This window comes from Equus quagga, chromosome 11 (assembly GCF_021613505.1).
Source record: "Equus quagga isolate Etosha38 chromosome 11, UCLA_HA_Equagga_1.0, whole genome shotgun sequence".
Lineage (NCBI taxonomy): Eukaryota > Metazoa > Chordata > Mammalia > Perissodactyla > Equidae > Equus > Equus quagga.
In genome coordinates this window covers 68,794,493-68,865,643 of record NC_060277.1, presented here as the reverse complement: position 1 = coordinate 68,865,643, position 71,151 = coordinate 68,794,493, and the positions used below count along the sequence as shown (strand labels likewise).

Genomic DNA, 71,151 nt, shown 5'->3' with positions numbered 1-71,151 from the left:
TGGGTTGTGCACTGTGGCCCCTGCAGGTTTCAATGCTCTTTCAGGCCCAGAGACAGGAGGGAGGAGCCCCAGAGTGGAAAGGGGACTGCGTTGGGCTATTTTCTAAAATTGCCTTTGCCATGTGGATTGGCTATTTTTTTTCCTACAGAGTTTTAAAAATCAATTTACTGAAACAAAATTTACATACTTTTAAAAACTTTTATCAAAGTAATACATGTTCAACAATTAAGAAGTCAAATGGTACTAAAAGACATTTAAAAACCCTGGCTCCCCTCCCCCTCCCACTCGCTCACGCCGTGTCGCTCTCTAGAAGGCACCATCTTGCCTCTTCCAGGCATTTCCCTTTGTATTTATGCCTGTATTCCTAATTGACATTGTCTTACTCTTCTCTCTGGGTTTTCCTTTTGTGTATGTCCACTGATTGCCCACCGTGGGGGATAAGAACTTGGCACTCCCACACTGTGACCCCACCGCTTCCTTCCCCCCTGTCCCCCCAGTGTGGTCATATTGCAATTTTTGTTTCCGGCAATGGTCAGTGTTTATTATGACTATGTAAGTAGCGTTCCACTCAAAGAGTTCCCCAATTGAATTATCTTCTTCCCAAAACCTGCTCATAAATTTAACATGTTTAACATGTTTAAAACATGTTCACAAATTCTTTGACTCTCCTTCCATCAGGAGGGGGAATCTGATCCCCTCCCCACTTGAATATGGTGACTCGATTCTAAGGAGTGGAACGCAGCTGAGGTGACGCTGTGTGGCCTCTGATGCTGGGTCACAAAAGGCCATACAGCTTCCCTCTCTGTCCTGGAACACACTCCTGTGGAGCCTTGGGCCACCCTGTAAGAAGTCTGGATATTTTGAAGCCACCACCCTGGAGAGATCATGTAGAGAGACCACAGAGAGGGAGAGAGGAGCCCCAGCTATCTCGTCCCTTAGCTATTTGAATCTTCTAGTAAAGGCACCAGACACGTGACGGGGGAAGCCTTCAAGATGACACCAGCCTCAACCACCAAGGGAAACCTGCCTAAATGAGCCCAGGCAACTCCAGAACCACGAGAGCCAACAAGAATCAATGACTGTTGTTGGTGCACACCGCTAAGTTTGGGTTGGATCATGGGGACGTTGCCCTAACTGTGGTCCCCCATTGACTGCAACTTCACCCTTCCAGTTGTTAAGACACGAAACTTTGGAGCCATTTTGACTCCTCTCTTTCTTTCATACCTCACATCCAGTACATCAAGAAATGCTTTGGCTCTGCCTTCAAAGTCTCCCCAGAACCCGGCCACATCTCACCACCTCTGAAGGGAGCACCCTGGTTCAAACCACCATCATCCTCTTGGGCCATCGTCATTGTCTTTCACCTGCATCAGTGCAAAGCCTTCCAGATGCAATAGCATCTTGCTCCTGCCTTCCCCTCCTACAATTTTATTCTCAACACATCAGGCAGAATTATCCTGTTAACATGTAAGTCAGATCACATCGCTTGTCAGCACAAAACCCTGCAGCAGCTCCCGTCTCGCTTGGAGTGAAAGCCAGAGTCCTCACAATGGTCTGCAAGGCCCTTCATGGCCTGTCCCTTCTTCCTTCTGACATCATCCCCTAGTCTTCTCTGCTCCTCAGTTCTGCTTGAGTCCCTCTCTTCTTACGAGTCCTTAGATGCTTTAGGTTCATTTCTACCTTATGCCCCTTGCATGAGTCATTCACTTCCTGGAATTGATAATTACTTTTTGGTTTTTATTTGCTTAGCTTTCTATATACCAATTCCTCATTTTTTCCCCAAATGCTTCAACATTTCTGGATACTATTTTCTATATCCTCGAACATGTCATTTTCTTTTATTCTTTGGGTGCCTCCCTCCTGGAGCCTGCCATCCTCCTGCTCCCCTCTGGACAAGCTGCTCTCTATCAGCTGTCATCCCAGCATTTCCCTTCACTGCCCTCCTGTACTGAACCCCATGACTCCTAGTTCCACGTCTTCTTTTTTAGTTTACTTTCTCATTTGGTTGGTGCACATCCTGCAGTAGCTATTTAGGAGAAGATACACATTTGAGGTAAAAATTTGAGTCTTTGCATGTCTGAAATGCTTTTATTCCATTTTCATACTTCATTGCTCATCTGGTTCCAAGTATTCTAGGCTGAAAATCATCTTTACCCAGAAGTTTGAAGACATTGCTCCATTATTTTCTAACATTTGTGTGGCTATTTAGAAGTCCAGTGCCATTGTGATCACATTTTTCTCTCTGGAAGCTTTGAAAATCTTTTCTTTATTCAGGGTATTCTGAAATTTGTGATGATGAATCTCGGTGTGAGTCCTTATTCATTGTGTCAGGCACTTAGTGGGGCCTTTCTATCCAGAGACTCATGTCCTTCAGTTCTGGGAAACAGTATTGTTTTTGCTAGAATTTCCTTCCTTCCATTTCTCTTTTTCCCTGTTCTCTCTCTTTGTAGAATTGCTATTAGTTGGAAATTGGACTTCCTGGACTGGAAGATAATGGGGATTCTTCTCTTTCCTCAATTATTATTATTTTTTAAATCTCCTTTTGTTCTATTTTATCTTCTAAACTTTCTTTTAAGGGGTTTATTCTTACACTCCTTTTAAAATATTTCCATGTATCATTCTTGTTTTCTCATTAATCCCTTTAAAAATAACACTCAGCTCTTGCTTAATGGGTAAAACATCTTATTTTACTTCTCTGAAAGAATTATTTACAGGATTCTAAATTTCACATTTTTTCCTGCTACCTGCATCATCTCTAGATTCCTGTAGATTCTTTTTTCCTGTTTGTTTGGGTCTCTTTCTTTCATTCATTTTTTTTTTTAAAGATTTTATTTTTTCCTTTTTCTCCCCAAAGCCCCCCAGTACATAGTTGTATATTCTTCGTTGTGGGTCCTTCTAGTTGTGGCATGTGGGATGCCGCCGCCTCAGCGTGGTTTGATGAGCAGTGTCATGTCCGCGCCCAGGATTCGAACCAACGAAACACTGGGCCGCCTGCAGCGGAGCGCGCGAACTTAACCACTCGGCCATGGGGCCAGCCCCCCTCATTCTTTTTTTTTTAAGATTGGCACCTGTGCTAACATCTGTTGCCAAGCTTCTTCTTTTTCTTCTTCTTCTTCTTCCTCTTCCTCTTCCCCTCCCCCTCCTCCCCCTCCTCCTCCTCCTCCCCAAAGCCCCCTGGTACATAGTTGTGTATTTTTAGTTGTGGGTCCTTCTAGTTGTGGCACGTGGGACGCCGCCTCAGCACGGCCTGATGGACAGTGCCATGTCCGCACCCAGGATCGCAACCCAAGAAACCCTGGGCTGCCAAAGCAGAGCGTGCGAACTTAACCACCTAGCCATGGGTCAGCCCCTGGGTTTCTACGTTTCAAGTTGGAGGCTTTCCTTAAACATTAGGTGATCCTCGGCTGCCCATTCTGGTCTCAGCCTGACTCCCGAAAAACATGACAGGAAGGGACTCGCATCACTTGTCACTGGGAAGGATGCACTACAAGGTGATTGGGCAGCAAACTGTCTTTTTCATTGGGGCGGGACTCCAAAATGTCAGACTTTGGAGTTCTTTTCTCTGGAGCCGTTCAGTTATCCAGAGAGAGCCTCTCAAATCTGCTGGCAGTGGAGTCAAGTGGGGGGCCGATGGGTGTGTGGAGAGGGCTGGGATCGGCCTGCCTGCGACGCCGGCTCACTTTCAAAAGCAGGAGGAGGAAGGGAGTCCAACCACGCCCTGTGCAGGCCATTCAGCCCCTGATTTTAGTCCCACGCCTCATTCCCACCTTCTACAGACCTCGTACCTCCGAGTCCTCAGGACTTAGAGTTCTGCAAGGCCGCTGCCCCCTGCTTGTTGGTCTACTTGTCTGCAGGGACCCAGGAAGTGATTCCCAGCTCTGCCGAATTAGTTGTCATCCTCTCCGTCTTCCGAATGGTTGTGGAATTCTCTTATCCATGTCGTCTTGTCTCCCATTTTCTCCCTTATAGGCTTATACATATGTATTTTCTATTCCTTTACTGCCATTGGAGTAGGGTTGGGAGGGGGGAGTAGCAATCTGCCACGCTCCCTCCGAAGCGGGCTGCATGTTACTAACACAATCGACTGTGTTGCTCAGAGATAAGGGAGGGCGGTGAGGATAACCAGTTTCAGTGCAGGACGTGCATTCTTGCTCATAATCCGCACATGCCTTACATCAGATTCCCAGATGGTGGACAGATGCTCACCTCACAGCGTTGTTACGAGGATTCAGTGAGCTAAGGCAAGTACAAGCTGGAGTGCCGTGCTTGACGTCTGAGTACTCAAGTGGTGGCAATTATAATGATTCTTACAATTTTGGGATGTACTTGAATAAGGGCTGTGGGGATTTCGATGGACTTCTCTCTATCCTATTCTGTGCCTGAAGCAAGAAGCAGTCTTCTGTGAGCTTCTCCTGGGAAGCCCGCCAGTCCAGGGGCTCAAGGCTCTGTGGACTTTGGGGGGGCAGTGGGAAAATCCCTCTGCCTTGGACACTCCAGCACTGTGCATACAGCATATATGGGGACCCCGGCTCAGCCCAGAATGTTCTTCTTTCTTGGCATGAACCCGCCTCTTTGCAAACACAGTCATTTTGTGTCTTTCCCCTCAGCCCTCTTCTGAGGTTTTCTTCTACTCCTTCCTGCCCACACACATCTTTTTCAACATCAAAGTCACTTTTTAATTTGTAACAAGCGGACCCGGGTTCTGGTTCTGTCTTTGGCACTAATTGCCTCGAAATTGCTCAGACTTGGGATCTAGATTCCGTCTGCCCAGGTTTGAATCCCACCGCTGCCACTGATTAGCTGTGTCCCACGGGCAAGCCCTCAGTCCTCCGTGGGCCTCAGTTTCCTCATCTGTCCAATGGAGAGGATAATAATAGTATGTAGCTCAGAGAACTGCCCTGGGGATTAAAGAGAGAATCCACGCGAAGCGCCCAGCCTGGCACTCCGAGTTCAAAAAAAGCTCTAACCCTCATTATCTTTCCCGATTTAAACCTTCGCACAAACTTTGTTACTCTGGGCACAACTGGAACGAGGACTCTGAGGGGTAAGAAGCTTTTCAAAAGGCTGAGGCAGAGGAAATGCGATCTCCTTGATTTGGTCTGTAGCCTGGACCAGACCACATAGCAACAGAACAACATAGCAACTGATTGAAAGCAACTCGGTTCTGTTCAAGTCAGTCAACTTGCTTTTTTTTTTTTTTTAAAAAAAATGTCGTTCTGACTTTTTAAAAAAAAAAACAACCGCCTGAGTAGTTTTCATGTCATATAGACAAACCCCCTACGGTAAAAGGGGTATTTGATTCTTGTGTCTGCTCAAAGCGGTTCTCATCACAGATTGATAAACAAATCACCACCTCCCTTCGTCGGTTCTTGCTCGCCTGTTTTATGAACGTTACGAGATTTCTACCACAGCGCCCTCTAGTGGGACATAATGGTTTCCTTGCATTTAGGTCCTTGCTTAAATTTTAAATAGGACCCTATTTATTATTTTTCATAGTATTAGGGTCGTTTCAAGATATGGCTCATCCATGTATTTCACAAAACTCTTTCAAAAATTTCTTACTATTTCATTGTCAATCCTTTGAACTAAGATTCTACCTTCCTGCGGGACTCTTCTAGCTGATGGACGCATCAATTCCGCTCCTATGGTTCCTCGGGGTTCAGAGTGCCGCTTGCAAGTTAGTCTGCGGCAATTCTGGGGCAGTGGAGAGCAGGCGTCACCAGGGCGCGGGGCAATGGGTCTGCACACGGGTTGCACTTAGGACTCAAAGGAACTGCCTGCAATCCTCCTTTTGTGCTGGCCCCTCTCCAGATTCTCCCCAGCTGAATGAGCTGATGATACTGAAGGGGATCAGAAGATGCCACCCAAAATACGCTACTTTGGTGTAAGGATTATCTTGAGCTGAATGTAACTGCGAAGCAACAGATGCAGGAAAAGTTCTCTGCCCTGCCCTTGTCTACCTAAAAGCCAGGCATGAATTTTCCTTTGAGGAAGGTGTGCCTCTGATCCAGGAAGAGGAGGATGGCTCTCATCACCAGAGACTGGGCTCACAGTGAGATGAGTCTGCATAAATAGACCTTACTAAAATAACTCTTATCTTCTATTAGTTTCTCCATATATTTCCTAGTCACTTTCCCACAATTTATGGCCCTTAAAAGCCCAAGTCTCCTTTCCCTTGTCTAGTCAATTCTTCACAATTTATTGCCCTTTGTTCAAATGGTGTATAAGCCCCCAAGTCTAGCTGCTGCTTGGAGTTTTCATTTCTTTTCTGTGAAGCTCCTATGCACATAAAAACATTAACATCAATAAAAATTGTATGCCTTTTTTCCTCCTAATCTTTGTCAGTTTAATTTGCAGGTCCCCAGGGACTAAACGTAAGAGGATAGAGGATAAATTTTCCTCTCCTCCAATCCCATGTGTGGAGTGAGTTGTGAAAAGGGCAGGAAGTGGGTTAGCGGCTTTTGCTCCACCCTCCAGGGGAGCATCTTGCAGCTGGTTCGACTCTTGAATGTTCCTACCTCATTTAGTTCAGCAGCTTCAGCTGCTGTGCCTGACAAATGGCCAAAGACAAGAAAACCACCACACAAAAAGTGCAGTGCACACTTTGCGCTGCCTCATCTTCACTCTCAAGTGGCTTTATGTGCTCTGCGAAATGTTAATCCTCCAGGGTGAAATCCAAGCTGGTTTGTCCTCAGAGCCACCAGGGCCGGTAGTGATGGGGAGCAATGAGGCACTAAATTTCTTCTCCTCAAATACAAGGCATCCATTCAGCAAAGCCACCGTCGCAGCACAAAAAGCTATTCTTGTATCAGATCAACAAAGGGAACTTGTCCGAGCGCAAAGACAATCTGAGATTTATGTTGTTTCCTGTGGAAAAGTGAAACCCAAGGGAAGACCAGTAGCAGGACAGAGCAGTCACCCCTGAGGGAGCAGCGTTTCTTAAACTTGAGTTCCGACTCAGTGGGTGTGTGGCGGGGCTTGGGAATCCACACTCTAACAAGGGCCCCTTGGGGGTTCTGACGCAGATCACTGCAGGGTCACCCACTTTCTGAGAAGCACCCATGGTTTCTGCCAAGATTCAGCAGCAGAAACCATTGAAGCCATCAGGAGCACCAGGCCATGACAATGTGGCAAAAGGAGAATAAATATACTTACATTTTCCTGGGTCTGGCCCAATCAGACTTTGCCTGGCCCACAAAAATGCCAGCAGATAGGTGTTTATAAACAATAAACATATGCTTAGCATTCTGAACTGTACTTTTACGTAGAATATTAAGAAATGTCATATTTTTATGCAATTAACAAGTCTGCAATTAACATTTAACACAATGAACAATAATTAACACATAATTTTTAATATGCAATACTAATTTTTTTTACTTTTTATTGAGATTATGAAAGTTTACAACCTTGTGAAATTCCAGTTGTACATTATTCTTTGTCAGTCATGTTGTAGGTGCACCCCTTCACCCTTTGTGCCCACCCCCACGCCCCCTTTCCCCTCGTAACCACTAACCTGTTCTCTTTGTCTACATGTTTAACTTCCACATAGGAGTGGAGTCATACAGATTGTCTTTCTCTATCTGGCTTATTTCACTTAACATAATGCCCTCAAGGTCCATCCATGTTGTTGTGAATGGGACGATTTTGTCCTTTTTTATGGCTGAGTAGTGTTCCATTGTATATATATCCCACATCTTTTTTATCCAATCATCAGTTGGTGGGCACTTAGGTTGCTTCCATGTCTTGGCTATTGTAAATAATGCTGCAATGAACATAGGGGTGCATGGGACTTTTGGGATTGCTGACTTCAAGCTCTTTGGATAAATACCCAGTAGTGGGATGGCTGGGTCATATGGTAGTTCTATTTTTAATTTTTTGAGAAATCTCCATACTGTCTTCCATAGTGGCTGCACCAGTTTGCATTCCCACCAGCAGTGGATGAGGATTCCTTTTTCTCCACAACCTCCCCAGCATTTGTTACTTTTTGTTTTGGTTATTTTTGCCATTCTAATGGGTGTAAGGTGATATCTTAGAGTAGTTTTCATTTATGCAATACTAATTTTAAAATATCTTTTACAACTCACAGGATCAGGCCGTTGTTCAAACTTCTGCAGAAGGCCTGACTTCCACCTGTGTCCATTACCACCTTCCTCTCTTAGAAATTGGATCCTCAGATCTTGTTGATGTGTTTGATAATTTCATCATAGAGAACATTGACAACTCCTGTGTCCAGACATACTCCGCCATAGTATGGAATTGTTCTTTAAAAAATCTGTTAAATACAAAATTTATATTTAAAAAATGCCTTTCAAGGGAAAAAAAAAAGCCCTCAAACTTTACTTTTCTTGGAAGATTCTGGTATTTTTATTAGGAAATACAATCCAGTTTAATCATATATTTTGAATTTTTTGGCATTCATTCATTTAAAAAAAAAGATTACTAAGTGGTTATTTTGTTCCAAGTGCCCTTCTCAGTATTGGCCCAATTTCATCTTTAAAGCAATTTTCACTGACTATAATATATACTAGCTATATGTTAATTATAGGACTATGACTAATATAAGATGGGATAGTTAATTTCAAAATAAATTATTTTCCTGGGCATCATTTTAGCAGAAGTTCTGCTTCCTTTTGTTTCATGCAGAGGAAATGTGTTTTCTCCTAGTGCAGCGAGTGGCTGGGAGAGAATTGCTTTCTCTTAGCTAATGGACTCAAGGGCTGACATTATTCTAGTGACTGTGGGGCAGGTGGCAAAAGTGTTCTTGTTCTAATTGTTGCCACTGAGAGCTCAGGAGCTCCCTTAGGATCGTGTGCTGCAAGTTCTCCATCTTACGTGACGAGGCACTGGGGAGAGAGGAAACATCTCCAATTAAAAAATGTGCAAAATCAGTGCGTTTTGATGTATTCTCACTCAAATCACTTAGCAGCGTATATGCTGCTTTCATTTACTTTAGATGCATGATGGAGTTTTCAAAGGCAGCATTTATTTTTCAGTAAAGACTAAAATTCAAAATTGCTTGCCAGGTGAATACAGGATTTTAAGAGATGGTAATAATTTTTTTTTCTGTAAAGGTCACTTGGTCTAATTCTTCATTCTCTAGATGGGGAATTCATCTGAGAATGACACAGAAGTGGAAAAAATTTTTTTTTTTGTGGTTAAGGGGAAATATACCATGGAGAAGTACTGGATATAAAGAAAAATTGTTCATAGTGAATGAACAGATAGGAAATTTCATCGGAGAAATAGGAACTATTTTAAAAAAATAACCAATGATTGAATTCTAGAACTAAAAAGATATAATATTTGAAATATAACATTCACTGGATGGCTTCACAGCAGAATGGAATGACCAATAAATAAATTAATAAACAGCCAATGAACTTGAAGACAGAACAATATAAATTATCTGATCTGAAGAACACAGAGAAAAAAGATTAGGAAAAAACGACACATATCTTTGGGAAAAATGAATGCCCGTTGGGAGGGGAATAGGAACCAGAGGAAAGGAATGTGAGGGAGATTTATTTTCCATTGCATGCCCCTTTATGTTATTTAAGTTTTTAAGCATCAGCATGTATTACCTACTTACATAGGAAATAAGTACATGCTATATTCATATGCCCCAGCCCCACCCTGGTGATTCTGACTGGGCAGGTCTAAGGAAAAATTTTTTTTTTTAAGATTTTATTTTTCCTTTTTCTCCCAAAGCCCCCCAGTACATAGTTGTGTATTTTTAGTTGTGGGTCCTTCTAGTTGTGGCATGTGGGGCGCCGCCTCAGCATGGCCTGAGGAGCGGTGCCATGTCCACGCCCAGGATCCGAACCGGCGGAACCCTGGGCCCCCGAAGCAGAGCGCGTGAACTTGACCACTCGGCCACGGGGCCGGCCCCTTGTTGTGGCCGTTTTTTACAGATGAGGAAATTGAGAGGCAGAGACAAGATCACACAGCTGCTATGAGCCTGAACTGGATTTGAACTCAGGTCTGATTCCGGAGGCTGACCCCACACTGCCCAACCTAAAACATCGGGAACAGCGTTACGCAGCAAGTGGAACACAAAAAGGGATTTGTCAACTGAATGCGTAAATAGTGTAAAAATCCTTCTGAAACGCAGGCACACAACTAATTAGATATTCAGGAAAACCACAAGATATCTATTCATCATTACACCTGGACCACTTCTGGGCTGTGCCTAACTACAATAAGAAATGATTATCAGCAACTGAAATTTGAAGAGAACCACACAAACGTAGTTTATGTGACGGCTTCACCAAAGCAGAAAACTGATTTTAGCTTTCTTTACAGTAAATCACTGTTGATGCAAATAATCCGTAATCAATCTATAAATCAAAATTGAGGTGAGTTTATTATGAGCCAGATCTGAGGACTAGCCTCGGGCCTTCCTTTCCCAAGGAAGGAAGTGTACCAAAGAAGTAGGGTGTACAGGGTGGTTGTGTACTGTCTTGGAACAAACAGCATACATCACGCATGATAGGAATCTCCCTTTTACAATAGTTGCGAGACACTTAGCCGGCACAGCAGATCTGTGGTCAGCAGGTTGGTGGTCCCAAGGTGAGTGCTTGCAAGGTGGTCACAGCAGGTCAGTAATTAATCCTTAGTTTAGGGAGAGATGCTTATCCTAAAGGAAATGCTAATATGGGGGAAGTTACATCCCTGTCTTTTGGGGCATCATTCTTGTCTTTGGGACATAGTAAATATTTAAAGCAGATGTACAGAGCATGCTCAACAGGCCATATCAGCCCCTTTTGGAAAAACAAGGTCAGGCCGAATTAGTTTTAAACCAAATGCCTTCCTCGTATACTCCAATATATCTTTCTACTTTTCATTTATTTATCATCACCAAATGTAGTGACTCTTTTCTTTTTTTTCTCGTTTTGAGGAAGATTAGCCCTGAGCTAACCACTGCCAATCCTCCTCTTTTTGCTGAGGAAGCCTAGCCCTGAGCTAACATCTGTGCCCATCTTCCTCTACTTTATACGTGGGACGCCTACCACAGCATGGCTTGCTGAGTGGTGCCATGTCCACACCTGGGATCCGAACCGGCGAACCCCAGGCCACTGAGAAGCAGAACGTGTGAACTTAACCACTGCGCCACCAGGCTGGCCCTGTGGTGACTCTTTTTTTGTTAAGTGATTGGTCCTAAGTGACCGATAGCTGATCATTAGAAGTGAAATCTTCCAGCCCCTTGTCCTATTTGTTACAGGATTAGCCTCTTGTTCCTACTTACTGATGTCGATCTAGAGAGTCAATTTATTTAAAATTTTAATTATTTATTTTTGCAGGTAATACATGTATATGGTTCAAAATGTAAAAGATATAAAAGGGTATTCAGCAAAAAGGCCCTTTTCTGCTGGTCCAGCCACCTAGCTCCCTCCAGAGTCAACCAGTGTCCCCGGTTGCCTGTGCATACCCTCCAAAGGTATTCACGCATTTACAAGCAAATATGAATATATTTTCTTTTCCCCTCTTTTTTACACAAATGATAGCATACAATACCAACCTTTCTGCACCTTGGTTTTTATTGTTTTTCATTTAACGTTATCCCTTGGCAATCATTTCATTTGCCTACAAAAGGACCTTCCTCTTTCTTTTATGGAGTCATAGTTTACAACTGTAAGAGGTATCACAGTTTATTTAACAAGCGCCCTATTGATGGGCGTTGTGAGTTGTTTCTAGTCTTTTACTGTTATCAACAAGGCCGCAATGAATAACACTACGCACATCGGCATCATTGTAAAGCGATAGCTTCCTTCTTGCTTCCTTTTGATTACATTTGGCCTTATTTCTGGCGTACCTGCGGAGCCTGGAATATTTTAGCATGTTCAGCATTTGGTTTGGTTGCCTAGAAAAGCAGCCAGGAACAAGCCTTCTAAGTCTGGTCAAATACGTATGTATTATTCTGAGTGTCTCTAAAGCAAAAACCGTAAAGACTTGAGACAAAAGACGTTTCATAAAAGTTACCCCGGCAGTCTCAGAGATGAGGGGCCGCTTGTTATCCTCCAAGTCAAATTGCCAAAGCACTGCCCAGATTCGGTGGCGGTGCGGGAGCCCATGCTTCCAGGGGTAGGACAGCCTGGAAGCAGGGCTCCTGCCCAGGCTGTTGGCGGTCGTGTGAAGCTGCTTACAGGAGGGAGATGGGGAGTGTTCACAGGACGGCTCACGCACCCGCTTTTCCTTAAGGAGAATCGTAGAGCACAGGATGAAGGACATAATGTGGCCACTTAGCTCAGGCTCCAGAAGGCAAATATGGGCTGGATGTCTTGCTGGATTCAGAAGAGGTCTCAGTCAAGCCTCTGGCATCACACTTTGAAAAGGTCACTTTGGACCACTTTGAAAATGACCAGCCTGTCTCTTGTGAGCACGCAAGTGAGTGTGGTGCTCAGATAATGGGCACCGTGGCTAGATTACAGGCTCTACAGTCAGGCCCTTAAAATCCCATTTTTTTGCCCAAGACAACTCAACTAATAAGAGGTGGGGCTGGGATTCCAGTTCCAGCACTGTGCCAGCTTCAGTAGCTGTTACTTTTCTTTATCTAAAAATTTAGCTGCAAATAAGGAGAAAATCCTGCAGATAGGTACTAGCAAGTGAGATTAATTTATTTTCCAGACTTGCAAACTCAGTGTATTCTTCAGCCAAAGACTGATTCTAAAGCTTGTATGAGGAAATGGAGGAAAATTCTGGCTTCAAAGTAGACATACTCACCATCTCTCTCATTCCTTGTCACAAGTATAAATGCCAGACAAATAACATCCTAGACGTCATAGGGACTAAGGCTAGTACGGGCCCTCCCGTGATCGTACAGCTCACTGTTGCCTTATGACAAGAGAACACATCCCTGCAGGTGGCTGGAGGCTTGCCTGGCATTGGTTGAAGGCGGCATCTATGTCCTCACTAAACAGTTTCATAGGAATAGACACACCCAGGCTTGGATTTTTAAAAAGCTCTGCCGAATAAACCCTTCCTAATGAAAGACACTTTTAGATGCAGTTCAAAAATATAAAACCTGACAAGGCTGTTTTTGGTATGAGGTCTGCAGCAGAATGTTGGTTTGCGCCAATGAGCTAAATGGGCATGTAACATTTTAATATATGATAGATTGGATTGCTCACATTTTTACTACAGTTTTAAAAATAAAGAGTTTAAAATAAAAATCAAACCTTTGTAAACCACTGAAACGTTTACGCAGAACCTTGGAATTCTAGGGTTCCGTGGTGCCCTCCTTGTCATTTTACAGATAAGCAAAGTGCGGTCCAGGGAGGGGAAGTGACTTGCTCAAGGGGTCAAGGGGTCATTGGTGGAATCAGCACTAGAAGCCCCTCCTTACACCGCTGACCCAGGGCTCCCGCCCCTCAGCCTCTCCTAGGCAGTTCCTTTCAGGATCTGCAAAGGGCTCGGGTTAATCAGTGGCATAATGATCAAAAACTCTTGTTCGGGGTGTTTTGATGCTAAAAGGTCATCCTAGGAAACCTATTCCATTATAATAATCGCTCCCTTCTGGTATGGAAGGATGACATACAATTTTGGACTATAGGTAAACTGAAACGAGTCGAGAGGAAAGAGGGGATGATGGAAGGTTAGAAACACTGTCACTTGAAGAAGGGCTCACGGAACCTGAATATTTAGCCTGGAGAAGAGACTTCTTAGAGGAGAAAGGGCAGATGTCTTAATACCTACAGGTAGCTCACGTAGAGGGAAAGCAGATCCACTCTGTACGGCCCAATATGTAAAATGGCACCCATGGATGGCAACCACAGGAAGGCCTGCCCAGCACAGGAGCCCAAAGGACTGCCACGGAGGAGATGAGTTCCCTATCACTGGCCATGTGCAAGCACTGGACCAACACTTGGCAGGAATGCAATAGAGAATATTTCAACATCAGATTGGACCAGATAACCTTTCAAGTTCCTTGTAATTCCAAGAATCAGATTCTCTTAAAAGGTATCTCAAAAACTCAGAAGTAAACCTGTAGGGCCAGCCTGGTGGCATAGTGGTTAAGTTTGTGTGCTCCGCTTCAGTGACCCGGGGTTTGCAGTTCAGATCCCGGGTGTGGACCTACGCACCGTCATCAGGCCATGCTGTGGCAGCGTCTCACAAAAAAGTAGAGGAAGATTGGCACCAATGTTAGCTCAGGGACAATCTTCCTCAAAAAAAAAAAAAAAAAAGCAAACCTATAGGTTTAAAAACTACCAAAATTGCTTCCCAAAGTCCTTTCATGCAAAATAAAGATGAGTAGAAACTCGAGTACCGTATACACTCAATGCTTAAAAAGTTTGAAGGAATAGAAGTACAAGGTGTCCTTAAGCTATCAGAAATGTATGTCAAAATAAAAGGAGTATTGAGATGAAAGAACAACGTGATAGCATCCTTTCCTAATTTTCACAAGCTGAAAATAGGTAGTCAAGAGGAACAATAAAAAAAATCACTCAAATTGTGTGTTTTCTAAGGTCCTGAAATATTTTAGTTTTTTTGATAACTGGAATTCATAAATGTATAATAACCTTTAAAAAAATCTTCATAATTAAATCGACTTGATGGGAAAGCAAAAGCAAGCTTAAAAAGAGAATCTGAGTCTCATAGGCTTTTCTATCTGGAATAAAATGGTATTTAACAAAAAGTAAGTAAACAGTGATTGGGTAATAAAAATCAGAAAGAGTTGGCACACTGATTTTTACTCAGTATTTTGTTTCCTGATATTGACACTAATTCAGGCTATAGGACTTGCTCAGACGTCTCCCCGCCACTTAGGGGAAGTGGATTCTTATGTCACTGCTGCTCACTTTCATTATGGCCAGAGAGCTCCACTGATTAGAGACATTCATTCAACATACACTTCCTGGGCACACACTGGACGCGCAGGGATGCTAGGCACTGTGGGCGTAATGACTCACTCCTAGCCCAAAAGGAACTCACACTGCAGTGAAAGGAGCATGCTAGGTCCTGGGTTCAACTGCTGTGAAGCCCAGTAGCTTCCCGGCCAGCCATCCTCCAGATGTGCGCTCTGAATAACCAGAACTGGGGGAGTTCACCATGCATGGCAGACATTGGGAAAATACTACAGGGCTTGTGGCTTTGCTGTGACCACATGAAAGAAAGATGGCTGAGAGCATCTCTTAGTCCTTCCTGGCAGTGGAAACGGGCTATCTCAACACAGAAGCATATGCTGCGCATCCTCTTTGTCTTCTAAGGACCTCAAAAGCACACAACAGTTATTTGGTAGGCTGGTGGAAGTTTAAAATCCCAAGGAAAAGCTCTTACGTTATCGTGTTTCTTAACTGCTGATTTTTGAATAGAGCCATACAACAGAGGAGTAAGCCCCTGATACAGACCCAGGACACTTCATACAATGGCCTAGGATGTTGAGACTCAACATAAAGAGTCTGTACTCAGCAATAAACGTTGATGGTTTCTTATCAATGAACTCGCTGTTCCACAGTGAAACCTAAGATAGAAAACAATTCACATCTTACCACTACCCTCATATGGAGGAAGATACTTTTTTCCTCATCCATTTCTTCCATTTCATATAGGACTCTGAAAAATCACATCAAATTTTAAGTTTATTCATAGTTCTAACTTTCTTGTACAACTTTAAATTTTCTCAGAATTTCTATTTGTCTTTTTATTGGTCAGAGAGATATATAATTTCAACGCACCAGGATATAATTCTGGGTTACGAATCATACAGTTTGTATACAGGTGCAGTGGGTAGAGAAACTGCTACAGATCCCAAGAACATTGGCAATGCCACCGAATCAGAGTTCAAGGGTCATGGTGGCACTGTATGAAAGTAAAACAAGAAATTAATAATAACTGATGTTTTGCTGGCATTTTTGCTTCCATAGAATACTCTCCTATGACTGTCGTCAGCCAAGCAGGACAGGTATTGACGTGGACAAGAACACTGAGGCTAGTAGGTGGTTGGATCCAGGGAGGAGCCCAGGCATCAGGCCTCCAGCTGGTGTATTTTCCACCACCCCATGCACCTCCATCAGCTCCCTTCAGGATTCTTTTGGGTTCAAAACAATAATTTAGCTCTGCCCCAACTCTTTCCACATCTGCTCTTCTCTTGGCGCCCCTGTTTGTGTCATCCATTTACTTAAACAATTTATTATTATACAGAGCTTTTATGTTTGTTAAAAGATAGCATATTGTACACATCTCAAGTGATAGAAAAGTATTCAGTGAAATCTCCCTTCCCCTGCAGACCCCAGCCCTGGAGATGCCTTCCCAGAGGCAACCAGCAAGTGGCCAGTTTCCTATGTATCTTTCTAGGGAAATTCTATGTGCACACAAACAATTACATTTTACCTTTTCTATCATGACAATGGTAGAATACTATGTATCCTCGTCTGAACCTTATTTATTTTTTTCATTGAAGAGATCTTGGCAGAGACGGCTGCTCTAACTCTGCGCATCACATTCAAATCAGGGAAGAAGGGAGAAGGCGGTGGTGCTAAATATACCTGCTCTTTTTAAAATTTTTCAATCAAAAAACCAAATGATTTTCCAGAAGTCCCCCAGTAGACTTCCATTTATGTTGCATTGGCCAGAACCACGTCATGTGGCTAGCCTAGATGCCAGCAAGCGGAGGAAGCAAGCACCCAGCTCTTCCAGTCTCTACTGTGGTGGAAGGCAGGGGAGAAAGCTGGGAATGGGTGTTTACTTAGCCAACCGAGGGTTAATACATACCACGAATCTAATCAGAATCTCGTTATTTTCATTCAAACTGTTCTGTCTCCTCAAGTAGAATGTAAATTCCACAAAAGGAGTCTTTACCTTGCCCACCACCGTATTCCTGTTACACGTCTGGTACCTGGTACCTGACATGTAGTTATCCATTGGATGAATAAATAGCTTTAATGCCTTGGTGGTTATTTCATATCAAAGATATATAAAAATATTCCTAATTATATATTTTACAGCTGAAAAGTATCCCACTCAATGTCTGTTTTATAATTTACTTAATCAGTTTCTTCTTGGTGGACATTAGGTTATTTAAAATTTTTTTTCTATTAAAAACAACGCTGCAACGAATAACTTTTGTATAAATCATTTTGCACACGTGCAGATGTATCTGTAGGATAAATCTCTAGATGTGGAAATGAATTGCCATGTCAAATAGCATGTGTATTTGTAACTTTGATAGATATAACAGCTATTAATAATAATAATAAACAACTATTTATGGAGCTCCCCTGTGGAAAAATTTTGTGCAGGTTACTTTTGGGTAAATGCAAATATAAATAAGATTTCAACTCTTCGATCCAGGAAAAGATAAGATGTAAAAATAACAAATTTACAAGGTCTATGGTGCCATCTGAATCAGAGTAAAAAAAGAGCTAGATAGTAAACTCCATAAAAAGATAAGGATGATGTCTTCTTGTCATCTTCCATCCTCAGTGCCAGGCACAAGTCCCAGTGCTTAGTAGATGTTCAGTAAATATTTGGAGAAATTAATGAATGAGTTGGTGAATGCAGAGAATGAGTTCAGAGAACAGTCAGTAAATCGCTGTTGAATGAATCAATGAATGAAAGCAGAGCGAATGCGTTCAGCCGGGGTGATCAGTAACACCTTCCTGAAGGGGCTGCTGAAACTTGGTACCATTTCTTCCATTTCATATAGGACTCTGAAAAATCACATCAAATTTTAAGTTTATTCATAGTTCTAACTTTCTTGTACAACTTTAAATTTTCTCAGAATTTCTATTTGTCTTTTTATTGGTCAGAAGAGATATATAATTTCAACTCACCAGTATATAATTCTGGGTTATGAATCATACAGTTTGTATAATTCTTCTTAAAGATATTCTTCAAGAACTCTTCTAACTTTGTTATAATTTGAGCTGATTGCTGACACTGAGGTTTCTCTTCATCACAGTTCCACTGTTTCTTATAGTCAATGTCTTCTTCTTTCTGGATTTTTCACTTTTGCTCTACTAATTTCTTTTTTTCCCAAAAGAATGGACACTCAACTTTTTGAGTGTTAGCATGTCCAAAAAAATCATTTTGCTCTCATACATGAGGTGTTTCGACTGGTTATCAAATTTCAGATTTGAAGTCATTCTCTCTTGAATTTTGAAGATATTATTCTAGCATCATTTCTAGCAACCTGTGTCATAGATGAAAAGCTCGATACCTGTTCATTCCTTCCCTCCTTATTCTTTGAATCAAGAACTTTCACCAGAATAGGTAGAGGTGTGTGTGTGTGTGTGTGTGTGTGTGAAAATTGTTTCAGGTGGATCTTTCAACCTAAAGACTTGAGTCTTCAGCTCAAGGACATTCTCTCCATTTTTTGTTTGACATTCTCTATTTTTCCCCCTTCTGGAAGTTCTACTTGACAAATATTACATCTCTGGATCCATCCTCTCTGACTTAATTTTTCTCTGTATCGTCCATCTCCCAGTGGACACAGAGGGACTTGGGGCTGTTTGCCTGGGCCCCCTGCCCACGCCTGCACTCAGCTGCCCATTCAGGCCTTCCTTCCAACAGGAAGAGGCCAGTTGTGGAAACACTTATACCAACTCTGGAGGAAACTCATTGTAGCTATTTAAAATCAGCTGGGTTTCCCGAATGAAACCCTTCAATTCCGCATGGAAGGTGTCAAGAGGTGAGGCCAGATAATGACCGGACTTTGTGCTGGAGACTTCTGGGGTTCACTATATCTTGTTCTCCTCTCCCTCCTGGGCCCACAGGAGTGTTACACTTCTTAGCTCCCTGCTGGGCAGAAGTCACCAATTTTGAGGAGTAACTATATCTTTTAACTTTTCTAAATATGTTTACTAGTAAGTTGAGATCCCTAGTTCTGATAAACACCAAAAGTAAAAAACAATTGGTCTTAAACTAACATCAAGCCAAATATTTATTCATAGAAATAGGTCCATTCTTTTTACTGAAGAACTTGCTTTCAAATTGTGCAAATAGGTAGGTGTTTTAAATAATAGGTTAGATTTATCACTACTTTTATCTCATTGTTTTTAATCAATGCTAAATTTTATGATATTGTTTTGTTTCATTTTACTTATTTTTATGGTTACTCTCCATCATGCAGTTGATACTAGTTTTCCATTTATGGTAGCTTTGTAAAGTCTCCCTTTAAAATAATTATGCTTACATGTAAAAATGAGTGTATTTGAGGAAAAACATCAAAATGATTTTACAGGTAGTGCATAGATGTTAAAAATTAAGAAATTGGTACTAGAATGACTGACGTTTGGGAAACAGCTGTATTCCAAACAACAGAAATCTCAAAATCATTTAAAACTTCAGTGCACCTTGCTTGAGTATCTCTACTTTGCATATAAGCTTTGGTTGTATGCTTATTAATTTGCAAACTTTAAGCCTTGTGTTGGATATCTGCTTTACATACCATTATTCCCACCTCACATACTAGTGCCAGATATACACTGAGTAATTGTTGATAATAAGTTGTTCTATACTTCCTCTGTTGGACTCATTCCTTTGCTGGCCTGTGTGTGTGTGCAAAATTAGGCTTTTCCTTTGAAAATATTTTCAAATACTTGCAATTACACTTAAACTCCAGAATAAATATCTGAAGGAGAGTTTTCTTTTTAAAGCATTCATGAGATGCAACACCATCCAAGTTTAGGCCTTTCAGAGGGCAGAACACCAGCAGAGGAGCGGTGACTCAGCTATCAGCCTTAGTTCTTCGGAAAGGGTCTCAAGGCTTTTCTATCCCCCTCCACCGTGGGGGAGTGGGAGGATTAAATTTGTATACTGATGTAAAATACAATGGTGACCACGATCATAATTCAAATAGCTAATTTCATGTACTTTTGCCAATTCTATCATGTTTCCAACAGTTCCAAGAGATTTCCCAATCTGTAACCTGGGGGGCGACTCCAGGGTCGGGGCCTCCGAAGCAGGGCCGGCTCAGGAACCCGCAGAGGCAGTTGAGGGGCGGCTAGCTCCATCAGGACGCCGCCCTCCTCACTTAAGTAGTAGAGGACGCCCCCGCCCCGCCCCGCAGCGGGCACCTGCCGCGAGCCCCGCCCGTCCTCCCGCCCCGCACGCGGGATCCAGAGCCACCCTCTTCAGGTGTCCGTCTGAACGCAGAGCTGGGGCTGGGACATGGGCGGCTCCCGCCGGCTCGCATCCCCGGGGTGGAAAACCCGGGTTCCATGTCCAGGTTACCCACCAGCACCAGGACGGGAGACTCTCCCACCGGGCGGAGATGGAGGTGCCTCAAATCTCGCCGCTTAAATAGCGCCCCGCTGAGGGGGCGGGGATATGAATATGCAACACGAGCTCCTCCGCATGCTATTGGACAGGTGGCATGTTTAATATTCATGACGCTGCACGATTTCTGCAGGGAGCTCCCTCTGCCTGGCGAGCCGTAGGGGGCGGGCTTCACGAGGCAAGACTTCCTCTGATTGGTTGCTCTCAGAGAGCGCTTGCCTTCGATTGGCTGGTGTAAAGCGCGGCGGTGCGGTTTACCATACGGGCGGGAGATTTGAATACTCATTTTCTGTGTTTCTGGCTGCGTGGGCAGGACTCAGGTCAGCGTTTCCAATCCGCATATCTTCCCCACTGTGTAATTCCTTTATTTTCTATATAATAGTGCTTTACCGGTACTACCACCATAAAGAATATATTCCAAGCACTGTACTCTTAGTTTGGGAGCTCCAATACCCTCATTTTGTAGTTGGAGAAACCTTGCTGACTCCTAGCTCTGGGTCCAGCCACCGCTCCGGGCTAGAGACGGCGTCCGCCGAGGGGCGGGCCCGGGGCTCGGGGCCCGGCGCCTGCTCCACCTCCTCCTCAGCTGTCCGGGCTGCGACAACCCAGGAATCTCTCGTGCCTCTTCCCTGCAGCGCCGGGTCTGCGGCTTAGCAGTCCCGAGCCGGCCTGTGGCTGCGAGGACCTAGAGGCATCGTTCAGCCCGGCCCCACTGTAAACCTGGTGGCTCCGACCCAACAGTAGCTGTGTGGCCCGCGGTGACCCTGCCTGCTGCACGGCCAGGGCTTGATGCCGTTGTCCTGACTCCCAGCTTGGGGTTTTGGTCGCCGTCTCCTGCTTGGTGTCCGGCGTCTTCATGATAGATTGAGATGTCCGAGCATCTGGCCCTACGGTTCCCAGGCCCTATCCGTGTGTCTCCAGCGCTGGGAGGTGGGGGAAACGGAGGAACTTGCGCCTGCGCAGAGCCTTAGGGCGCTGCTGCTTCACTGCGGAACCCGCCCCCTTTGCTCTAGGGACGCGTCACCGGTTACCATGGAGACCGCGCTGTTTACCTCCCAGTTCTGCAAGAGCTCCGGACTCCCGTGGGAAGGAGGCTCCCCTCCTGAGCTTGTGTAGTAGTTCTTTGTGGCGCAGAGGTAAGTAAACCCCGGCCCCACGCCACCAACTCTTAACTGCCCTACCCAAAGCCTTGTGCCCGTTGGGATCAGCCCTAATTTAGGTCTAATTTCGACCTAATTTAGCCCTGACTTCGATTTCTCTGGAGGCTACTCAGACTTATCCAGGATTCTTGGGTTAAATTTTGAGCTCTACACTCAGACAAATTTGAAAGAGGCCATAGGAGGGATTGAAGTAGGAGACGCCATGTTGTCTAAGGGGGCTGGGCGCCCTGGGGTGCTCAGCCTGGTTGGGATCGGACGGCAGTTCCATCCTTGGATGTTTGAAGGACTTCAGAGATCCAGAGGCTCTTTTGGGCAGGAGCTCAGACTTTTGGGAGGGATGTGGGTGGGGGCTGATTTCAGCCCTCTCTGAGAAAGGCAGTTCTCACTGTCTGACAGAGCTGTCTGCCCAGGAGGTAGGGAAATTTTAGTCTTTCTGTTCTGCTGGCCTCTGCCTGCTGCCTTCTTATGTGTTCTCCTTCCTGTTCTCTCCTTTTCCTTGTCCTAGGAAGGTGTTTCTTTCATCTGCTGAATAGGCTCAATACCCAAGTGTTAGTTTATAGATGTCACATTTGTTTGGTTTTTAAGAAAACGTGTCTAGGTTCATCTGTTTGGCAGTATCAACTAAAACCGAACACTGTTGTATGACCCAGCAATTCTGATGAGGCATAAATATGCATGCATGTGTTCACCAAATGACGCATATGAGAATATTCATAGCATTCTCGTGATAGCCCCAAGAGGAAAGAACCCAAATATCCATAAACCGTAGAAAGACAGATAAACTTCGGTATATTCATACAAGAGTAGGCCACACAGCAATGGGAATGAACAAACTAGAATTATATGAACAATACAGATGAATCTTACAAATGTTGAGCGAAAGAAGTCAGATACGAAGGAGTACGTACTGTATGATCTCCTTTATATGAAGCTGAAAAACAGTAAAACTAATTTATAGCATTAAAAGTCAGCATAGCGGTTACGCTGTGGGGGTGGGGGTGGAGAATAGTGACTGGGGAGAAGCACGAGGTGCTGGTGGTGCTTATTTCTTGATCTGGGTGCTGGCTACACAGATGTGTTCATTTTGTGTCCAAATGATGATTTATGCACTTTTCGGTGTGTATGTCACACTTTAATAAAAATCAACATTTAAAAAAGGACAAAATGGCTTTCAGTGAATCTAAAAAAAGTCTGCCTTTAATCAGGGCTTTGGAAACCTCAAATGGCGAAATTGCTACAGCATCCACCCAAGTTCCTGCCCTCAGAGTGGCACATTGCCAACAAGAACCAGTGCCATAAAGCAGAGGCCCAAAGGTCCCGGTCTGAGCGCCTGGTGGCTGAAAGCCAGAGGCTTGTGGATGAAATTGAAAAGACCACAAGAAAATCTCAAAGTGATGTGAACAAGAAACTAGGTAAGATGACACACTTTGTGTATGTGTGGCGTATTTGGATGAGACTGTTGGGATTTAGTTATACTGTCATCTGCATTTCATGTTTGGGAGTGGCAATGTATTTTTCTTGCACTATTAGGGGCATGCATGCTCTCCAGGTTCTATGTTTAAGCTCACTGCCCTAAGATAGAGACATGGAAACCGGCCTGATTTTCAGCCACCCATCATTCGTTATTTTACTGATTTGATACACATTTATTGAGCATCTAAGAGCATCCATGGACTAAGCGCTGAGAATATCACAGCGAAGGATCAGAGTCTCTGCTTTTTAGGGGCTTCTGGCTTGAGGAGGAGAAGCACAAAAATTGATAATCGGAGTATGACCAGTTAGGTGCTGGGGTAAGGGGGACAAAAGTGGAAGAGAGGTAGGCACTGGACATGGAAAAATTTCCTAGAGAGGAACATTTGAGCTGAGTTTTAAAAGAAGAGTAAATTTCTCTTGACAATTCCATTCTTAAAAATACAATTTCAAGGGAGTGGTGGGGACCGTGGGACCCCGAGATCATGTGCTCCATCGAAGGAGGCAGCTGATATTCAACTTCGACCTGTTTTCTCTAAGAAGGAATACGGGTCCAGCATTACCTGATTGTCTAATTTTTTTAAAGGAAATCTGAAAAGCTGGAATTTTACCCACTTTTTAAATGTTTGTAACTGATTTAATGTATTTATAACACTGGGCAGGGTGAACAAACACGTCTGTGGATAAAACCTGGTCTAAGGGCTGCTACTTTTTCAATCTCCAATAAATCAAAGCTTCGTTCAGGCCTGCAAGGTCAGATGTTAGGTTTCTCCTGATGGGTTGATCCTGGCCCCTGATACCAGCCTACAGTCAGCCTTGTTCTAAATAATTGTGCAAATCGGTAGGTGTTAGAAATGAGGATGCACCGTTCATTTTTCAAAATAATTGTGTTTCAATAGGCGTGAAAACAGTTTTCAAGGTCTTAACCTTACTTACCCTCTTTGATTCGTTGATTCATTTAAAAAGTTAGCCATGTATAATGGCATTAAAAAACATCAAATTCCTAGGAATAAATGTAGCAAAAGATATGCAAAAGTTCCACACTGAAAACTATAAACTGTTATTGAAGGAAGTTAAAGAAATTCTAAATCAATGCAGGGTTATATCAGTTAATGGATTGGAAGACTCCGTATTTTAAAGATGTCAATTCTCCTCAAATTTATCTGTAGATTCAATGCAATGCCAATGAAAATCTCAGCAAAGTTTTTGGTGAAATTGGAAAACTGCTAAAATTCATATGGAAACGCAGAGAGTCAAGAATGGGCATAGCTGTGTTGAAGAACAAAGCTGGGAGACCTTCACTGTAGACTCTAAGACCTAGTATAAAGCGACAGTAATTAAGACAGTGAGGTGGGGCAAGGATAGACAGTCACTGACCAATGGAACATAACAGGGTCCACCAGCAAGCCCACATGTACACGTTCATCTGATTTATGACAAAAGCAATCCTGCGCTGTAGTGGGCAAAGGATGGCTTCTCCGATAAATTGGTCAATTGCATATTCATATGGAAAAAATTATATCCTGACGCCTATCTCATATATATATAAAAATCAAATCTAGGTGGAGTGCATGGCTAAGTGGGAAAGGTAAAACAATAAAACTTTTAGTGGAGTACATTCTTTATGGCGTGGAGAAGGCAAAACTTTCGTATTCTGTTTTTTTTTTTTTTGTGAGGAAGAGTGTCATTGAACTAACATCTGTGCCCATCTTCCTCTATTTTTTTTTTTTTTTATGTGGGATGCTGCCCCAGCGTGGCTTGATGAGCAGTGCTAGGTCTGCGCCCAGCATCCAAGCCTGTGAACCCCAGGCTGCCCGAGCAGAGCACATCAACTTAACCATTATGCCACCGGACCGGCCCCCAAGATTTCTTATTCTTAAGCAGGACACAAAAGAACCAATCATAAAAGAAAAAAATAATAAATTGCACTATATTAAAATGAAGAACTTTGTTTATCAAAAGGACTCCATTAAGAGATCGAAAAAGCAACCCACACAGTGGGAGAAGATAGTCATAATATACATATCTGACAAAAGATTGCATCCAGAATATATAAAGAACTTCTAAAAATAAAGAAGAAAAAGGCAGACAACTCGATAGAAAAATAGGTAAGAAATTTGATAGATACCTTGCGAGGAAGGAAATCTAAACAGCCAATGAACATGTGAAGAAGTGCTCTAACTTTGTCAGTCAGCAGGCATATACACATTAAAGTCACGGCTGAGATGCTGTTACACACCCACCAGAATGACTAAAAGGGAGAAGACGGAGAAGGAGGAAGGAGAGAGGGAGGGGAGGGGGAGGAGAACAAGAGGGAAAAAAGAAGAAGAAAAAGAAAACTACCAAGTAGTGGAGAGGACGTGGAGCAACTGGAACTCTGGTACCCACTGGTGGAAGTATGAATTGGTGTAACTGCTTCGGAAAGCTTTGGCAGTATCTGCTAAAGCTGGACGTGTGCATGCGCTGTGACCTGGATCTTCCACTTGTAGCTATATACCCAACAGAAATTCATGCACATGTTTACCCAAGATATATGCTGCCATCGGCAAAGTGGTGCTCTTTGTAACAGCCCCAAACTGGAAACTCTCCACATGCTCATCCACGGTAGAATGGATAAACGGCGTTATACCATATGGCAAAGAGAATGACTCGTCTACAACTACATGCAGCAATATAGATGAATCTTACAAACTTACTATTGAGTGAAATAAACCAGATACAAATGAGTACACACCATATTATCTGATTTACGTAAAGTAAGGAGAGAAGACAGGAAAAATCAATCTGTATTGTTGGATGTCAGCACTGATATATGGGAGGAGATAGGAACTGGAAGGGGTCATGAGAGGCCTCCTGGGGTCCTGGTTAATGTTCTCTTTCTTGAATCGGTTATTGGTTACATGGGTGTGTTCACTGTGAAAACTTATTGATTGTACACTTCTATGTGTGTTTTTCCGTAGGTTTATGATCTTCAATAAAAAGTTAAAATAACTTGCAAGTTCCTGTGCTGGTGCTGAGTACAGACATATCAGACTGTGTCTGCCCTTGATACCTTGCAGTCTGGGCACTCGATACCCAGGATATGGTGGGATCTATTCCATATGAGTGGCATGAATGGAGCAGTGTTAGATTAGAGGAGAGAGCAATCACTTCCAATTGGTCTCGTCCAATGACTACCCAATTTCCCCATCCATTGGTCACTCAGTCTTCATCTGACTTGATCGCTCTACAATGCTGGATATTTTTGGAATTCCGTGACACAAGTCTCTCCTGGTTCATTTCCTTTCTTTCTGGCTATTTCTTCCTCTTCTACATTGTTGATTCTTCTTTTTTCTATTCATCCCTTATTGGTATTTCCTAGTGTTTTGTTCTTGGCACCCTGCGCTTTTTCTTCTCTTCCCTCTATACTTTCTTTCTTGATGACCTCTCTAGAAATTTTATTACTATCCCTATCCTATTTGTGCTATTGTTTTGCAAGGAGAAATCTTTGGCTCTAACTTCTCATCAGAGCTTCTTATGGAAGTGGAGGACTACTTGTCATATATTTCCGCCTAGATGTCCTTCACACACTTCAAAATAAATATATCCCAAAACGAACTCGTTACTTTCCTGAAAAACTTACTTCTATAGTTCCTTATCCTGGTTAATGGGACCAGGATTTATTCATTCAACAAATATTTATTCGACAAATATGTCTGACTGTGCTAGATGCTTAGGATTATAAAGCTGAAGAAGGCAGACACAATCTAGCAAATGAGAGAGACAAAATACAAATAAAAAGACAAGTAATAAAATTATTCCAAATTATTATATTGGACCCAATGTCAGTAAATATGAAGAGAAGAGGGAAAATTTGAATCACATTTTGGGGACAGGATCAACAGAACTTACTGAAGGATTGGGGATGGGGGATGGAGGTGTTGGCAGGGCCATGCTCTCTCTGAAGGCTCTTGTGGGAGAATCTGTTCCATGCCTTTCTCTTAGTTTCTGGTGTGGCTGGCAAATTTTGGTGCTCTTTGACTTATAGATATGTCAGTCTAATCTCTACCTTAATTGTCACATAACGTTCTCCCTGTGTGTCTCTGCATCTTCACATGGTGTTCTCCTTTCTGTGTCTTCTGTTTTCTCTTCTTATAAGGACTCCACTCACAATGGGTTAGGACCCACCCTAATCAAGTATGACTTCTTAATTTGATTACTTCTGCAAAGACCCTAATTCCAAGTAAGGTCATATTCACAAGGTACCATGGGTTAGGACTTCAAAATATCTTTTTGGGGGACACAATTCAACCCATAACGGTCTTCTGTGGTCTACAAATTAAGGAGTCCTTCATGTGGCACTGAAGAAGCTGAATGTACCTCCCTACCCTTCTACATCTTTCAACTCTAATGGAGAGATCTTTCTCAAGGCCTCAAGTCTGAAGACCATATCAAACAGCTCCCCAATTCTGAAGCCTTGTTGACCGCCCCCAGCTTCCTTCCTTTGAGCCACCACTGTACTTCTTACACAGTTTCTAGTGTAGAATTGTCACGTTGAATTGAAATTATCTGTTTACCTGTCTGCTCCACAGACTGTGAGTAGCGCAGAGGCTGTGACTTACCAATGTATCTCCTGGACCTCATCAGTGCCTGGCACATTGTACGAGCTCAGTGATAAGTATATTGGATTATATTGTAGCATTTATGGTGAATGGCTAGATGTCCAAGCTGATGTATCGAGCACATGAGGGAGAGCAGCAGGATGGAGACAAGAGGGAGATGAGGCTGGACCAAGCCTGAGGAAGCCCTTGAATTTGGAAGGTTTAGTTCAGTAGGTAGCCAGTTAGAATTCAGGAGGTAGAGACTGAAATCTGGGAGTCATCAATAATGATAGTAATAGAAGCCATAGATGTAGATTAAATTACCCAAGGAATATATTGAAAGAGAAGAGAAGAGGGCATGGGATAAGAGGAGCAAGAGAGGAGCTGGGGAACAAAAGCTCAGGCAGATGAACAGAAAGATGAGACGAGGGTCATGGAAACAAAAGGTGACGGTTTCATGGGTGAGGAAGTCTTCTGTTGTATCAGTGGTTGCACAAATGTCAAGGAGGCTGAGAGCTGAGCAAGAATGTATTTGAACTGGTGGCTTGAAGATTATTGGTGACCATTGAGATAGCAGGTCCAGTATGGTAGTGGAGGATGCGAGGTGAGGGTGGAAGTCAGTTACAAAGTGTGAGGGGGGTTACTTCACACTTTGAATGCTGCATTTGTCTTCCCTTCCTTTAAAAATTGCAACAAAGTCGTATTAAAGGATTAATGGAAAGTATGCCTCAAGGATGGCAGGGTGGGGAGGGAGAAGAAGGGGAGGCAACAGTAGACAAATGCTGAAGACAACATATTGAAAGCTAGGAAGCCAAAGGTCCAGCGGTGGCACACTCAGGGACTGCAGAAGGCCTGGATGGGTGGAGGACAATGAGAAGCTAGCTGATTCATGCTACACGTTCATGCTGCAGAAACCTGGAAATGCTCAAAATTGGAAGCATCCAATGACCTCTGAAGCTGGAGGTTCAGGATAGAAGTTGAAACAAGATTGGTTGAAAGTCTTTGTAAAGAGCTCTTCCCCGCTCTGGCTCTCTCCAACCCCAGCAGAAGGCTAACGGTGAAGGGATTGGGTGAAAGTCTACTTACTAAACTGTAATTTTCCAGTCCCTGGTTCCCAGGACACTCGTAGCCAGGTGTATATCCTCGGAGAGGAGATTAGAAGATTTCTCCACGGGGAAACTAATGGGTCTGAAAGGGAAGATCTGTGGATGCTAACATTTGGGGATCCTCCAGGAAAGGGCCCAGGCCCTGCCTGATCACGATAAGGCATTCTGGTTGACAAGTGTGTCCTTGCAGACAGAGAGTCCACTTAGCATTTGAGCATTTTATCTTAAATATGACCATATGGGGATCACCAAACATCTGAGGAAAGGCTCTAATATGACAGACACCAAAACAAACAAACAAGCAATCAAACATACTGAGACTAAAGAAACAGACAGAACACAGAGCAAAAGGAAAAATCCCCTGTGAGACCCTCAGGGGGCTTAGAGAAGACGCTGTGTCCATGGAACAAGAAGGGTCTTAAAGAAGAGAACATTCGGAGAACAAGAAAGTGTTCCTAGGATTTAAAAACATGAGAGCAGAACATTTTTAAAAATCAAAAGAAAGGTTGAAAGATAAAGTTGAAGAATCTCCAAGAAGTAGGAAAAAAAAAGACGAAGAAATAGATAGATACAGGAGAGAAATGATAAGAGAATTCGAGGATCCATCTGGCCTCAATGTCTAATAGGAGTTCCGGAAAGAGCACAGAGAAAATGGAGTGGAGGAAATCGTCCACGGAAGAAGATAATAAAATTTCATAGAACCCAAAGAGCTAAGTTTTTACATTAAAAGGGCATGCCTAGTGTCTGGCATAATAATTGAATAAGGTTGACACCAGCGTGAAATTTCACAACACTAGGAAAATAGAGAAGAAATTCCTAAAAGCTTTTCAGGTCTTATATGCAGAATAAGGAGTGAGAATGGCATCAGACTTCTCAACAGAAACTCTGGAAACTGGAAGGAAATGAAGCAATACCATCAAAATTCTAAATGAAAATTATTTACAACCTGCAAATCTATATTCAAATATAATCAGTTGGTGAGGGTAGAGTAAAAGCATTTTCGGACTTGCAAGTTTTCAAATGCATCCATTTCTTAGGAAGCTCTTGAAGGATGTGCTTCAGCACATTGAAGGAGTAAACCAAGAAAGAAGAAGGAATGGAATCCAGGAGATAGAACTCTGACCCATGAGAAGGGTGAAGGGAGTTCCTAGATTGATGGTGAAGCAGGGTCAAAGGATGAAAGAGAACCACACGGCCAACTGGACAGCCACCCACCCAGGATGGAGCAGGAGGAGACAGAGCTCGGGAAGAGAGTCTCTAGGAAAGACACAAAATCAATAGGGACTTGGTGGGTGTGAATATATCGAGAGGATGTTTATAGTTCTGTCAGAAAGTTTGAAGAAAAACTAATAATAAATATACAGAAAGTGAATCAAAACTACAATTATTAACCCCTCCCAAACCCAAAAAGTTGTACAAGAAAAGAAATCTATCACAGCATATTATGTGGTTCAGGTTTAAGTAACATTTACATATTTAGGATAATATAAACAGCATGAAATTATTATTTAACACCATGGGGATACAACTACATTGGGAAGATGGAAGAAGCAGAAGCATGTTGTGTAAGTTGTGTGAGAGCAAATCCTTATCTTTCATCCTAGGAAATCAATAGATAATATTAAAACTGATAATGAATAAGTAGCTGGGTAAGCAAATGTCAGAAGAAATACTAAAAGTGTTTAAAAAGTAGTTGCTTCCAGAAAGTGGGCATGGGTAGGGGCGGGCCAGAGAATTGTTTTCAAACAGTATACATTTATATCTTTGATAAAATTAGAAGTTATTTAAAACAGTGGGGATTGAAGGATTAGAGTCAAGTGTGGAATGGTCTTTGGGTTAATTTGAGGTTGAATGTAAGAAGAAATCTCTTCCTTCCCTTCCTCCCTCCGTCCCTTCCTCCCTTCCTGCCAGGAAACACTCACAAAGGTGAAGTGCTGCCCCCAGTAGCACAGCCCTGAGAGGAGAAGAGCGCATCTCAGGTACTTTTACAAACGTTGGCTGCCTTGGGAGTCGATTAACCCTGGTGTGACTTCTCGTGTGCTTCAGAGCAGAGACTCGAGGAAATCAGATTCTGGAAGAAGGAGTTAGATGACAAACTTGAGCAGCTTGTGTTTGCGACCGAAGATCTACTCATCTATCAGACCCGATTGGAGAAAGCCCTGGAGAGCCTGAAGGAGCCCTTGCACATCACTCAGACGTGCCTGGAGTACAGGTGGGCAGGAGGGTTCCTCTAATGGATCATCTGCTGTGAGAAATGAAGTGCTGGGTAGGGAGCTGACTGTGCTAGGTCGTGGGTTAGAACGAGGCAAATGAGGATGTGTTCTTTCAGAGCCTGACATTATCTTGGCATGCCCGTGGTGCTGGGCAGTGGAAGGAGCACTGGACCAGGTTCATGTCTAAGCTCTGCTCTTGACTAACTTAAATACAAGTTAAGTCTACGTTTGGCTATGGGTAATCAGAAAACCGCAAGATAACATTGAACTTGAATAATATATTTTCTTTCTCTCTCACATTTAAGGAGTCTGGAGATAGTCAGTTTAGGGTTGGCATGGTGTGCCACAGTGCCAGTGCCACAGCGTCAAGTTTTCTATCTTGGGACTCCACTGCACTTGGCTTTCGCTCCTGAGGTTACCTCATGATTCAATGTGGCAGCTGGAGCGCCAGCCATTATGTCTACATTCCAGCAAGTAAGAATAATTAGGATTGGTGTTCACCATTTCCACTTGCATCTCATTGACCAGAACCTAGTCACAAGGCCACACCAATAGAAACTGGGAAATGGTAGTCTTTATTTTGGGCAGGCAGAGTGGATAGAGTTACTAGAGGACAAATCTGCTCCAATACCCAGAGCTACACAGAGGCACTTTGCACTCCGGAGAGCACTGCAAAAGCATCCCTTTTTATTATCATTTCTCTCCTCTGAGGCCCGTGAGTGGGATGGTCCTCTCTGGGGTAGTACTGATTTCCAGACCTGTTCCCGGTCACGGCCCTGGCTGCTGTGCCCTAACAGGTCTTCTTGCTGCCAGCAGAGGCCCCGCCAATCCAGTGCATCCTCTGCACTGGCTGTTGAGTGCACTTTTCCAAATGCAGATTTGTACAGCTCATCCCCGTGCTCAAAATCCTTCATTTACAACCCCACGCCCTGATCCCTTCAAAATAAAGTTCAAACTTCTCAGCCTAGAGAACAAAGTTGGTCACGCCTGGGCCCCCAGGGACCTCTCCAGGCCCGTGTCCCATGCCCAGCAGTGGGGATGTGCTAACGTGTACTGAGCTATTCGAAGTTTCCCCAGTGCCCCAAGGCTCTGTCTGCACTGTTCCCTCCTGGAAAGCCCTGTGCCCTCAGTGGGCTTAGCCAGGACCCCCTGCAGCCAGCAGGAGCAGCCTCCCCTGCTGGATGCAGAGTCTGTGACGCAAAGGCAGAGCAGGTGGCCAGGGGCCAGCATCCACTTGGCTCAGGTTTGCCCTAAGGGTGGTTAGGGTGTCGATGTTGCTAAGTTGGTTGAGTATGTGCTTCTGCATGCTGGGTACCGTGCTGTCTGCTTTCATAGCTCATCTGTTCCTCGCCACGACCCTACGAAGTGCTAATACAGTCATGCATCATTTAGCGACGGGAAGATGTTCTAAGGAATGTATCGTTAGGCGATTTTGTCATGTGTGAACATCATAGAGTGTCCTTACACAAACCTGGGTGGTCTAGCCTACTACACACGGAGTCTGTATGGTCCTCATCTCATGGGACCATTGTATACACGGTCTGTTGTTGGCCAAAACATCATTATGCAGCACGTGACTGTAGATCGCTCCATTTCACAAAAGAGGAAACTGAGGCACAGATAAGTTATACAGCGTGCCTAAGGCCACACAGCTGGTGTGTGGTGGAGCCTTTCTCTCCAGCACTGCCATGCTGGGTGGAAAAGGACAAAGATCGGCAGTGACTGGGCAATGTGGGCAGTAACGTAGCATAGAGGTTAAAAGCACGTGTACGCCCAGTTCTGTGATGTTGGGTCCCTTACTCAGCCTCTCTGAAGCTCAGTTTCCTCTCTTGAATTCTAGAGGGTTAAGTGCGAATATCACCAGAAAAGCTCAGCACAGTGCCTGTCACACGGTGCGTGCTCGGGGTGAGTGACGTTAATGTTGGCATGATTATTATTGTAAATCTAATAATATCATAGTATATATGATAATATAAGTCCTTGTCAAAAAACAGGACTAGGACCAAGGAGGAAACATATGTCTAAAATTCTAAGTCAAAAGACCATGTTTCCAATAAGTAGGTAAGAAGGAAAAGGCTTCAGGACTGATGGCCAAGTTGAGGGGAAAAAGTCCACCGGATATTTTTCAGAGCAAGGACCAGGTACTGGTCAGTGTTTCTCCACTGTGTTTTACAGTCACATAGACGCTGAGTAAGGTACATCCCCCACCACGTTGTCCGGATGGCTGAGGCGCTGCTCAAGCCACTTGTCCAGAGAGTTCTAGATGCCCAGATGTTAGCACGTGTCGAGTTGCACGTGTTGGATGACCTTTCTGTCCGTCAGGGAGAAGCGAGTGGGCATTGACTTGGTGCATGATGAGGTGGAGCAGGAGCTGATAAAGGAGGCCAACATCATCCAGGGGGTGATGGCCCTGCTGACCCGCACCTTGGAGGAGACGACTGAGCAGATCAGGTACGGTCGTGCCGGGCCTGCCCTCCGCCTCTCCGCTGGGCACATCTAGAAAAGGCCGGGCCCACGGCACCCAAAGAATGGGCTTTAACCTCCTACCAGCGCCTTCCACGCTCCGAGGTGGCCCCGGGAACACTCAGAGTTGAGACCGGGACAACCTCTCCTCCATGACAGCCGCCCCCTGGTGGTGGGTGGGGATGGAGTCACCCTGATCATAAACTGGAGGACACTGGAGCTGCTTCCTGCTAGGGCTGACCTCTCACATACAGTATGTCACAGCGGTGACATCAGAAAATGTCACATTTGGAGGGAGGGACTTGAAGTCCAGGCTTGGTTCCATGACTCTGTCACCAGGTATCTAACGGTACGTGTGTGTTGGGGGATGGGAGGTGGGGAGGAAGGGCCGCCATCCTGTACTAGACCTGGCTGTAGCTTCATTTTCCAGGCTCTCCCGAGAACTTGTAGGTGCCATCTGGGCATTCCAGAGGGAGAAACCTGTACCTTCTCCCTTCAGGCTGAACCGCTCTGCCAAGTACAATCTTGAAAAGGATCTGAAGGACAAGTTTGTGGCCCTGACCATCGACGACATCTGCTTCGCACTCAACAACAACTCGCCAAACATCCGATATTCTGAGAACGTCATGCGGGTTGAGCCAAAGTGAGTGTGTCCCTGACTGCGACTGGCTGTGCCGTCTGGCTCCCTGAAGCGTGATGTCCCAGTGCTTCTCGGGCGGACAGGCAGGACCCTGACAGGAGGCCGGGAGCTGGGAAGAGGCAGGCTTGGGGCAAAGGCATGTGCTGAGCGGTGTCTGCCTTGACACAGGGCTCCGAGGTGGCTCGGTCCTCCAGGTTAGGCCCCACTTTAAGAAGGTCTGATATAAAATCTTTAAATACTTAAAATTTGTCTCTTTACCTATTCATGTTTTTAACAAGTATTCTAAAAATAGATAAAGGCCAATTTACTCAGTTCCCCCATCAACGCTTCCCGTGATTAACCTCCTGAGATGACCAGTGTTATCTGGATGCTCATACGAACGTGTGTATACACTCACACACACCAATTTTATTTTGTTTACAAAAATGAGATTATACTATATATCTTTTCTGTAATATGTAACTTATGTTTTTCAATTAACGTTACATCACAGACCTAACTCATTCTAAGTTTTAAAATGTTTTTTTTGAAGTAAAACATGCATATATAAAAGTGCACCAATACTAATAAACGTAGATTAATGAATTATCATTGTTTTAGTTATCTTTTGCTGTTTCACAAGTTGCCCCCACACTTAGCAGCTTAAAGCAATAAACATGCATTATCTCACAGTTTCCGCAGGTCGGGAACCCGGGCACTGCTCAGCCGGTGCCTGGAGCTCGCGTCTCATGAGGTCGTAGTTGAGCTTTCTGCTGGGGCTGCAGTCTCACGTGAAGGCTTGGCTGGGGTCCGGGTGGGCCTCCACTGCCAAGCTGACGGGTGGTCATGGCAGGGCTTGCCCATGTGAGCCTCTCCACGGGCTGCCTCATGGCATGGCAGCTGGCTTCTCCCACAGCAAATGATCCAAGAGAAAGCAAGAGAGAGAGTGCCCCAAGACAGAGGCCACCATCTTCTTTCAACCTGATCCCAGAAATGACAGCTCATTACTTCTATGTGTGAGAAATGAGTCAAAATGAGTTCATGACAGCACTCAGCGGGAGCGGGTTACACAACAGTGTGAATACAGCAGGCAGGAGTCACTGGGAGCCACCCCAGAGGCTGCCTCTAATCACACGGTGAACCATTCCCCATGTAACCACCAACCAGGTCAAGAAATGAAACATTACCGTCAACACAGAGACCCCTGCCCTGTCCTGCTCTCCATCAGTAGCCCCGCCCTCCTCCCCTGAGATAACCACATTCCTGACTCCTAATAGGTTGGTTTTGCCTGCTTTCGTGTTTAGTCCACAGCGTCATGTACCGTCTATTTTGTGTGTGTGTCAGTTTTCTTCCAATCAACATTATTTTGAGATTCATCAGTGTTACATAAAGCAGCTGCTTGTCAAACTGGCAATTTATTCCTTTATTTATTTATGTCAGTATGGACGTGCGGTTTCCTATTTTATTCAATGCGTTACGATTTGTTACTATTGTTATATATTTTGATACTCAAACTGTCACTACTTGTGTGATGTTAACCAAGTTGCTCCATCTTTCTGAGCCTCAGTTTTCCTCATCTCTAAAATGGGGGTTATGAGCGTTAGCTCACTAGGCCGTCATGAGGATTAAATGAGATAATGTCTGTGAAGTGCCAGCCCAGTGCCTGACACAGAGCAGGCAGGTTTCCCCAAAGCGACAGCCATGGCCCCTGACGGACCACTGTTCACTCTGCCTAGAGATGGGGAAATGGTCTAGGTGCTTCTGACGGTGGAGGTAGCCTTAGCTTCCAGTGGGTTTCCAGGAGCCTGTCCCCTCCCCACACCGTCTTTCCCCGCCCGAGTATGCTGTGACTGAATGCACGGCTTCTGTTTCAGCTCTGTGAGTCTGGAAGACTGGCTGGACTTCTCCAACACCAACGTGGAGAAGGCTGACAAGCAGAGGAACAGCTCCCTGCTGCTGAAGGTGCTGGTGGACCGCGTCCTGTCGCAGACGGCCAGCGACCTGCACAAGCAGTGTGATGTGGTGGACACGGCCTTCAGGAACGGGCTGAAGGAGACTAAGGGTGCTAGGGACAAGCTGGCTGATCATCTGGCCAAGGTGAGCTCCCTGGAGGGAACGAGGAAGAGAATGTTCAGAGTGGACGTCTTCACCAGGAGACCTGGAAGGCCCTCCGGGCCGGGCCGCTGCCTCTGGGCTGTGATCGCGGGTAGCTAAGGGGTGAAGGTCCTTCCCATCTCTCCATCTTAGCTGCTGTCTTTGGGCTTTGGGGACTAGAGTGGGACTTGATCCTTTTCTGGGTCTCCTTTGTCACTCATTGCTGCAAGGACAGGCTGTCCCCTCACTCTGGGCCTCAGATCCTCTTTATGTGAAATATGGAGACAGACTATACAGTTTTAGACATCCTTTATGACTCAAGTTCCATGAGTTGAAAGCAACCAATTTGTCCAAACCCAGCTGCAACTTTGGGATTCTGGCGGGTTGTCCCTCCTGGTTATGTGGTGTGCTGGTAAACTGGCTCTTAGGAAAAACCAAAAGGCCCTGATTTGTAGAATTTACAGATTTTCGTGGTGTAAATACTTCCACCATGGTCACTTTCAAGCTACCCGTTTAACGATGGTCTGGAGAAATTCCTGAATATTTAACAGCCAGAGCCCACATGAGCCAGCTCCGGCACCCCTCCCTCACCAGCAGGGACCCTGGGTCCTGAGCGTGTAGGACCACCCCACAGGCCGAGCTCAGGGACACTGAGAAGGAGAGTCTAGAGGAACAAGTGCTGGATTTGGCCTGAAGATAGGCGGGTCTGAATCCCAGCCCTGTGACAGATCAGCTGAGTGCCTAAGCAGCTCCCTCGAGCTTTCTGAGCTTCGTGCCTCACCTGTAGCGTTGGCACAGTAACAGCTGCCTGACGGGGCCGCTGTTAGCCCACCCCTTGCATTTTACTGATGGTGAAACTGAGACACAGAGAGCAGAGGGTTCCCCAGGGGCCAGCACTGGCAGCCTGGGACCAGAGCCCAGGCCTCCTCAGCTCCCAGAGCCCTGTTGTCCTGCTGGTACATGCGCACCTCGCTCTCCTGGAGCCCGGAGTCCAGTCGTAAGACAAGGTTTACTGGCACGATGAGCAGGACAAAGCAGAAGGTAGTCATGGGTCACACTGCAATGTTCAGCGAAACGATCGGTGGATGAGCCTTGGGGGTGAGCCTGTAGACTCCAGTGTAGACAGACAGCCCCGGTTTGAACTGGGCTTCAACACTCGCGTGTGATCTCGGGGAGCTTACCTAATGTTCTGTGTTCTTTTATGAGATGGTCAGTCAGGTGCAGCTGTAGGAGGAGACAGAGAGGAGGCTCAGGAGAGAACAAAGTTTCTTATACTCACAGATCCTAGGACAGGAGGCAAGGCTACCGTGCAGGGCCACGTGGGAAAGACACTAAGGTGGTCAGGAGGCGGATGACAGGAGTGAGGGGAAGGATTGGGCCATGGCTCTTCCTGGGGTTTCCTCAGGACAGGCACGGCAGGGCAGGGGGAACAGTTTAAGACCCGCTAGTTTGAACCATTTCAGTGGGCTTTGGGCTATAGAGCGATCCCTAGTTGCTGGGTACCTGGCCCTGAGATGACGGCGGAAGAATGTCGCCACCTGGGGTGTAAGGGCCAGACAGAGCAGGATCCGGCTCTGGACCGGTTAGTCTGCGTATCAAAGGCATGCTCAGGCTGGGTCCTCTGCCATTTCTAAGCATTGGCTAGCCCAGGAAGGCACAGTCTCTCCACCTAAAAAGGTTTTTAAGATGTCAAAACATCATAATATACAGAAAATATAAAATATTTACAATATACTTAAGCTTCCTGTTTCTTGGTTTCCTCATGGATAAAACAGGGACAGCAACAGTGCTCACCTCCCAGGGTTCGCCAGGCAATAATTAGACAACCCAGATCAAAGACCTGGAACAATGCCTGGCACATCTCAGTTTTATATATTCACACGCACACATAGATATAATTTGTCTATATATAATCAGTATAATATATAATCAGTAAAAATTGGCTAATGAATAACAATGATAATAATAAAGGTAGCCAAAGAATATTCCAGAGGCTTCCTGGTGGAGTGAGAACTTAGTCTGGGCCTGGAAGGACAGATCTGAGATGCGAAGGCAGAGGGGAGGAGAGACCGCTGTCAGAGGCCAGAAGCTGGTTTCTGCCGGAGCCTGGGAGAAGCCCAGTCCTGCTGGAGGAGGGGCCCCTGCAGGAGCCAGGAGCCGTCTGGCTGAGGGCTTGGAAGCGCCGTCTAAAGTGAACATCCAAGATGGTCTGGACTGGCGGGAATGATAGACTAAAACAAATTGGGTGAGATCCAACAGGGACAAAAGTGAAGTCTTTCAGAGGGGTCTAAAAAAATCAATGATACCGGCACAGAATGGCTTAGGGGCAGCAGTATGAGTGAAAAGATTTTAGTGGAAAGGAAATTTGGAAGAAACCGTCCGTTGGATGTGGGAGGTAACTAGAACCTGAGAGTCGATGGTCCTCTTCTCTGTGGTGGTGAGGCCCTACACTGATAACGAAAGTGATGGCCACGTGTACCGAGTGCCAGGCCCAGCACTGGGTGTGCCATGTATATGCCTCTATGCCTTAGCAACCCTGAAATGGGTAGATAGCGTTATCGTCCCCATTTCAAAGATGAGGAAACTGAGACTGAGAAAGGTTAGCTACTTGGTCAAGGCCTTGTGACTAACAGGTGGCAGAGTTGGGTGTTGAGACCAGGTCTGTCTGACTCCTGAGCTTGCACCTGTCGCTCCCCAACACGTTGTGGTGGAAACGCGGAGACCGTGTCCCCTTCTGGCCTCATACCACAGGAGGGACCAGGTGGCCTCAAGAGCACATCCAGGGGGCAGCCTGGGGAAGGAGGGGCGTGGGGCAGGGGCTTTGCAACTGAGAGAACCAAGACTAGGGCAGCGTTGTCCAGGAGGAATATGATGCAAGCCACACGTGTCAGTTTAAATTTTCTAATAGCCACTTCAAAAAGTAAAAAGTAATAGGTGGAATGAACTGCTACATGTTTTATTTAACCCAATATATCAAAAATATCTCTTCAACATGCCGTCAACATAAATAATTAATGATATATCTTCCATTCTTTTTTTTTTAAAAACTAAGTCCTCGAAATCTGCCGTGTGTTTGACACTTACAGCACAGCTCATTTAGGACGAGGCACATTTCAGCGCTCCGTGGCCACAGGTGGCTGGTGGCCACTATGTTGGCACGGCTGAAGGGGAACAGGGTCTCCTTCCTCAACTGTGGGAAGGGTTGTAAGTGGGTTCATGTAAGTGAGATGAGCTAAGAGATGGCAGCCACGAATCAGAGGGAGACTGGAGAGAGAACCAACATTTAATCTGAAATCATTTTAATATTTGGAAGAGTCACAGCCTAAGAGACAGAGAGGATATGAAAAATAAATGCAGGGTTCCATCAGCTCGGAAGGCCTTAGGAGTTCGCAGGGGGAAACTATTTACATCTCTTAAGAGCAAAAACATTTTAAGATCCAATGAAAAGGCACAGCCAGCTGGGTGAGGGTGGCGTTATTCTGGGAATGGGAGGGTTAGGGAATGTGGACATGGAACGACTGTGAGACCACTGTCCCCATTTGGAGACACGGACTTAAGGTCTATGAGAAAAGGCTCCTTCTGTTTATCCTCTGCTTATCCTCTAGCCAGAAGCCGCCCTGGCTGTGAATTGACTCAGCTCAATTTGTAGCTGAGAAGACAGCTTCAGATTAAAGGGTACAGTAACCCCCATTTTATTTTCCATGACACAATTGTTTCCTTATTGAGCAAAGCATATTTTAACCCCAGCAAGATTTAGAATTAAGAATAGCAATGTTTAAAATAACCTAACCCAGGGTTAAGATTATCTTAAGGGGTCAGCAAACTTTTTCTATAAAGGGTCAGATGGTAAATATTTTAAGCTTTGTGGGCCTAGAGGCAAAATCAAGGATATTGTGTAGGCATTTACATAACAAGAAAGAAAACAAATTTCCACAAATTCTTACTGACAAAATAAAAAATATAATAACAATCATTGGATATAGTTTTTATAGGTCCACTGATGAGAAAAAAGGCATTTTTTTGGGGGGGATGATAATTTCTTTTGTGGGGGTTCCAAGTCAGTATTTTCTATCGAAACCTATTGCAAATGTTCATCTGTTAATGCTAATCTGTCACGAGATTTTGGACTTTGTCTCTGAAAGTGTCTTTTCCTTCAGCTAGGCATTGGCGAGTAGTGATAACAATCTATGAGCATGCGATTTTAATCGAGCATGTTCCTCGCTTGGAAGGCATTTCTAGAATCCTGTTAGATTCTTGCCTGTCAGCATGGCCTTCCATTTCAGATTAATCACTTCTAGTTGAAGGAGGGGTGGGAGCTCTTCAATTGCACAGTTAAGTGGATTTTGAAATACGGAAATTTCGTTGGCACTTTCTTTGAGGTCCAAAAGACGCTGCCGGAGCTTGGGAAATATTTCTTCTGAAAATTTGGGTGGCAGTGGAGGTCTTGCTTCTTGTTTTAATTTCTGACAGCACAGGAAGTGCTTAGAGCAGCTTGATACTGCTTGTGATTTCATCACGTTAGTTGTTGGAATGACTTTCCCGCAGTGCAAGCATTGCATGTTAGTCCCATCCTGCCTGATGATTTTAGGTTGGATTCGTTAAGAAATATTATTAAGTCTGGGGCAGAAGCTAATTTCCAAAACCATTCAGGGTTGGTAATAGTGGTTGAGGGTGGTTTCTTTGCTCAGAAAAATTGCAATCTTGGTGTTGAGCTAAAATAAACCACGAGAAAATTCTACTGGGGCTAAACCACTGAATTGCTGAGTAGTGGGGCAAGTCAGGATATTCAGCTTCTGTTTCTGACAGAACTCACACAAATGGTGATGGTCGAATCCGTGAGAGCTAAAGAAGACACTGCTGACAGCGCTGGTTCAATAACGCGTGCTAGATCCAAAGATTTTCTGCAGGGTACTTTCTGATGAATAATAAAAATGAATAACCATAGGCTTGAAATAACTTCCATTCCCACCAGCTCTGTAAATACGTTCAACTGAGCCTTTTTCTGCTCAGCACATATTTGTACCATCATCGGCTGTAACACTTCATAGCAGATTCCACTTCAGGTTGTATTGACTTCATGTTTTCTCAACTTTTTGAAAACATCCGCACCTGTAGTTATTTCACGTGACTGTTCAGAGAGGCTAATTGTTTAGTCACTTCAAACTCAGTGCTGGCTCCTCGAATAAACAGCCACTGACAGCATCAGAACACCTGCCAACTCAGGAAGAACAAAGGAAAACCATCCGAAATCACATACCTTGTTTTTCAATTGACTATCGATGTTGTTCCCAATGTCCTTAACTCTTTGAGCAACTGTTCTTGCGGAAAGACTAATAGGCTTCAACAAATTCATACTCTCTGGACACCCTCCTCCGCTCCTGCGATCGAACATGATTTAATTAACTCGCCGTTGGTGAATGGCTTTCCTTGCTTCGCTGACAAATGAGCCACTTGGAACCTTCGTTTGATCGCAGCCCCATTTTCATTTTTGTGAAGAAATTCGGCAGTGATGCGATACCCTGTTTTGAATTTCTAATTTTTCAGATCATCGCTCTCCTGGGGATATTGTGAGGGGTGCTTAGTCTGGTGATGTTGACGTATGTTGTATTTTTTAAGCACAGCTGTAGTGTCGTATGTCAAACACAGTGCTCTGCTATCTAACTGATAACAAAACTGACACTTCGCTGTGCCTTAAAAGTGCAACACATGAGGCCTACTCTTCTTGTTTTAGCATGATGGGTGTGCACTAGTAATAAAAAATAAGATAAGATGTCACTGTATAGTGATACACATAGCTCTTGGACAGCTGTCCAGTTGTAACCATGTCATTGGGACTTGTATTGCTCTGGACAGTGGTGCCAAGCAGTAAGAGCGTATCATGCAGTCTAGTGCACATTATAGTTCAAAAGCAGCCATATATAAATGAATGAGCGTAACTGTGTTCCAATAAGACTTTATTTATGGACACTAAAATTTGAATTTTATGTAATTTTCACATGAAATATTATTCTTTTGATTTTTTCAACCATTTAAAACTGTAAAAACCTTTCTTTTAAGAAAATGAAAAGACAAGCCACAGACTGGGGGAAAATACTTGAAAAACACATATCTGATAATGGACTGTTATCCAAAATATGCAAAGAACTCTTAAAACTCAATAATAAGAAAACAAACAGCCCAATTAAAAAATAGACAAAAGATCTGAGCAGATACCTCACCAAAGAAGATATACAGATGGCAATTAGGCATATGAAAAGATGCTCCATGTCATATGTCATTAGAGACTGCATATCAAAACAACAAGATAGGGCCCAGCTCCATGGTGTAGTGGTTAAGTTCAGTGAGCTCCACTTCAGTGGCCTGGGTTCACTGGTATGGATCCTGGGCGCAGACCTACGCCACTCGTCAGCCATGCTGTGGCAGCATCCCACAGGTAAAATAGAGGAAGATTGGCACAGATGTTAGTTCAGGGCTAATCTTCCTCAGCAAACAAAACAAAGCAAAAAACAAAACAACGAGATACCACTACAAGCCTATAGAAAATCCAAAACCTTGGTAACGCCAAGTGCTGACAAGGGTGTGGAGCAACAGGAGCTCTCATTGTTGCTGGTGGGAATGCAAAATGGTGCAGCCACTTTGGAAGACAGATTGGCAGTTTCTTACAAAACTAAGCCTATGCATATGATTCAGCACTCTCACGCCTTGGCATTTACCCAAATGTGTTGAAAACTTATGTCCACACAAAAACCTGCATGTGAATGTTTATAGCAGCTTCATTCATAATTGCCCACACTTGGATGCACCCCGTTGTTCTTCAGTAGGTGAATGGATAAACAACTGTTACATCCGTACAACGGAATGGTATTCAGTGATAAAAAGAAAGGAGCTATCAAAAACTACAAAAAGACATGGAGGAAACTTAGGTGCATATCACTAAACGAAAGAAGTCAATCTGAAATCCATACTGTGTGAATCATGCTGTATGATTCCAACCTTATGACATTCTGGAAAAGGCAGCGCTACGGAGATTGAAAAGATCAGTAGCTGTCAGGGCTTCAGATGTGGGGTGGGAAGGGAAGGAGGGGTGGCGTGGAGGCGCACAGGGGTTTTTTCGGGCGGTGACACCCATTCTGTATGATACTGTAGCGGTGCTTACGTGTAATTATACATTTGTCAAAATCTATAGAATGTACAACATATGGAGTGAACTCTGACGTAAACTATGGACTTCAGTTAATAATAATGTGTCAGTATGGGTTCATTAATTGTAACAAATGTACCACACTAGCACCGGATGTTGCTAATAGTGAAAGCTGTGTGGAGGGAGAGAGGGTATATGGGGACTCTATACTTCCCGCTCAATTTTGTTGTACATCTAAAACTGCTCTAAAAAATAAAGTCTATTAATTCAAAGAAAATTCTTATTTCACAATCTGTACAAAACAGGTGGCAGGCTGCATATGACCCATTTGCCATAGTTTGCTGACTCCTGACCATACTTTACTGAATCCATAGTGTTAGTAGTTTTGTTTTAAAGAATCTGGGCATTTGGGGTATTTTAAGTATTTGTAAAATTTAAGAGAATTTGGCCTGTTTTAAAAAAAATTATAACTTAAAATATGTAATTAAATAGTTAATTTAGACATATGATTTTATGTTGAAATTTTAAGTTTGAGGACAGCATTAAAATATGTAAGAGAACTTAAGGTTAATCACTTTTACTAGTTTACTAGACTGACGAGATCTTTTAAGAACTCCAGAAGGCCTTGTTTGTGAAGACAATTCAAGTATTTTTAAAAAGTTATATATCAAATTTAGAAATTCTATATATATGTTATATATAAGGTTGATAAATGCTGCTTTAAATAAATGTTCAAAGGATTTTAACCAAGTTTGAAGTGGGAGCAACTATTAAAATCAATTAAAGTGATTGTTAACATTTGCTAAATTTAAACATAGTATAATATCTGTGAATTGAACTTGAGAAAAGCTTAAGAAATGTTGAGAAAAGGCTTAAGAAAACCAAATGCAATGTGTGGACCTCATTTGGATTCTAATTTGAACAAACCAACTCTTACAAAAAAATACGAAACAATCAGGAAGGTTTGAACACTGGATATTAGATATCATTAAAGGATCATTCTTTGTGTGTGATAAAGTATGTGTGATATTGTAGTGATGTTAAAAGAAAAAAAAAAGAGTCCTTATATCTTAGAAACCATACTCAAGTATTTAAAACTAAAATGATATAATATCCGGGATTTGCCTTACAATAGTTAAGCTGATGGGCAGGGTCAAGGAGAGGGGGTTATAGATGAAGCAAGATTGGCCATGTATTGATCACTGCCGGAATTGATGATGGGGACATGAGGTTCATTATACTATCCACTGTTGTGTAGAAATTTCCATGGCGCAAAGTCTTTAAAAAGAAAAACTTAAAGAAATAAATTTTCAAACTCGTTAAGTATTAATCTAAAAACCCAACTAACTTCTAAGTAATCTTTTCTGGCACAAAGCCGCCATCAAAGAAACCAACAAAACTCAGATTAAACTGCTCACTCTCCTTCTTCAGGTTTCTAGGGGCAGAACTGATGCTGGCAGTGGGTTGATAAGGAAACAGGCAGCTTTCTGCTCATGAGGCAAAGGTACTTCGTTCGTACCACGGTAAATGGGCAGCCTCCAGCCTTTGCTGAGGGCCTTCTCCAGGGACTTCACATTATTTGGGAAGGCGATGAGGTAACAATGTCCGGTCATGGGCATCCCATCTGTGGGGCTCTAGGGCTGGGTGAGTTACCTTGCCCACCAGCAACCACTGCTATAGGGAAGAGAGGTCAGACTCATTCTAGGGCCCTGCTTGGGTAGAAATCAGAGGTCCCCTCTTCCTGGCTTACATGATCACAACAGGCCTCCTGAGGGTGCCTGCTGTTGAGTTTTGAGGAGCACCCCCGACCTCACCTGCTCTAATCTTTTTTGTAAGGTCATGGAAGAGGTTGCTTCCCAGGAGAAAAACGTGGCTGTTCTTGAAAAAGCCATCCTTGATCAAGAAGGGCCTGCTAAGGTGGCTCACACACGCCTGGAGACCAGGACACATCGGCCTAACGTGGAGCTGTGTCGCGATGTCGCGCAGTATAGGCTGAGGAAGGAGGTTCAGGAGATCACCCACAGCGTTGCAAGGTAGGCGAGCTGGTGGGCAGACGGCCCTGGGGCTTCCTTTAAGCCTGGATGGGGAGCAGGACTGGGCGGTGCCAGCGTGGGCGAGCCCTCTGTGCGTGAGTACATTTGCGTGCATAACGTTGGAGTTCCTTCCTAGGGGGCGTTCTCTCCTAACTCCAGCCAGTTGCTGCCATGCAGGAAAGGGATCCCAATGTTTAAATTTTTCTAAAGTCCAAATCCAGATGTTTTGTTAAAAACCTACAGTTTTAAATGTTGGCACTTCATCGGTTTGTGTGCCTTGTGAATCTGGCCCGTGGCCACCAATCTGAAATCTCTGTCTTAAGGAGGAGAGAGGGAGAGGACGTATCCATTTGGCTTCTGCACTGAATACATGAATACATTTCTTTTTACCCTGCAGAGCAATATATTCCCTTATTTTCTTTCTCTTCTCCTAGATTGAAGGAAACATTAGCCCAAGCTCATACAGAGCTGAAAGGGCTGAATCGCAGACAGCTCGCTCTGCAGGAGGAAATCCAGGTCAAGGAGAACACCATCTACATCGACGAGGTGCTGTGTATGCACCTGAGGAAGTCCATCCCGCTGCGGGATGGGGATGACCACGGGGAGTGGGCCGGGGGCCTCCGTCTGGACGCTGTCTGCTAAACGTGGGGATAGTTCAGATTCTCATTAAACCGTGTCACCAAACGGTAGTACGGGACTCTCATTTCAGGTCGGCAGCACTTGCAGTGAGCCCAGCACCACCTCGTGCCCAGGATTCCAGGCCGGCCGGGGAGCCGAGATTCGGGCGCTCGGCTGTGTGCTGCTGCTGCTCGGGTGCTGTGGTTGGTTAGCAGGTGAATGCCCTGTGTTAGCACAGGCCGTTCTTAGACAATCACAGGACTTGGGGCCTGGCAGAGGGGTCCAAGACTTATTTCAGTTCAGACTTATTTCAGTTCAGTAGTCGGGCTGGATCCCCTATGCAGACCATACCCGTCTGACTCATGAGAGGGCAGGCGGACACTTCTCTTGGCTCTCGAGATTCCTTTTCCCTGGAAAACAATGTGGTGACTGCTGACTTAGACCCCCGCTGGTCCACGGGAAGCGTATTCAAGTCACAGGAACTTAGATGAGAGAGGAGTGGCCCTGGGCAGGAGTCTCCTCAAGCCTTCGCCCACACCGCAGGCATCTCTCTGGGCCTCTTTGTCCTGGGTGAGATGAAGAGGACAGGACAGGGCCAAGGAGCCCTCCAGCTCTTAGAAAGTAGACCTAGTGGGAGGTGTTGAGGAGCCGGCGGGCCAGGGTGCTGTTGCTGGGCTCACGGGGTATGAGGGGGGACGTCTCTGTTCACAGGTTGGAGCGGGGGCTCAGAAGGGCACCAGTGGACATGGGTGTCAGCTGTGGGGAGGGTAGCTCGGGCAGGAGGAGCTCTGAGTGACACTCTGGGAAGGCGGGAGGCGTCAGTACCCACAGGGCAGGGGTGGGGCGGCTTATGGAGGGTGCTCGGCAAGTGCTCAGAGCCCAGTGACTGCAGTCTGAAGATTGCCAGCCTAGGAAAGAGGGGGCCGCGCTCCTGGGCCCCCAAGAGAAGCTTTTCCAGGGGCCGGCAGAGCGTGTCCTTTAGCATCACCCCGGGGAAAGAATTTCTGGGTTTTGTTTTCTTTCCTGAATGTAAATGGAGGGTGTGAATTTGGTGTTGGTTTCCAGATTGTTAGTAATCGTTTGGAATATATATATATATATATATATATATATATATTTAATATGCAAGTCACCGTAAAGGAAAAGAAAAAAAATTACTCCCGTTTCTGCCACAGATTCAAGTCCACGGCTAACGAGTGTAGGTTCTGGAGTCAGACATCTCTGAGTTCAAGGTCTCCAACAATACCTGCCTCGGAGGGTCACTGTGGGATGGAGTGAGATGATCTTATGGGAAGGGCTTCATACAGAGCCTCTCCCGTGGGGAAGCCAGTGTTCAGTAGACATGAGCCGTTTTTAATAGACCCCACCGTTATACCCACATAAATTCTGCACAGGCTCATGACACAGCCTCAATTTTGTATAATTGTTTTCTTCCCTAATTGTACACTGCAAGTAGTTTTCCATGTTCCTATATCATCTTTATAATTATTTGAATGGTTACATACCTCTAAAGTTTTCGCCAAGACCGTTCCCATATACTATTTCTTTCCAAAGAGCGTTCTGCCTAGAGCTGGCTGCCGTTGGCTGAGTCACAGCACTTCAAGAATACGTCTGGGTGACGGTCAGAGGAAGAGCTCTGCTGTGGGAAACTGACGTTCATTCATCGTCCGTTCTGCTGACACTGGAAGAGCACCTTCCCAGTGGGGTTTCACTACCTCGGCCCTTCCATGCATGGAACTGCTTCTCCCTCTGCGCTAACCTTTGGTTCCCTGAAGCCTACTGGACTCCTGGTGGCGTAGGGCAGAGCACGGGTGGCCGGGGGCGGCAGACCCGGGTTCTAGTTCAGACACTGCCCGGAAAGCCCCTCCCCCTCCCAGGGCCACCAGCAAAGTGTGAGGATTCTCTGAAATGGCCCAGACCCGTTCCTGTCTTTGATGCTCCCTGCATAGTGTCTTGGGGCACAAAGGCACAAAGAGTGTGGGGCGTGGGCCTGGCTCCCAGGAGGTTGACAGTCCAAGTGTTCCTCTGTCCAGAGATTCTTTGCCGTCAGCCTTGGATGGAGAAACCCTCTTTGAGGCTGAGGGCATCAGCTTAATGCTGATCTGTGCTGTGACCTGCCCGCCCCATTCCTGAGCATCATCTCTGAGGTGCTGATCGGATATGTAGCCCTCCCCATGCCCGACAAGGGGGGCCCTCCTCTCTGTCCTGCGGAAATCTCTGCGGGCGCTTCTGCTCTGGCTGGGAAGGGTTCGAGCACTGCTCACCAGCTTGCAGGGCAGACCTCAGGGTCTGTGCCCACTCGGGATTAGGAGGCCTGTGCCCAAGGGTGTGGCCAGCAGGGTGGGAAGATTTGGGGAGACATCCTTCCTTGTGAATATGGCTCTGGGAGGCTCAGTGGTTAATTAGGGTCGCATCCTTCTTGCCGGTTGCAGTGAAGATAAAATGAGACATTGTGTGTAAAGTACCCACGATAGAGCCTGATGTAACAGGTGCTCAATAAATGTAGCTAGTTTTTTTTTCGGGTGAGGAGTTAGTTTTTAATATTCTGAAAAAGAGCATCTGTGAACTAAGAAAATATTGAAAAGTACCACCAGGTCTTTAAAAAAGTACAAATTTCAAAGTAATTCATCCCACATTCATTGAGCGCCTATCACTTGGCAGGCGTAGGGAGACAGGGAAGCTGGGATGATGTTGTGATAGAGGCAAGGACAGCCGCGGCCGTGAGAACAGCTGTAGGGAATCAGGGAGAGCTTCCTGGAGGGGGCGACACCTAAGCTGAGATGTGATGGACAATGATGATAATAGCGGAGACAACCGTTACCAACCAGTGAGCACGAACGGTGCAACATGAGCAGGGATTAGTGTCGTGGAGGAGAGGAGCCGAAAGCTCTCCTCCAGGAAGGTGGAAAGGCCAGTGCAAAGAAACGGAAGCTTGAAAGAGCAGGGTGCTGGTGGGCAAGAGCAGATTGGGGTGGGGGATGGGGGTGGGCGGAGCTTGGAACCGGAGGCCTGAAGGTCACATTGGAGGCCCAGTAATCCAGCTAGACATAAGATGAGACTGAGTTAAGACGTGAGCATAGCAATAGCGGAGGAGAACAGAGTCCAGATATGTCTAGGAATTACGGGACTTGGTTACTGCTCAGGTACAAGGGCGAGGGAGGGAGAGAAATCAAGGATGGCTCCTGGGTTTCTGGCTTGGATAACAGGGTAAACGGGGGTGCCTCTGGTGAGAGGGAAGGTGGGAAGAGAAGGGCTCCTACAGTGAGGGTGGGGTGGGCGGGTGACGGTGACAAGCTCACTGGTTGAGGGTGAGGATCCTGTGGTAGGATGAAGGTTTGGCTGCGGCCAGAGAGCTGGGAGGCACCCGGAGAGGCGGTGGTAGAAGTCATGGGGCGCGTGGGAGTTTGAGGGGCATGGAGAAGGGGCTGGGCTTGAGCCCTGGGACACACCCACACTTCCAGGTTGGGTGAAGAAGGATCCTATAGGCAGACTAAGAAGAAACCTTCGAGGGAGTGGAAGATGCCAGAGAAACGTGGTGTCACGGATGCCCAAGTAGAAGAATGTTTCCAGGCACTGGTGGTCGGCAGGTGGAATGCTCCAGAGCATCAGCCAAGAAAGGCAGAGCATCCTTTAGATTTGGCAATTAGGCAATCACTAGGGACACTTTGCCATAAGCAATCTCAATGGAGTATGGGAGGAAGAAATCAAGAAGTGTGGATACTTCTTTTTAAAGATGCTTATCTTAGGCTGTGCTTTGAAAAGAAAAATACTAGCCTCTGCTCTCTACTGGTACATATTCTGCCCCCAGGGACTAAGAAAAGCTGAAAGGTCAGAGCAGGAATAGGGCAACATCTCCCCATTTATTGTATGCAAGGCTACAGTCAACAATAAGTTGGAAGTCTTGCAAGTTATAACATTGTTCCTTATAAGTCTTGGAAGTCATAAACCTTAAAGTTGTGAATGCAGACTTTGAGAAGTATCCAGTCCAGAGGAGGGAAGTGGCAGCACGCTGGCCCGAGCTGTCTCCCAAATGATGATGTCTCATTCATCCTTGTTGTTTTGTCTGCCTCTACATGTAAATTACGTAAGGGGGTTATCGCGGAGAATCATGACAGCAATCCTTGTTTAAGAAGAGTGGCCCTGGTATCTTCCTTAGATCCTTGAAGAAGACAATATCTTTATAAAATCTTTCCCACTGCATTCCATAGATCATAAACGGCATTTCAAAGGAAGCTCTCAATTAGGTACAAAGACTCTTTCATGGGGGGAGTTAGCATCTCTCAAATTTATTGAGACAATTAAAATTCAGGGAAGGATGGCTTTATGTTAACAGAGAGATTAACATGTCGGTAACAAGCCAAGTCAAAGAGTGCCTCAAGCTGGCGCATGCCCTGTTCCCTTGCAGTCTCCCGACATCATGGGAAATCCTCTGTATTTTGGAGTCCTTGAGGTCTCTGTGGATAAGAGCGACTGTGTGGTGGGAAGTGTTGAACCTCAGGGCTAAGTCTATGACAGCTGCAGATCACTTTCTCTGAGAATTTGCTTTCGTTTCTCCCTTTTGAAAACCTCAGAACCTTCTGGGAAAATCCCTAAGGTTTAGCTACCTGGTGGTGGGTTCTGGAGCAAGAGAACGTTCAAGCGGACAGACGGCTGTCACTGTGAGAGCTGCTTGGGACCCCTGTGGTCACTCAGTCCTACTCTCCCATTTTGTAGATGAGGAAATGGAGATTCAGAGTGGAATGGGGGAAAGAAAGCTACTTGCCCAAGGTCCCCCCAGAGGTTCAGGCAAGCCTGGATCCTGGCCCCAAACTCAGGGTTCTTCCCACTGCGGCTTGAGCTAACTTCCTGACCCCCAATAATTTCTTTTCTGAGAACCACACCCCCATAAACACAGGGAGGGCTCCACAACCATGTCCCTATCATATGACCTGCCCTCAGAGAGGCTCACTGATCCAGCCGGGCCATCCTAGGTCGGCCTTCTGGGGATGGGCGTTTAGAAGCACACAGAGACTGGGAGTGACCCGAGGGCTCTGGAGAGGAGGGTCACCAATTCCTGTGGCTGTGGTCTCTACAGCTATGCTGGGTCCCCTCGTGCAGAGTTGGATAACTTGCTCTTTCTATGAGATGCCTCAATATAGCCTCTTTCTTGGCTTGAGTATCCAGAAGTTGGTTTCTGTTACTTGCTCCCTTAGGAAAGAAAGCAAGTAGGGAAGTTAGTTAGTTGCTTTCCCTCAGCAAGTTAGGGAAAGAGCGAGTGGCTCTGCGGGAGCAGCGCATGAGGAAGAGGGGTGGGGTGGAGCGGCAGACCTTGCTTCTGAATGTGAAACAGGGCTCTAAAGAGGGCACAGGGTAACCTCTTGCTTATATGTAGCTTCCTGCACTCCCCTGTGCACAGAGGCCCCTTCCAGGGCCTGTCCCTTCCCCTCCACGATGGAGCGGGAACCACCATATGAGCACCACTGGCCGTGCTACCCCTCCCCCATTGCCCGGGGGACTGGGTCAGGAGGGAGCAGCTAATGGAAGGTGGGGCAGTGAGCCCCTCTCCTGAGGCATGTGGACGTGGGACTGGGAGGTTTTGGTCCCACCTGGCTGCTCCCTTCAATACGGGAGATATAGGCTTTGGGGAGTAGATGGCAGCTGCTGACTGTCCTGTGGACGGGAAACAGAAAGCAAGTTTGCAGCAAGAGAAGAAATGGCAGCTGAAGCACCTAGAGAAAGAGAGGAGACCTCCCGCCTTCCCGCCGCTCTCGCTCCCTCGGCTGTAGGCGGCTCCTCACGCCCTGGGGTTCCGTGGCTTCTGAGAGACCCTCAAGCATCCTCATACTGCATCCGATTTCTGCTTACTGGCTCCCAGTGGGTTCTCCGTGGCCACCGCCCAAGAGGGTTGTGACTCATAGGCCACGCCGCTCCACTGGACGAGTGGGCTCACCGAGAGGGCTGGGAGTGGGCGTTACCCCCGAGTGGGCTCTTGATGGAGAAATAGGTGTCTGCTGGGTAGAAAGCGGGGGGCGTTCCAGGAGGTGGTATGGCCTACACAAAGGCAAGGGGTCTCAGAGAGCCGAATGCGTTTCCAGAGGAATTGGGTGTGGGCCCTATGAAGGATGTTACAATCTCAAGTCAAAACCAAGGGGGACAATTATAGCCTTGGAAGACAGGTGTCCCATTGGTAGTCCCACAGTTATGACAAACATTAACGTGTTGAGTGCTTATGATGAGTTATTTATACAAACTGTTACTATCCCCATTTTACAGGTGGGGAAACTGAGGCTTTGAGAGGTCATACAGCTAGGACTCAGGCCCAAGCAGGCTGACTCTAGCACATACACTCCTAAAACCCTTATGGCCCACCATTGAATAGCACGGAGAGGGTTTTAGGCGGAGAAACCAGGCACAGAGCTAATAACTTGTTCACAGCGCCTCAGTGCCGGATTTAGAGACTGAGCTTAAGTTTTCTGTTCAGGCCTGAGACTTTAACGTCTCGATCTTGAGAAGTCTGTTTGCTGTGATGACCTAAACTCCACTCTTTGCCTCTAGGTTTGGGAGGGGTTTGGTAACGCAGGTCCCGGGTAAATGCCCGAAGCGGTCTTTCATGCTGAGGAACCACAACCAGGCACTCGGCTTCCCAAATGTAGAAGAGAAGAGTTGGGGAGATGATGAAATCAATGGCGTGAGCTGATTTGGCTTCCGGGCTTCCTAATCACCTGCATCTGAGCATACTTGTTGTACCTGACTGACTTTGGGGCTACATCCTGTCAGCGAGGGGCCGAGGGCCCTGTGCAGCCCCTGGATTCTGCGCTCCCAGATGGTCAGCCCCACATGCCGCCCTTTGGCAGAGGAGACAGCAGTCCTCTGTAGGCTGCCTACCCTTCTGCCACGCCCAGCCTGCAGTGTCCCTTGCCTGCTTCTGTTACAGAGGCTCCCTGAGCTGAATTTGTTCCCAGCCTTCCTTGCACATGGGGGTGGCTGTGTGACTCAGTTCTGGCCACAGAGGCAAAAGCAGAAGTCAGCTGGGAGCTTCGGGAAAGGACTCAGACCGTTGGTGCCCTCCCTTACTCCCCTCCTTCCTGCCTTGGAACAGCTGAGGTCTTTGGAGCTGCAGCAGCCTCTGGAGACCACGGCGAAAGGGCGAGAAGGGCACAGAGACGAGATAACTAGTCCCAACCCCAGGGAGCCCCGAAGCAAATAGCAGCGACTTCACTCTAGGCTTCCCAATAGTAAGGAAAATAACTATTGGTTTCAGCCACTGTTGGGCCCTCTGACACTTAGACTGGAACGTGTCCTGACTGATAACCCATCTCAGAGCAGAGTATGGGCCTGGAGATGGATCAGACCAGTGTTTTCGTTTCTCTCTCTCTCAGAACCTTTGTCAAACACAATCTTACGGGAGAATCATGATTAAGTAAGAATTGGAGGGACAGCCCCTTTGGGCATAGCATGGTGTCAGGGAAGAACTCTCCACAGTTCCCCCAGCAGGGTCCCCCAGGGGACTCCAGGGAGCACAGTTTGAAAACCACTGATCTTATCCAACCTCATTGTACAGATGGGGAAACTGAGGCCTGGACAGCAGCAGGGATGTGCATCAGGCGATCTGGGGCAGAGGGGGCGAGGGAACAGGGGCTCCAGCTCTTCCAGAGGGCTCTCCTGTCCCTGTACAGCAGAGCTCCGCACTGTGTAATGCCTTTTCACAAACAGGATCTCAAATGAGGAACTGGGGCGCGAAGCATGAACCGACTTGTCAGAGGTCACATGGCTGATGCGTTACTGAGGCTTCACTGGGTCTGGGGCTTTTATATCCTGAAACCAGGATCTCTGGCCTCAACGTATTTTTTTTTTCTTTTTTTTTTTTTCAGATTTTATTTTTTCCTTTTTCTCCCCAAAGCCCCCTGGTACATAGTTGTATATTCTTTGTTGTGGGTCCTTCTAGTTGTGGCATGTGGGACGCTGCCCCAGTGTGGCCCGACGAGCAGTGCCATGTCCGCGCCCAGGACTTGAACCAACGAAACACTGGGCTGCCTGCAGCGGAGTGCGCAAACCCAACCACTCAGCCACGGGGCCAGCCCCTGGCCTCAACGTATTTTTACCTGAAGACTCATCCATGAATTTTGGCAAGGCTTTTTAAAAACGTAAATGTTAGGAAGAATCTCACTGACTTCCTGGAGGTGAGGAGGCTTTGCTTGTCCAGCTGACTGTGGCTGGGTTTGGAAACCTTGCGTGCTCTGCATTGTCCCACCAGGGCATTCCTGGTCTTGATCCTGTTCCGGTTCCTCAGAGGAACCCGCATCTCCGTGCAGTGGTTCTCTGTGTGGGGCACTCTCTGAGGGTCCTGAGACCTTCGTCAAGGGATCCACGGGGTCAAAACTATTCTAACAATAACATCAAGACGTGATGTGCTCTTTGCACTCTAGTTCTCTCTGGAGTTTTCCGGAGGCTACATGGTGTGCGATATGGCAACAGACCGCAGAAGCAGATCTGGGGACCCAACTGGGTACTCTTAAGCCAGACAAGAGAGAGATTTGCAAAACTGTAAAACAAATCCACTTTTTTGGGAAAACATGTTCATAAAAAATGTTATTTATGTTAACATGTTTCCCATAAAAAAGTCCTCTACACTTCGATTCTGCATTTGAGGATGAAAGGAAATGAGCCAGAACTGGTCCACACATGGATAAATCATAATACCAGTACATCTCCCAGGTGGTCTGGATTCCAGCCGAGACTCCCCTCTCACCTGGAGCAAACCACCTCCTCTCTGGTCCACTTGGCACTCAATGGCTCCCAGGGGCCCCCTGGTTTCAGCATCCCATGACTCTTTAAGGTGTCTTCTCCCTCCGCACCTGGGAGCTCCCCACAGCTGGGGACCCCATTCCCCTCACCAGTGTCCATCTTTTCTGAATGTTAGTGAAACAGGGACCATCTCTACCCACCAGCACTGAAGGGACATCCAGATGAGACAGAGAATGTGGAAGTTCTGTGAAACTGAAAAGACTAGATAAATAGAAACTTTACCAAAGGCCTAAAAAGCTATGCATAAATATGGACCCAGCATACAAAAGGCGAGACAGACAAAATTTGAAATGAGACACTTGTCCAAAGTATTCTGAGATTTTATTAATTTATATCTATTGAAAAAAATCCCCATATGCACAAAAATCTCAAAAGACCAGAAGCAATACATGTCTATGGCCTGGGCTCAGGAATTTATAATTACTCCCTGTTTAAAACACAATAGATTTCCTCAATTATAAAAATAGCATATGGTCACTGTATAAAAATTTGAGAAATAGGGGGAAAGCATAAAAAGGAAAATAAAAACCACCCATAATCCCACCACTCAGAGATAACTGTTCACATTTTTGGTGTATCTCTTCTGTGCTTTCAAAAAAACCCTTGTGTGTGTTTCACGTGATTGATATCACACTATGTACACAGTTTTATGTCCTACTTTTTCCACTGAACTCTGCATTAGGAACATTTCCCCATGACATTGTAAATTGCTTGTAAATATGTGTATAAGGGCCGCTCCTGGTTCAGCCCACGCCTGAAGGCCGAGCGTTCACGGCAGGCCGGGCACCACGCTCAGAGATCCACGTGTACACCACCCATAAATTAGGGGCTGAATTCCCTCTGGCGGGGGACATCTGGCTCGGAGCAATCTCCTTCTAAACGTGGGACTTTCCCTGCTCCCTTTGAGGACACGCTGGCAGGTTCCCATTCACTGGAGATCGGGCCTGGCCCACGTAGGGGTCAGAAGGCTCTGCCGTGAAGGTTGGCCAGGATGGAATGCTTTCTGAACTGACAATGTCAATCGGGAGAAACAGCATTTCTATGTGCTTCCCGGCCAGTCACCCCGTTTCAGGAGCACAGGTTAGCGGGAGTCAGGGTCCCCCAGGAAGATGCGGCTCTGAGCCTCCTTGGGCTTCTGGCTCTGTGGCTGAGGGAGGGGGTCGAAAAGCAAAACCAAATGACAAAAAGGAAATCATCCCAGATAGTTGGTAAAGATAGCACTTTACAGCCACCCGGGGCCCTCACGTCACCAGCAGTCCCAGCCTTCGCTGGGCCATTCCTGTTGGTGTGGAACTGGGGAGAAGGAGAGAGAGGGAAAAGGGGTGGGCGTAGGGGATGCTCCCAGTGTGCTTCTAGGAGAACCGGATGGTCAGGTTCAAAGTGCTCCTGGCCTTCTCCCTCTGGAGGGCGCTCGTCACATCATGGGGTAGGCGATGACAAAATAGTTAAGCTCTGAATCGATCAGCTTTCTGTACTTCCTGTAAATTTCTCGCAGGGTCTTGTCCTCTTCATTTGTCTCATATCTGTTTGTATAAATTCTCACCTGGCCGAGACAGAAACACACCCGTGCACACACACAGTCTAGGACTGCACCCTTCAGGGATTGAAAACAATCCGGATGATGCATACGTACAATTGTTGGCAGAGTCAAGAAAAGCCCAAACCCAACTACTGAGGCAGAAAGCTCCAGATTCCCGCCCGGGAAATAGTTAATTTCCAGTGGGCAGACGCCCGTGAGACGCTGCCCCCCACTCCCTGCCTAGTCTCTGACCATCGTGCCAGAGCAGAAGTGCCGTGGCTGGACACCCGGACCTCCCCGCTCTGTCCCTGTGGAAGCAGCCCTGGGGTTGGGGGCTCTCACCTTGAGCGTGCGCAGGGCACACTGCCCTTCTTCCTGACTCTTCAGGATCCGCTCCACAAACCTGACATCAAGGAACGCCCAGATTTTGAAGTAAAACAACTTCCTGCAGGACAAGATGAGGAGGTGCAGCTCGTCGTCGAGCGACTCGTGGTTGTTGTTGAACTCGAAAGTTAACTTCTGGAAAAGCACCAAAGGGGGAGCTGTGTGTGGGCCAGGACTGGCTGGACCACTCGGTGACATTCCAATGACTCGGCTTTGGGCCTGACGGCCGTGGTGCTTCAAGGGCTGTCCTAAGGGACACGGGACAGGCAGTGCATGGCGGAAGTGGTCTGGGAATGAAGGCGCTCTCGTGCAAAATTGCGACACCTGGAGTTTGGGGGCAATGCGTTTGGAGTCCAGAGACCAAGGTGCTGGTCCAGCCCTGCGGTGGAGTGACTGGCCGGGTGACTATGGGAGGGCCACTGTACCTCAAGTTCTTCGTAGCACCAAAGCATAGTAATGATGTCTGCCTGCCCAGCTGAGGGCTACGTGAGCATCACATGAGCTATTAGCACTTTGAAGTCCTTCATTGTTAGTAGTGGTGTTTATACCTATGAATATCAATCGTCACAACCTTCTGTGAGGTCCTTAGGAGGGAAAGGATGATCCCAACTTTACAGATGGGGAGCTGCCAGCTTAGAGAACAGCCCACACCTCAGAGCTCTTCAGTGACTTGGGGGCGAAACCGGCTTTTTGTTTGGTTTGGGGTCACCCCTGTTTGCTGCATGCTGCTGGGACCGGGTGGAAGGTCGGAGGAGGCTGCTGACCTGGTACTCACCTGCAGAGGCCCATCCCTGCTCCAGCCTCACAGCTCTGAGCTGGGGATATAGGGGTTTTCCTTGATTGACAGCCAACCAGAAAATTCCTCGTGTTCCACGTGTAGGAAGTGAGCAGCAGCAGCTCCTATCATCTGCTGTGGTCTTAGGGGGCCAGGGGGAGGCTTGGGTTTGGTAACATTCCCCTGGACCTCAATTTGAGATTGAATGAGTGTGTGCAAGCCCAGGCAAGAGCAGGCAGCCGGGGGCCTTTCCCTGGGGGGACACCGGTAAACTGAGCAGCAGTCATTCCTCAAAAGCCACCCCCAACCAAGTCATACCTACCTGCAGGGTGTGCCGGAAGGTGGGCAGGAGATCCACCAGGGTGGGCCTCATCGACCAGTCTGGGTCACTGAAATAGCAGCTTCTCAGACTAATGCTCCGGATCGGGATCTCCTGCAAGAGGATCCGGGCCAAGCGCTCGTACTTCATGACCCGCTCAAAGAAGAAGTTCACCTTCAGGTTGGTGGCGTGCCGGGCCAGGTTGGCCCAGGACATGCCCCAGATGACCTGCCCGTGGGGGTCGTGGATGTGGCACTTGATGTTTATGGTCCAGAGGGTACCAGCGTTGTTCTCACACAGGTTCTCGAGCAGCTCGTCGGAGAGGCAGTTGTAGTTGAGGGTCAGCGACGCCAGGTTGCGGAACGTGGCCATGGTCTTGTTGAACTGGGGGCTGCTGTAGATGGCCAGGTGATGGCTGAAGTAGTCCTCGATGTTGAGCTCCGAGGCCATGCTCTCGTTCCGTAAGTAGCTCAGGGAGTTGAGGACGTGGCAGCCTTGCTCCACAGTCAGCCTGGCCCCCTTCAGGTTGAGATAATCCAGGTGTTTGCCTGTCTTCTTTAAGAAGAAGCTCAAGCTTTTGATGAAGGAGGTCCTGATGCTGTTCCTCCAGACGAGGCGGTCCAGCTCCAGGTGCTGAATGGAGAGAGATTTCAGACGGTTGTTACTCTTGCCCAGACACGAGAGAAGCCCTCGCATGGTGATCTGGAACTTCTTGGTCAAGACGGCATTGTAAGGATTCAGGAATTTGATCTCCAGGTGCTCCAGATAACGGCCAAATTTCTTTACATACCAAAGAGCGGACTCGAACTCGGAGGCGTGTACCCTGGAAGGTCTCCCACTGAACGTGATGGTCCTGTACCGCCAGAGGTCAGCCGAATACATCGTCTGGTTCCACTTTCTGCAGACAAGGGCCGCCCTGGACCTGTCCCTGTCTCCCAGCCACCAGAAGACACGACGCAGGCACACATCGGGCAGGGCGGCCCAGCAGCTCTGCTCTTGGGGCTGGAGCAGTTGGCTTTCCTCGTCCATCGAGGAACCGGGGTGCCCGGTGCAGCTGTGTGGCAGGCAGGGCTTCCAAAAACGAGGAAAGAAAAGCAATCACTCGTTTTCTGTGGGGAGTAAGAAGGAAGAACCATTACCTGCCAAACAGAAATTAGGCCCAATTGAACAAATGTGCACTGTGTAATAGGCATTGTGCTGGTATGGGGGGTGCAGTAATAAGGTCACCATCCAGTCCACACCTGTAAGGAATCACAGTCCACCAGGGGTCTCTCAGGGACACAGACCAGGACTCAGTTACAACACAGTGAGTGAAGGGAAAAGGTTCAGGCATATTCGTGGTGCAGGGTAGCACAAACGGTGGGTGATTAATTCTGTCTGGATAAGAAAGAAGTACAGAGGGCTGCTTGGAGGAGGTGACGTCTGAGCTGAGTTTTGCATGGTGAGTTGGATTTGCAAGGCAGACCAGGTCAGCCCGGTGGTGGTGGTGGAACTGATGCATCCCAGGGCAGAGGGACCAATTTGCACAAAGCCACAGAACTGTGAACGCACGTGATGTGGTCACATTTGGGGAACTAAAAGTTGTTTGGAATTTAACTTGTGAGGGGCGGGGAGTGGAGGAACTGGAGCTGGAGCAGTGGGAAGTGCTGGGTCAAGGGGCCCTGAGGGATGGGACACAAGCTGGGTCCTAGAGGCCGGGGATTCCCTCTGGGCCCTCTCCCCAAGACTCTGGAATTCTGGTCCCCTTCTCTGGACGAGAATCGCTGCCCATGTTGACTACTTTGATGACGGCTGTGTTTACACTCAAAAGGTGGAGCAGCAGAACAAGGGTGGAGGACCCCAGCCATGGTCACGGGGATCCAGGGAAGGCCGGAGGGCCACATGTCTGGAAGTGATGTGGTCAGTCTTCGGGTAGAAAGGAGAACTGGGCGAAGGCCCCTCCTGATACGGTGAGCCCTCAGCCAGACCTTCCACAGCCATCTTCTGAAATCTTCATGACTTTGTTTCGATATTTCCCCTGCCTGAAAACTCCCCACCTTTTTTTTCCTCTCCCCAGCCCTCCACTCTTTAAGGTTCAAGCCTCACCTCTCCATAAAGCTTTTATTGGCTACTTTACCACGAGGCCCAAGATGACTATCATGGCTCATAAAAACTCTCAACTGGAAGAGATCTGAAGTTGATTTCTTTACACATGGAAACTGAGGCCCAGAGAGGTGAAGGGACTTGCCTATGGTCACACAGTAAGTTATAACAGGGCTCAGGCTAGAACCTGAGCTTTCTGACTCTTTCTCCATTTGTCTGTGCAAGATGTCTTTTTAATTTTATTTATTCCCCTTTAACTCTATGTCCCACTCCATTGCCTCCCACCACAGGCAACTATTCCACTGTGTCTGATGTGCATGTTCTTGTTCGTGTGTGTGCTTGCCAATTGTGCAATTAATGTGTGTAAGCATCACTCATGTTGCTCAATGTACATCTTACCCACTGCATCTATCATCTGAATAGAACCCATGGGGGGCACCCCCCCCCTTTCCCCCATCCACTCTTGCTGTGACGGACCCGCAGCCTGCTCCAGCTCCCACCAGCACCACAGTGGCATGAGCATCCTCAGGCGAGCTCCCACGGGGGACTTCCCTTGGGATCTTCTCCCCTGTCTTTGTCCTCACTGCCCCGTCAGCACCTATAGAACAGTTTGGCTCCTGCCTCCAGCTGGCCCTCCCATCTCCAGATCCAGATGTGGACTTTCACATGGGATGTGGCAGCAGCCGGTCCCCATCCAGGACACAGGGCTCCAGCGCGTTCCCGGGCCTCTGACTCCATATTCAGCTTGCCCGTTCTCCTTCCTCCCTCCCCAGTGTCCATCCCGGAGTATAATCTGTGTCTAAGCCTTTCTCTCCCATGGGACCCGCACACCCCTTGAGACTAGGGGCAGCCTTGTTCTTCTATGGAGTAGGTACTTAAACATCTAACAAATGAAGAAATACAGTTGTGCTTTCAATCACATATACACTGCCGGTGCTAGCGACCTTGAGGACTTTGCCTGGAGCAAAGCACCTAAGAGATGCTCAAGAAAAGCTAAACCAATTCAAACGCTAAGCGAAACCCTCTGCCCCAGCAAAGCCACCGGTGGGAAGAATTTAAGCCACAAGGTGGGGTTGGAAGAGTATCGTTGGTGAGCTGGGGAAGCTGTTGCAAGTAGTCCAAAAGTCCCAGGTGATTACTGGGAACACCCCCACCCCAAGACCTCCTCACCAGTGGGAGGCAGTGTAGCTACTGGGTTAGATGCGGGTGCCGTCAATTGCTACGTGTGACCTTAGGCGAGTTAACGGATTTCTTTGTGCCTCAGGCTCCACATCTGTAAATAGGGGTAACAAGAGTACCTCTCTCCTAGTGTTGGGAGGATTAAATGAGCTGATACCCGGAAAGCTCCAGAACAGTGCCTAGCACAGAGTAAACGCTATACCAGTGTTAGCTGCCATCAGTAAGTCGGTGCCAAGGGACTTCTGCACCACCCCTGTGCGGAAGGTGTGAACACACCCTTTTTACAAGTTGGGAAACAGAGGCGTTGGAAGGTTAGGGAAGTCTCCGGATGAGATCGCTGGGTAACTGGGGAGGTGGGATTCGAACCCAGCGTAACGACTCTCCAGCCTAGGCTCGGTCCACCATATCACACCCCTGCCAACCCTGGAAGGAAACTTAGGGCGTCCGGTCACCAGGCAGGGGAGGTGGCCGGAAGCTTCCAGGAGGAGGCTGGTGGGGAGGGCGGCCCACCCCACCCCGCACCGGCTTGGGGGCGTCCCCGGCCTGCGTCCACCGCGCCCGCCTGTTACCCGCTCGCTGCGCCCCGCCAGGGTTGCGCCCGGTTTGGGCAGCGGGGACCGCGGGTGCGCCTGCCTGCTCCACCCGCGCCGCCTCTGCTCCACGCCGGCTCCGCGACCTCCAGAGTCTCGCTCTGCCCCGACGGAGGCGGAGGCCAAATGTCAAGCAGGGGCCGCCTTTGTGACGCGCCGCCACCACCTGCGGGGCTGCTCATCCCCACTGGGCGCAGGGGCCCAAACCTGGGGTGGCCAGATCAGTTGATTATGCGCGTGGAGGGCAAGACGTGTCCCCGCGCAGACTGTCCGGGGAGGTGCCCTGGACGGGAGCTTGGAGGCATGAGGCTTGGCCTGCGGGCGGGGTGAGGATGGGCACGCCCCGCGCCCTTCCCTCTTCATGCCAGGAAGAGGTTCTGCCCCGAACTTGGGGCTCAGGTGCGCCGAGTCCGCCGCCTTTCCCGTCCTGACCCAGCCCGGGGTCCTGTTGAGTCTCGGGACACCCAGCTTGTGCGCATCTCCTTTGGAAACCACCCGGCGAGCTCTGCCACCGCTTCCACTTTCCCCAACTTAGACAGGGCCCCCAAGGGAAAGCCTTAAACCTGACAAAGCCTGAGAAACTCCCCATCTTTCCAGTTTCAGGAAGGTGGGGTGCACTAACCCACCACTTTCCTTGGCCCTTCCCTTCCCGGCAGGGCCTGGAGCCCTAACGCATCACCCCAAAGGCAGGCAGGAAGGCGGGGGTGTATTGTTTGCCCGTAGCTAAGTGCCTCTCTAGGTTTCCCCAGGTCTCCCCAGCGGATCTCCCTGCCGAAGGGCTTCAAAGGCGCCCGTTCGCGCTCCACTGGCCCTTGCCTACCGCAAGCCTCATTTCTCTCTCCTGGCCGCTGCTTCTCTTGTCCCGCCCCCGGCCCTTTCCCTGTGCGCTGCCTCACCCTGCTGTCCCGGCAGCCGCCATCCCTGGGTCGGAAAACCGCGAGGAATCTAAAGAAAGTGGACAAGAAGCTTCCATGGAGGGGGTCTTTACTCTCTAGGGACAGAGCGGGCTTCCCCAGGGCGTCCAGGCTGTAGGGCCTGGGTGCTTGAGCAGAATTCTCAGGCAGAAGAGCAGAGTCTTTTTATCTCCTGGTTTATCTGTAGCTCTTGGACAAACCAACATCTCTGTTCAAAAGGAGGAAAATAATTAGCATCCAAACCTTTTCTTCTACAAGAAAGAAACCCAACAAATAAAACCCATCTCCTTTTGCAAGTAAAGACTCCCACACAAGGCAAGCAGGAAAGGCAGTGTAAAAATGAAGTCCTTTGAGTCCGCAGTTACCTTTTCTCTCCAGATCTAGCTGGAGTTTCCCACTTGTTTTCCTTTTGATGAAGCTAACCGCAAGCATTTCTCCTAAAGAAATGGACATAAAAAAAAAGGTCGATGTGCTTAAAGTCGGAAGTGCTAGTTCCCGCGATAGCTCTGGACAGCGCTCTCCCCACTTCCCGGAGGGCGAACCCTCAGCTGCAGATGGCACAGAAGAGGCACGGAGCCCACCGAGCCAGGAGAGGACTGCGGGAGGCTTGGGGGCGATGTTTAACAGAGGTCTGTCATCATCAGGGGCGTGGATGAACAGATCAGAGGACACCCACACCAGGGACTCATACAGCCAGTACGGGAAAAAAAAACCTACATCATTTGACTTGGAGGGCTGTCCTGTGTATTGCTGAATCATAACATTAAGATGCAAAGAAATGTGAATAACTAGACTCCAAACGTGTATGTTTGTATGTAATTATACAGTAGGGTGGACAGATAGAATATAGGCTGCCCAGTTAAATTTTAATGTCAGAGAATTTTTCTTAGTTATAAGTATGTCCCATGCAATTATTTTGTGGTTATTTTTGTCCCAAGTAATGTATTTTTATTTGCTAAGTCCAGAAACCCTATTATAGAAGGATGCAGAAAAGTATGGAAGGAAACGACAAATTGTGGGAGGCACGAGAATATGGCAGTAAGAACTACCCCCCGGTCACCATCTTCATAAAGTTATATGCGTCTGTGCATATAGAGATGCGTAAAGAAGTTAGAAAAAAAGTCATAGGTCTATCTTTTTGTGAAGAGTGTGAATCATATATCAAGTGGAAAAGGCAAGTGGCGGAGTAATGAGTAGATAAGGTAATGCAGGGGGAAGGAGAACAATCGAACCCAGGGGGGCTTGTTCAGTGTGTGTGAGCAGAGGGGCAGCTTTGAAAGGACAGCCAGCAGGCTGCTGCAGGTGGTGTCTTGGGGCGCAGACCCTGGGAGGTGGGGTGGGAGTGGCGGAAGATTAGCTTTGCTTTTTTATTTCTCTGAATGGTACTCTATTTCTTTGTGTGGTATTATGTCAACTGGTCACAACAAAATCTAGTACTTTTGCATTTTGAAAAATATCAAATAAGGAAACCTTTTTCTTTAAAGTGAGGCATCCAGTCTGGACTTTAAGAGCATAAGCGTAGGGACTCTATACACGTGGATTCCAGGCCGGACTCTGCCACTCTCTAATTGTATAATCCTGGGGAAGCTACTCAGCCTTTCTGTCCAGTGTCCTTATCTGTAAAACAGGGATAAAATACCAGCCTATTGTTTCCAATGAAGATTAACAATTTGTAAAGAGCTTTGCCTTGCAACTGGCACATAATGGTTAACCACCTCTAACGGTAATTCTTATTATTACTAGAAAATTATCTAGGATGTAAAAATCAGGATATTGAGGGAAATGGCTGCAAACTCCAGTCTGCTGGAGGCAAACCTTGATGTTCTGGAGGCGAGCCACCAACTGACTTAGGATCTTGACCAACGCTCTGATCCCTGGGCCTCAGTGCCTTATCTATTCCATGAGAGAGCTGGGCTGGATGCCTGCAGCTGCATTCGTTTACTCAATAGTTTTGGAGCATTTGGTGTGGTCAGCCCCTGGGCTAGGAACTGGAGACACAGAGATGGAAGTCCCGGCTCTGTCTTCAAAGATGGCCCAGCCTCTGAGAGATCAAGCAAGTAAACCAGGGGGCAGGTGCCCTGAGAGCATGGATTTGGGCACACAAGAAGGGGAAGATTGGAAGCGCCTTTCCAGCATCAACGTCTGCAAATATCCCACAGGTCTTAGATTTTTTTAAACACTGTCCAGATGGTTCACAGCCAGGTAAGGAGAGAACAGAAGCTGGGTACCTGATGTTGGTTTAGGGTTGGCAGGGGAAGGAGGATTCCACACTGAGAACATCTCCTCAGAATGTCATACGCTGCCTCATCTTCTATGGGAGAAGTGATCCTGGCCTTGGGCTTGGACTTCAAAGGCAGATCCATGGTTTTGTTTGTGCCTCTTGGTGCTTGCTTTGTTGACTTTTCAGAAGGAAGAGGAAATTTGTTTTTACTTTTTTTCTTGGGACGGACATCTTTCTCTGCCGTGGAAGATTGATCTTCAGCAGCCTGGCTTGGAAGGGATGGAGGAGGAATTCTTGGCTTTCCAACTGGAAAATATTTCACAGACTCTGAGACTGTGCGACATTTATCCTGCAATTTGTAAGTAACACAACAAATTAAAAAATGACTTCAGCTTTAATGGTTGGCCAATGCAATAGACTAGATAAACTGCAAACTTCCCAGTATGAACACTTAGAAATTCTGGATAAAATATGACAAACATTTAAGTTGGTAGCTGACTTTGCAAGAAAAAGAAAGGCCCATGTTCCAGGAATGAAGACCTGCCCTGTTAAGCACATGAGCTGACACTTTGGGAGGAGATGTGGGGTCTTACTATGGGCTTGGATGAGAGAAAAGTCCCATCCACACAAGGTGGGGAATTGGAAGGAAGACTCCCCTTTCCCTGCATGAACCTAGGAACCTTGAGGGCTAAACGATGGTGGCTAAGAGAAAAAGAATTGGCTAAATGGGAAAGGAAAGTGGCAAAGAAGCTTGTCCAAATTGGGCTGGACTTTGAGTGTGGGAAAGAAAAACTGATGCTCCTAAAAACTCGAAACCACAGGTCCATGCCATTTTTGTTTTGGGGGTTCAGATTTACATTAGCCTCATGGTCTAGGAATTTCCAAACAGAAGAATTAACTTAAAAATTGAGATATATGGCAGAAGCAATCACAAAATCACTCTGGAGGGTACACAACCTCAAACTAAGTCATACAGACTTCTCACAGGTACAGTCCCACCAAATAAAAACTCACAATTCAAACTTACGGACACACAAGGAAGCACTCTACCTTGAGTCAGAGTCATAGTCACAACCAATAGCAGGACTAGTTTCCAAGAAGTTCAGATAATAGAACTATAAGATAGAGACTGTAAAATTAATTAATTAAAAGTGATTAAAACAAGAGAAAAGAAGAAGACTCCATGAAAAAAGAGTAGGCAAATTTGAAAGACAGATTAATAGAACTTCTAGAAATGAAAAATACAGACATTGAACCTCAATGGACGGGCTGAAAACAGCAGATTAGATTTGGCAAAAAAAGAATGAACTTGAAGATAGACTTGAGGAAATTAACCAGAATATAGGAAAGAGAAATATAAAATGTGGAAGTTAAAAGACATGAAATTAGAACCAGAAGGTCTAATATATATCCAGTATGTTCCGTATACAGAGTTGGGAGAGCAGAGAACTTTGGGGATTCAAAGAGATTATAGTTGAGATTTTTTCAGAACTGATTAAGGACATAAATCTTTAGATTCAGGCAGGAGAAATCCTGAGGAAGAGAGAAAAAATAAACATATTTGAGCATATTGTTCTGAGCAGGATGAGTAAAAATAAATCCTCTCTTAGAGATATTGCAGTAAAACCACAGAAGATGAAAGGCAAAGAGGATCTTGAAATCACCCAGAGAAAAAGATTATCTACAAAGGAATGTCAATTACACCAAAAGCAGACTTACCAACAGCAATCACAGAGGTGGGAATATGGTGGAATAATCTTCAAAATGCTAAGAGAAAATAACCGTTAACCTAGAATTTGATATCCAGCTAAACTACCATTCAAGAATGCAGAGGAAGTTGGTGTCAAGATGGTGGCATAGGCAGACTCTGAACTCAACTCTTCCTGTGGACACAAGAAATTTACAACTACTCTTGGAACAATTATCCCTGAGAGAGAACTGAAAACTGGATGAAAAGAACCCCTGAAACAGGGGACAGTGCTGACTTAAGTGGAAAAGGCAGAAACTCCTTTCCAGAGAGAAAAAAAGTCACCTTCCCAAGCAGTGGCACTTCATGGCCAGCCGGGAGCAATCCTAAGGTATGCCGCCTTCCCTGGAGGAGTGGGGGATCTTAATGGGAGAGCTTTACCACAATAAGCAGCTGTTAGACTCAGCACAGCTGAGACAAATGTCAGAATATCTGGCTTTGCTGGCTATTAACAACAACAGGGAATACCCCCAGAAAAGCTATCAGACATAAGGGGAAAAAAGCCTGCTCTTAAAGGGCCCCCACACAAATTCACCCATTTTGGAAAGCAACCTAATATCACCAGAAAGAAAGGTGCACAGTCCTTTGGTGAAAAAAGATTCACTTGATAGGCTCTCGGTGCATCTCGGTGAGGGGTGAGACCTCTCCAGAGACTGCGACTTTGGTGGCAGCCATTATCGTGACCTAGTACAGCCATGCTGCCATTGATGCAGGCAGACACCATTGGAGTTCTTCCCCTGACCTGTTAGGGCAGGGGTCTGCCCCACCCACTAGAGCACTGATTTAATCCAGCTCAGCTAGAGCAGGCAGCCCACCCTTGGGACTTGCCCCATCCAACAGCAAGCCCTTGGGCAACCTGTGGGCCTGAATAGGTAGGGTGCCTGGATCCTCTGCAGCCAGGTGAGTGGATTCACCTCTGCAGGGCAGGGTGTGCACAAGGAGTGGGTGGAGTGTGTGGGACCTCTGCTGTGGAGCGACTGGGCCCACTTAGGGAGTTGGGGTGTGAGTACGGGGCAGGACTGTGTTGATGGTGTGTGTGGCCCTGTAGGTGGTATGGCTTGTCAGCTGCAGAAGACTTGTGCTTCTCGAACAGCTACATAGGGGATCAGCCCCACCTTCCAAAGCCTGAAACAATTGGGTGCTCCCGTGTCTGGGACCAGCCCTACTCAGCTGCAATCCTGAGAGAGCTGACAACAGCCTTGCAGGCTGGAGGCCTAGAGTAATTGTAAGCCCCTGAGTCTAGCAACCAGCCACGCTGGGGGCCTACTCTCTTAACAGAAAAACTGCAACAGGAATGTGCTATTAGACCTTGCAGCCAACTGTGCTGAGGCTCCTCACACCTGATAAAGTGACCGAAGGGTCCATAGCAGCCACACACAGCTGTGCATTACAACCAGCTGGCCAGGGGGACAGCTTAGCCTTCCTGGGAACCTGCAGCAAGAGCAACCCTGCCACAACAGAAAGACACACATGGTTCACACAGGGGTCCCTCCTGGAACGTCTGGAACTGGTGATGAGAGGGAAGCACACTGCTGGGCCTCATAAGGCATCTCTTACATCAGGCCACCTCTCCAAGATCAGGAGACATAGCTGACCGACCTTATACATAGATATAAGCACATAGAAAAAGGCAAAATGAGGAGACAAAGGAATACATTCCAAGTAAGTGAACAGGACAAAACCCCAGAAAAATAACTAAGTGAAACAGAAATAAGCAATCTACCTGACAAACAGTTCAAACAAAAAGTCATAAGGATGCTCACTGATCTTGGGAGAAGAATGGATGCACTTAGAACTTCAACAAAGAATTGGAAAATATAAAAAAAGAACCAATCATAAATGAGGAATACAATACTGGAAATGAAAAGTGCACTAGAGGGACTCAATAGCAGAGTAGATGATACAGAAGAACGGATGAGCAAGCTGGATGAAAGACTAGAGGATATCACTCAACCTGAACAGATAAAAGAAAAAAGAATTCAGAAGGACAAGAACACTCTAAGGGACCTCTGGGACAACATCAAGTACATCAGCATTTGTATTACAAGTGTCCCAGAAGAAGAGAGAGACAAAGGGGGAGAGAATCTATTCTAAAAACTAACCTAAGGAAGACATCCAGGTACAGGAAGCACAGAGAGCACCACACAAGATAAACCCAAAGAGGCCCACACCAAGACATATTATAATTAAAATGTCAACAATTAAAGATAGAAAATCCTAAAAGCTGCAAGAGAAAGACAACAAGTGACCTACAAAGGGAACCCCATAAAGCTATCAGCTGACTTCTCAACAGAAACCTTACAGGCTAGAAGGGAGTGGCATGATATATTTAAAGTGCTGAAAAGAAAAAGACCTACAGCCAAGAATACTCTACTGGGCAAGGTTATTCAGAATGGAAGGAGAGATAAAGAACATCCCAGATGAGCAAAAATTAAAGAAGTTTATCATGAAGAAACCAGTCTTACAAGAAATGCTAAAGGGATTTATTTAAGTGGGAAAAAGAAAACTGCAAATAGGAATAAGAAAATTATACAAAAAAAAAGCAATCAAATCCCTGGTAAAGGCAAAAATACAGTAAAGGTAGCAGATCAACCACCTATGAAGAAAATATGAAGGTCAAAAGACAAAAATACTAAAATTACATATTTCCATGATAAGAGGGTGACAGATACACACATACAAAAAAAGGAGGTTAGATATGATATCAAAAACATAAAATGTGGGAGGGGATGAGTAAAAGAGTAGAGCTTTTAGAAAGAGATCAAACTAAAGAGACCATCAACTTAATATAGACCGCTATATATCTAGGTCTTCATCATATATGAACTTCACGGTAATCACAAACCAGAAACCTATAATAAATACACAAAAAATTAAGAGAAAGGAACTCAAACATAATATCAAAGAAAGTTACCAAACCACAAGGGAAGAGAGCAAGAGAAGAAGAAAGGAACAGAGAAGAACTACTAAAACACCCAGGAAAAAAGTAACAAAATAGCAATAAGTACATGCTTATCAATAGCTACTTTAAATGTGAATGGACTAAATGCTCCAATCAAAAGGCATAGGGTGGCTGATTGGATAAAAAAACAACACCAGTATATATGCTGCATACAAGAGACACACTTCAGGCCTAACAACACTCACAAACTGAAAATTAAGGGATGGAAAAAGATACTTCATGCAAATAGCAATGAAAAGAAAGCTGAGGTAACAATACTTACATCAGACAAAATAGACTTTAAAACAAAAACTGTAACAAGAGACAAAGAAGGGCACTGCATAATGATAAAGGGAACAATCCACAAGAGGATATAACACTTGTAAATATCCATGCACCCAACAGAGGGGCACCTGAATATATAAAGCGATTATTAACAGATATAAAAGGAGAAATAGACAGTAATACAATAAGAGTAGGGGGCTTTAACACTCCACTTACATCAATGCACAGATCATCCAAACAGAAGATCAATAAGGAAACATTGTCCTTAAATGACACATTAGACCAGGTGGACTTAGTAGATCTATACAGAACATTCCATCCAAAAACCACAGAATACATGTTCTTTTCAAATGCACATGGAACATTCTCCAGGATAGAGCACATATTAGGCCACAAAACAAGTCTCAATAAATTTTAAGAAGATCGAAATAATACCAAGCATCTTTTCTGACCACAATGGTGTGGAACTAGAAATCAACTACAGGAAGAAATTTGGAAAAGCCACAAATATGTGGAGATTAAACAAAATGCTAGTGAACAATGATTGGGTCAATGGAGTAATCAAAAAATACCGGAAGACAAGTGAAAATGAAAACACAACATGCCAAAATTAATGGGATACAGCAAAAACAGTTCTAAGAGAGAAGTTTATAGCAATACAGGCCTACCTCAAAAAATAAGAAAAATCTCAAACAAACAATCTAACAGTGCACCTAAGCAAACTGGAAAAAGAAGAACAAACAAAGCCCAAAATCAGTAGAAGGAAGGAAATAATAAAAATCAAAGCAGAAATAAATGAAATAAAGACTAAAAAAAAAAAGAAAAAAATTCAATGAAACTAAGAGCTGGTTCTTTAGAAAGAACACCTTTAGCTAGACTCACCAAGAAAAAAGAGAAAAGGCTCAAATAAATAAAATCAGAAATGAAAGAAGAGAAATTACAAAGGACACCTCAGAAATACAAAAGATTTTAAGAGAATATTATGAAAAGCTGTATGCCAAAAATTGGGTAATCTAGAAGAAATGGATAAATTCTTAGAATCATACAACCTTCCAAAAGTGAATCAAAAAGAAACAGATAATTTGAATAGACCACTCATGAATAAGGAGATTGAAACAGTAAACAAAGATCTCCCAAAAAATAAAAGTCCAGGACCAAATGGCTTTCCTACTGAATTCTACCAAACATTCAAAGAAGACTTAATACCTATCCTTCTCAAAGTCTTCCAAAAATTTGAAGACGAAGGGAAGCTTCCTCACTCAATCTATGAAGCCAATATTACCCTCATACTAAAACCAGACAAGGACAACACAAAAAAAGAAAATTACAGGCCAATATCACTTATAAGCATCAATGCAAAAATTCTCAACAAAATATCAAATCGAATACAACAATATATTAAAAAGATCAGACACCATAATCAAGTGGGATTTATTCCAGGGATGCAGGGATGGTTCAATATCTGCAAATCTATCAACATGATGCACCATATTAACAAAATGAAGAACAAAAATCACATGATCATCTCAACAGATGCAGAGAAAGCATTTGACAAGATACAGCATCCATGTATGGTAAAAAACTGAATAAAATGGGTATAGAAGGAAAGTACCTCAACATAATAAAGGCCATATATGACAAACCCACAGCTAATATCATTCTCAATGGAAAGCCATCCCTCTAAGAACAGGAACGAG

At 45.9% G+C, this 71,151-nt stretch overlaps 2 protein-coding genes across 4 annotated transcripts; one reads left to right on the top strand and one right to left on the bottom strand.

The window, feature by feature from the left end:
• Window positions 1-21,236: 21,236 nt before the first annotated feature.
• Window positions 21,237-45,762, top strand: TEKT1 (tektin 1). Its single transcript, XM_046676919.1, has 8 exons — window positions 21,237-21,353; window positions 22,583-22,789; window positions 30,580-30,745; window positions 33,069-33,197; window positions 33,709-33,852; window positions 35,703-35,925; window positions 44,900-45,096; window positions 45,531-45,762. Exons 2-8 carry the CDS (start codon window positions 22,600-22,602, stop codon window positions 45,736-45,738), a joined length of 1,257 nt encoding a protein of 418 aa, XP_046532875.1. The 5' UTR covers window positions 21,237-21,353; window positions 22,583-22,599; the 3' UTR covers window positions 45,739-45,762.
• Window positions 45,763-54,846: 9,084 nt separating this feature from the next.
• Window positions 54,847-62,679, bottom strand: FBXO39 (F-box protein 39). Of its 3 annotated transcripts, none has more exons than XM_046674514.1 (4): window positions 62,626-62,679; window positions 57,499-58,604; window positions 56,360-56,536; window positions 54,847-56,041 (listed from the first exon to the last, which is right to left on the bottom strand). In XM_046674514.1, the coding sequence occupies exons 2-4, from the start codon at window positions 58,522-58,524 to the stop codon at window positions 55,913-55,915; spliced, it is 1,332 nt and encodes a 443-aa protein (XP_046530470.1). In that variant the 5' UTR covers window positions 58,525-58,604; window positions 62,626-62,679; the 3' UTR covers window positions 54,847-55,912. The 3 variants fall into 3 exon arrangements, with proteins under 3 accessions (XP_046530470.1, XP_046530469.1, XP_046530471.1); XM_046674513.1 differs by lacking the exon at window positions 62,626-62,679 and adding an exon at window positions 62,243-62,468; XM_046674515.1 differs by lacking the exon at window positions 62,626-62,679 and adding an exon at window positions 62,243-62,468 and having other exon boundaries at window positions 55,958-56,021.
• Window positions 62,680-71,151: the final 8,472 nt, after the last annotated feature.

Excerpts from the sequence above, each read along its gene's own strand:
- TEKT1 (XM_046676919.1), top strand. The coding sequence starts at position 22,600 with ATGGCGAAATTGCTACAGCATCCACCCAAGTTCCTGCCCTCAGAGTGG. Across the intron at positions 22,790-30,579 it reads TGATGTGAACAAGAAACTAG|AGCAGAGACTCGAGGAAATC; the intron begins GTAAGATGACAC and ends CGTGTGCTTCAG. Across the intron at positions 33,853-35,702 it reads GTCATGCGGGTTGAGCCAAA|CTCTGTGAGTCTGGAAGACT; the intron begins GTGAGTGTGTCC and ends CTTCTGTTTCAG.
- FBXO39 (XM_046674514.1), bottom strand. The coding sequence starts at position 58,524 with ATGGACGAGGAAAGCCAACTGCTCCAGCCCCAAGAGCAGAGCTGCTGG. Across the intron at positions 56,537-57,498 it reads CCTTCCGGCACACCCTGCAG|AAGTTAACTTTCGAGTTCAA; the intron begins GTAGGTATGACT and ends GTGCTTTTCCAG. Across the intron at positions 56,042-56,359 it reads GTGCCCTGCGCACGCTCAAG|GTGAGAATTTATACAAACAG; the intron begins GTGAGAGCCCCC and ends TGTCTCGGCCAG.